Here is a 72,089-nt window from a genome sequence, read left to right as displayed (position 1 = left end):
TCTGTAGAAAGCATCTGCTTTCTCAAAATGGCAGAGTGTTCACCCCAGTGTTGCCATTTGGGTAGAAAGGGGATCCCAGGCTGGACTGGAGACCTTCGAAGTCATGATTGTAGAGGGTATGGCACACTCTGGCTACGCTTACCTGGCTTGTGATTTGGTGACTTTAAACTCAGAGGAGGGGCAGAAGAGATACTGGCTCAGAAACTTCTTCCTCTGGTCTCCTGTCAGAGGAGAGGCCAGGCTGAGTTGCGAGTTTCAGGTCATTGCTTCAGGCCACCCACAGGAAGCACAGACCTGAGTAGCTCTTTCTTCTATAACAATCTCTCTCTTCCTTATCGATTAAGTACAAGATTAGCTTGTCTTGTGGGCACAGGCTGTTCGGCTTTGGCCTCATAGAATCAGAGCTTTCACAGTATTTTGGCTCATCATAAATCTGGTCACTCCGATACTGGCTGTTCAGTCTTCATGCAGAATCAAACCAGTGTCGTTCGATCCAGTTATTGACTAACTCTATAATCCCCATTTCCCCCTCCTCCCCTTTTCTCTTGCGCTCCCTTGCACTAGCATTTAGAATGAAGCCTGGTCAGACTGAGAAGGCAAATGTCGCTAGGAGAAGAGGGGTCTGTGAGGAGGAAGTGGGCAGTGAGGGCTCTTGCTAAGTTTCTCCACCAGCGCCATCTCTGGAGAGACGAGGCTGGTCTCTTCTCCCTTCAGATAAAGCAGCTGAAATCAAACCCAGAGAGTTTCTTCATCAATCATTAGTCAGCCCCACTATGTGCATACTACAATAATCAGCAGCATATGCTGGATTGAAATGGAATAAATGCAACAGCTAAAGTTAAAATGCTCTGGGAATTCTACTTTACATTCCTGACTTTGTATGCCCTTAAAATCTCATCCAGAAAACTGCTTTAATGGTAACTTTTTGCATTTAAGATTTTTTGGGTAATGTTTTCAATGAAATGGTATGGTGTACGTCTCATCAGTTTGAAAACAAGGACTATATTCTGGCTTTGGATGCACACGTGGCTCCCGTTGGCTTCACTATGAGCCCTTCTGTATCCCAAGTCAGTATATGGCCGTCAGTGTTTATGTGTATCTGTAAATAATTTGCATTTGGATACAGTATCTTTCTTAACTTCCCACCTTAAACTGTTGTGTAATAGTTCTTTGCAGTGTTAAACAGCTACTGAATTCCACCCCAGGGGTGGTTGCATTTCAGTAGTAAGTGAACTGATCCCTATACAGAGTGGGTTGGAATTGCCAGTGATTTGCACATTTGTAACCAATCACACTCATGTAAAACGCTGCCAGATCATAATGGTAGCCTTATATCAGCTTAAATATGTAGACATGCTTTAAGAGCCAATTTAATCAAAGTGCTACATAATTATGAGCTACAGATAGATTCAAACATAACTTGAAAATAAAACTGAATGTGTCTGACCGTCAGCTAGTGTAAATCAGAATAGTTCTACTGATCTCAGCGGGGCAGTTCCAGTCCCCTCCCCCCCAGCTGAGGGTCTCGCTGAATGAGTCTAGAAGAATGCAGCCAACAGAATTGTTGTGAATGACTAAACCCAAGCCGTCTCCTTAGCAGTTTTAGAGACACAAGACCAAAGAGCAGAGTCCTTCAGAAGGGACTTCAGTAGCATCTCATTGGACCACAACAGCCCATGGCTACCAAGAAGTGGAGAAATCTGCTAGAAAAGCATATTTTTGCGGTGGTCAAGGATCTTACAGGAAGGAATCAAGATGCACAGAATACTAAATGATCACTATAGTGAAAAGCTATGTATTATTTACAAGCACAGTGTGAGCTGTCAGGTCACTTAAATCAATTATTCACCATTTGTTCAATTTAGCTTTGTATAAATCTTCTTTTTCTCACTCAGCGAATTCCAAATTTACTACAAAGCTTATGCCACATCTGTAATAAGAACAGACTGGAATGTATAAAAATGCAGACAGCTTGCTAAACTTATAAGTGATTGCTTGGAAAATTATCAGTGTCTACCCTTTGCTCTGTTTAATCCAGTGTGTGATTTTTTTTTTAATGCATACATCAAATATAAGGTCTCTCTAAATTTACTATTTGAGCTGGAATTCTATCCTGCTTCCAACCAGTAAATATGGTACACTTCGGTCAAAACTGGAGACTTCCCCAGAAAGACAGAGTGAGAGAGCATGGATTTATAGACTTCTAAATTCAGAAGGGACCATTATGGCCCTTGACCTCTTGCAATAATTAAGGCCATGGAACAGGAGTCGGCAACCTTTGTCACGCGGCTGGCCAGGGTAAGCACCGTGGCGGGCCGGGCCAGTTTGTTCACCTGCCGCGTCCACAGGTTCGGCCGATCGTGGCTCCCACTGGCCGCAGTTCGCTGCTCCAGGCCCATGGGGGCGGCGGGAAGCGGCGCGGGCCGAGGGATGTGCTGGCCGTCGCTTCCCGCTGCCCCCATTGGCCTGGAGCGGCGAACCGCAGCCAGTGGGAGCCACGATCGGCCGAACCTGCGGATGCGGCAGGTGAACAAAACCGGCTCGGCCCGTCAGGGTGCTTACTCTGGCAAGCTGCGTGCCAAAGGTTGCCAACCCCTGCCATAGAATTTCACCCAGTAATTCCTGCATCAAGCCTATAACTTCTGATTGAGTTAGATCATAGTATAGGAGCTTCTCTTTCTTCCTAATCTGGCTATATCTTACCTTTATTCCATGTGTGAGGGTCCCATTGCTGTCAATGAAAATTTGTGCAAAGATTGAGAATGTTCATTTGTATAATCAGAGAGTCAGTGGTTAGACTAGATCTGAAGCATAGTTGATCTGTTGTGTGAGGACTAAATACTAACCTGACAGCATTGGAGATTGAAGTCACTTTTTTATCCACAAATACTCAACTTCCCCACCCCAGCTATGTACCTCAGCCTTGCTCAGGAACAGCCTCTAATAGGGGTGAGAAGATAATTCAGTGTTTGGAGTTTTGGGTGTTGGTGAAATTGGGCGAGGGCTTGGAAAAGTTGTTTTGCTGTGAGTGACAATCAGGGTGCTAATAAGAGCAATGACAACTGGCAAGTTCTTACGGATTTTTATAGTGCTCATTGTCATGTAGTCTAAATGCTTCCCAGGTGAATCAGCTCTGTATGGTAAGGTCCCCCATGGACTAGAAGGAGTTTTCTGCTCTTCCTCCATCCTTGGATAAGGAGACTCCACTAGGAATATATATATATATTTAAATCACCATCATGTTGTTTAAAGTGGAAACAAGGAGGGTCCTGCAAAGCACCATGGGGGAAAAAAGATTCTGGATCAATCTAGTCTCCTCTGAAACTTTGTTCCACAACCAAATCCTCTCACCAACGTCTCCAGCTCTTTGGCACATGATCCTTGCGATAGCTGGGTCCTGAGCCACTGATGGCTTTGAAGATCAGGTACAATGCTTTGAACGGGTAATAGAAGTGAACTGAGAGTGAATGGAGGGATTGGAGCATATGGGTGGTATGTTCACAGCAACCCATCTTATGGAGATAGGCATCTTTGTATCCACATTTAGTTCCAGATACAGTGAGTTACAGTGACACAAGAAGGAGGTGATGAGCTAAGAACAGGTTGAAGCACGTCAGGAAGCAACACAGGCAAATGGATCACTGTATCAGGGTTCACATTCAAGAGGTGAGGTTGCAGTCTTCTGGACAATCACAGGTGGAAAAGAAAAATAATCCTTTCACTACCCAGACATCAGTTGGAAAACTAAGACAGCAAAACACAATGTCCAATAAGTTCTTGGGATGTATTGGCAACAACTTTTTGTTTCAGAAGGTGGAGGAAGTAACCAGAACAGTCATTTTAGACGTGATTCTGACTAGCAGAGGAATTGGTTGCGAATCACCCAAGTTGCCTTCCACCTTCAGAAAGTGAACAGGATTCTAAGGAAAGGAAAAGATAATGGATTTCAAGAAAGCAGACTATAACCAACCCAGAGACGTGGTAGTTAAGGTTCCATGGGAAGAAAATCCAAGGGAAAAAGGAGTTCAGGAGAGCTGGCGGTTTCTGAGACAATATTAAAGGCACAACAGCGAACAATCCCGAGGCAAAGAAAAGATAAAAAGAATGATAAGAGTCCCCTATAAGTCCATCAGGAGCTCTTTAAATACTTTCAAATCAAAAAGGAATTCTACAAAAAGTGGAAACATAGAAAAATTGCTGAGGCGGAGGACAAAAGAATATCACAATCATGTAGGGACAAAATCTGAAAGGGACAAAATGAGCACGGGACATAAAAATAGTAAGAGGTTCCAGAAGTACATTAGGAGCAAGAGAAAGATGAAGAAAAGTGTAGGTCCTCTACTTAGTAGGGAAGGAGAGCTAATAATGGAGGACATCAAGAAGGTTGAGGTGTTTAATGCTTGCTTTGCTTCAGTATTTGGTAAAAAGGTAAATTGTGACCAAATATTTAGCACAATTAATATTAACAAAAAGGGGGAATGAATGCAAGCCAAAATTGTGAAAGAACAGGTTCAGACATGGGTGCCAACTCCATGGGTGCTCCAGGGCTGGAACACCCACAGGAAAAAAAATAGTGGGTGCTCATCACCCACTGGCAGCCCTGTGGATCAGCTCTTCCCCCTCACCCCCAGCCCTTCCACCCATCGGCAGGCCCTGCCCATTAGTGCCTCCCCCTCCTTTCCAGTGCCTCCCGCCCACCATGATCAGCTGTTCAGCGGCATGCAGGAGGTGCTTTGGATGGGGGGGCAGGAAGAGGCAGGGGGCAGGGCTGGGAAGGGGCAGAGATGGGCAGAGGTGGGAAGAGGCGGGGTGGGGACTTGGGGGAAGGAGCGGAGTGGGGGCAGGGCCTGGGCTGTTGCGGGGGTCGAGGCCTCAGCTAGAGTACTGTGTCCAATTGTGGGTGTCACACTTTAAAAAAGATGTGGACAAACTGGAGAAAGTCCAGAGGAGAGCACCAGAAATGATGATAGGTTTAAAAATATGCCCTATGGGAAAAGTTTAAAAAAACCAAACCTGGACATTAGAGAAAAGAGGACTAAAGGGGGACCTGATAACAGTCTTCAAATATGTTAAGGGATATTATGCAGAGGATGGTGATTAATTGTTCTCCATGTCCACTGAAGGAAGGACTAGACATAATCAGCTTAATTTGCAGCAAGGGAGATTTAGATTAGATATCAGGAAAAGCTGTCTAACAATAAGGATAGTTAATTACTAAATTAGGCTTCCAAAGGAGGTTGTGACTGTCACTGTAGATTTTTTAGAACAGGTTAGACAAACACCTGTCAGGGATGGTCTAGATTTATTTGGTCCTGCCTCAATATAGGGGGCTCATCTAGATGACTTCTCAAGGTACTTTCCAACCCTACATTTCTATGATTCAATTAAGACCATTGGTTACTTGCTGCTATCTGCCCATTCCAGAACATCAAAATCCAGAGATGGTTTCTTGAGCAAAGATCTGACAAGCATATGCTTTCAGATACTACCTCATGCTTCCCCCTTTTTAAGGAGGCACAGGCTATTTCCAGCAGGAATGTTATCACAGTATAGCTTTTATAAGGGCCATCTTACGGGATAAAAGGAAGAGCACTCCCTGAAGAGCATCCCTTGATTCTGCAGGTGTAATGGGGAGCGTACATTGATACATAATATCTTAGGACTGTTGGGGAACATACTCGGGAACCTCAGTTGATACGGCTTTTCTACAGGGGTAGCCTCTGGTCCCTCCCAGTACTGCCCTGCATCTGTTGTCCAGTGCCCAGGGAGGAATAGGGTCATGATCCTGACCTGGATTATCCCTTCTGAGACCTAGGCTACGTCTATGCTATGGGTGAGAGGTGTGATTCCTCAGCTCATGTACACATACCCTCTCTAGCTCTCATTGAGCTAACACAAGCATAAATAGCAGTGTAGCCATGGGAGAATGGGTAGAGGCACCAGAGGCATTGCTGAGTCATGCTAAGTACAAACCCACCTGAAACCAATGAGAGCTAGTGAGAGTATGAACTAGCTCATAGTGTAGACATAGCCTAGGTCTCAGAAGGGATAATCCAGGTATGGCATGGGATAATCTGTGCCATGACTCTATTCCTCCCTGGCACTGGGCAATAGATGGTAGAATAGATGCAGCCCTAGAGAGCTGTGGTCAGCCCTGGTCAGTTGTCGCCCACCCTGTGCTCCTGGAGTGCTAGCAACCACACCAAGACAGACTTGTGCTGTGAATGGGAAGGTTTTCCATGAACCTCCTCTCTCTCCTGTATGGGAGCCTCCCAATGAGACCATAACTTATCTCACCAAGTTTTATTATAGGAGCTGTGATGTCAGTGTATGTCAGCAAAAGTGTTTGGCAACCTATAACCTTATGAAGAGGTCATCGAAAGTGGAGACAGGGGTAATGAATAGATGGTCCATTTTTCAAATAAAGCGCCTTACAACAGAAACAACTTTGTTTTATCATGTCAAGTTAAGGGATGAGAATTGCATCAACTGCTTTTCACAACACATTTTACATTCCCCAGTGAACCAATACATCATTGATGAAAAGCTTCTTCCACAAAACCCTGCAAGACTCCTAGCTAATGAAATTCCATGCAACTTCTTCCAGGAAAATCACTTGTAAACTCTGAAGTAATATCTAGGATTTCTTCAGCCTGTTCTGTATGATTCATTCAGCGCTCAATAGATTAGACATTATTAAATTTGCATGACTCTGTGTTAAATAAATAAAGTGAAGCACAACAGCTGGGGCTACTCATCATTCAGGCATATAACATCCAGTGCCAGATCCAAGAAGGACTTGACCATGTTGTAATTACCAAACTGGGTCAGTGGTTAAATAGAGTGCAGGGATTGTTATAATACCAACCTCTTAGGTTTTGCAACTTTCTTTTTTAGTAACAAAATATCAGAGGAGTATGTACTGCATCAGAAGGTGCTGATGGGCTCTAGTCTGTCTGTGAGGAATCCTTATTTATAGGATTAGCTTCTACGTGAGTAAGAGTATGCTGGTCCAAACTCATACTGAGTATTATAGCAAATCAAATAACATCCCTATCGCAATATACTGAATGGGGTTCATGTTGCAAATGTTCTACTTGCAGAAATCCCATTGAGACATGGGGGAAAAGATGATCTTGTGGATTTCCGAGGTTCTGAGCCCTACTCCAGGTTCTGCTACAGACTTCCTATATGTCCATTGTTCTCCCCAAGCCGCCACCCAGTCAGCATCAACAGTAGAGGCAAAAAAATAAAATGGACAAAAATGGCTGAGGTGTGGCAAGGGCACTAGATCATGGCACAGAGGTTTGGAAAACAACCTGTGAATGGCACATATTTTGCTAGACCTTACAGGCCATTTGATACGTCTACAGAACACACTAAGCCTGGGTCTATGAGACCCACACCTGCAGACTTGCTGTGTTCAAGCCCATTCTTGAGCATCCATACTGCATTGGAAACCTGGGCCTTATAACCAGGCTGTACTGCACTGTTCAGACCAACTCAGAGCTTCAGCTTCTGTTGTGTCTCTCAGGGCTCCTAGCACCCTCATCAGCTCTAGCCACTCTAGAACTTGTTTCATAGGGGATTGTGGAAGCACTTGTCCCTCCATCCCATGGGAGTTGACTAAAAGAGTGTTGGGTGGTTTTAGCCCGCAAACACATCTAGCTGAGCCGTTTTGTGTCCGCAGGCTCTTAGCAACAGGAGCCATCAACAGAATCAGAAAGTGCATCTGTGAGGTGCTGGTGGACATTTCGGTGGTAGTTTTTGACCTGCCAATGGCACCTCTCAGAGAGGGACACTGCGATGCCAGCCGCAACCCAGCTGGTTCTGCTTATGCCTTTTGCTTTAGCTGCAGATTCCCCAGTGCTTCTGGAGAAGAGCCACAAGCACAGATGGGGGGGATCACATCGTCATGGAGACCTGGAATGACCAGCAGTGGATCCAAAACTTTCACATGAAGAAACAAACGTTCATGGAGGTTTGTGATCAGCTGGCCCCAACCCTCTTAGCACCAGGGTTACATTTTTAACGGTGAGAATAATTAATCATTGGAACAATTTACCAAGGGTTGTGGCAGGTTCTCCATCAATGGCAACTTTTAAGTCAAGACTGGATGATTTTTCTAAAAGATCTGCTCTAGGGATTATTGCAGGGAGAATTTGACATGGTGGGAGTCCTACAGTGAAGTTTAGGTTTTGCTGGTTTAACTCAACCCAGTGTTGCAGTCACAGAAGTGTGATGTTAAGCAACATATTCAGATTGGCTTGTCTGTTTCATATCTTTATATAATCACAGGGCTAGACTATGGCTTTTCCGTCACAGTCCAACGTAGGCCTGACTAGCTCAGGAGCTGCACCTGGGACATTGTGTCGGCCTGAGGCACAATCTCTTCCCAGATTTCGCTATGTGCACAGAGGGGTGTGTTTGTCTACAGGTAATCTGCTTCATCCATTAGGATGGAACTGGCACAGTAACCCCACATCATTAGCCAGTGCAGTGTGGGAAGGGCAGGGCAGGTTGGCAGACCAATGACCCCACTACCAGCACACCCATGTTGTCAGCATCTTTTTTGGCCAGAAGGAAGCAGGAAGGAACAGTCCCTGTGGCTCCCTTCCCCCACAAAGAGCAGGGACTCAGAGGCTGCCTTTGCGTAGCTTTGTACGCACACTCCTGGCCTGGTGGAGTGAAGGCCATCATGATCTTGCCAATAATGTGGCAAAATAATCCCTGCTGTACCTATGTTGATGTCAGCGGAGTTGCACCAAGGATTAATTCGGGCCCTGTGGTGGGGTATATAACCCCAGGACTGGGATAAATAGGGTTGAGGAGCAGGTCTGGCCTACCACACCTGCAAAGCCTGCTCCAGCTGAAGGAGGAGCTGAAGAGAAAGCTGGACAGCTCAGAAGGGGGGCAGGCAGGAGAGGAGGAGAGAGCTCCTGAATAAGGGTCCAGCTGCTACCTCCAGGCCTGGAGGAGGGACTAGCCTTTTCCTAGGACTAGGGAACCCTTCACTCCATCTTCTGGTGGCTCATTTGGGAGGCTTTTGACCATGCCCTGGACCATGAGGGCAGGTGGTAGGAAGTTGCCAAGGGAAGCAGCCACAAAGCACTCCTGCATGTTTGATACCATTGCCTCCCATGGGGCCCTGGGCCAGAGCTTGGTGGAGAAGGAGAGCCTGGCCTCCCCTACCAACCACCTTCCCATGAAGGATGCACAAAACTGGAGATGAGGGGGATAGAGACACTAAGCCCTGAGGTGAGGGTGGGTAGCCCGCAGAGCCCAGGATGTGGGCTGAAGACTTTTTTTTGGGGGAGAGGAAACATTGGACTTGTATATTTTGTTGGACTCTGTTAATCCCCGGAAGAGGGTGGACTCAATTGGTGACCAGATTGGAGGGCTGAATCACCCTCTACTGGAGAGGAGACTGCCACTGCACCAGAGCGACCACCAGCAGGGGGTGCTAGAGATGGGGGAAAGTTGTGACCTAGGTACCTAATTGCTAGTCAGTACCACTGGTAAGTGCTGCTGCCAAAACTCCTTATGTAACCAATAGCATGGCGATGCAGACCTGCCTCTGTTCTCTTCCTCGGACAGTAAATTAAACAAAATAGAAGGAAGCTGGAGGTTTTGGGGGCTGGGTTTGGCTTCTGCATTTTGTCTGAGCTGCTTCAGATTTGGGCTTGGGCCAATAGCTAAGGTTTGTTTACAGTTGAGAGCAAGGATTGGTGATGGATGGGAGGGCGAGAGAAGTGAGTTTGCTACTGTGCTAACACTTTAATCTCTGGGACTGCATCACTCAACACCCTCACCCAATGCCTGCCCTCAGGAATTGGTGCTAGCCCTGACTAAGGAGCTATGTCTCTTCTTAAATCACAGGAGCCACGCCCCGTGAGAGATGAAAGTTACACCCAACAGATTCAGGCTGGATGCACGCATCAGGCTCACACGGGAACAACACCTCCACGGTGGAGTTCCAAGTGAAAATGTGAAGAGCTGAGAGCATTCCTACACTGAGGATTCCACCTCCCAAAGGTACCCAGATAACTAAGGACTAGATGGTGCCATTTAGACACAGCTATTGTCAGTGGAGGTACACTTATGCTTTCTGCCTTAGGCTTCTAGGTGTGCAGAGGTTTCGTATTGCCTGGTACCCCACAAAGGGACATAATACTTACTTCCCAGCACGCAGCCAGCAACCTCTGTGGGTCAGTGTATGGGTAGTGCAGAGCCATGGTCCTGCCGTCTGCCCTTAGAGGAGTAGAGAGGAAATGGTCCATCTGTTCTCTCGAGTGCAGGGGTGCCACTTTGCCTTGCTCTTACACAGGCTGGCGGAGTGGGGGGAAGAGTACGTGGTGTCCCTGTCCCTGCCCCCAGTGTGCACCTACATATGGGCCAGGCACAGTTTGGTCCTGAGGGGATAAATGACAAATGTCTTGCGTCTTTAAAGTCGTGGCAGATCTTTCATTTGAAACTAGCGCTAGGGAGATGCTGAGTAGGACTAAACGCCTAATAGCACTTGTACAGCAAGCTGCTTAGCTGTGCTGCTAACAGGTCAGTGCATGCACTGTTAGGATAGTAGCATGCTCATCGTGTTTGTCTGCTCACCCTTCCGTGAGTTTACAGCTGCTTTATATAACTAGCACACAGGCGCCCTATACCACGGGGTTGGAGGGTGACACTTTTAGCTGCAGCTGGAGTTTTTAAAAGCTGCAACATTTTCCTTTTAGTGTTCATTATTCCTGAGGGCTAGTTCCAGACTCTGGAGGAGAAAGCACCCAGGTAAAAGATTTTAGAAAGCCCCTGTGTGTTAATGGGACAACAGGGTTTGTATCGCACCCTGGATGGTTCTCATGCAAACTGAGCACTGACTTCAGACACATGGGCAGAATTCGGATCTATGTATTTCAGATGCTGGAGACATGGCTGTTGGAGGGCTTCTTCCTTGTGCGCTGCTGCCTATCCAAGTGGTCTGCGGTAGGGCCCGTTTTGTCCTACGTATTTTCCAAATAAAACATTCCTTGATCTTCCTACTTTGTCAAACTTGCTGACACCAGGAAATGAACTTCCAGAGGGCAGTGGTAAAGGCTGCAGCATTCTGTGGCATGTGACACGGACATGAAATGAAAGCCACGGCCCACTGGGCAATGACATTTATGCCATTGAGAAGCATACACCAAGCTACAGCATATTCAGAGATTCTGAGGTCAGAGGGGACCATTCTGATCATCTAGTCTGACCTCCTGCATAACACAGGCCACAGAAATTCACCCCGTCATTACTACATTCAGCCCAGTAACTAGTGGTCTGTAGATATAGGAAGCGGAGAATAGCTTTATGAACGGTGTTAGGCATGACCAATAGAGTTGTAGCAACCTCTTCAGTCAGAACATGGGGACGGAGATTCATTGCTCTCAGTTCTTCTGGTTCTATCTGACCAGGTCAGAGCTAATGCATTTTAAGTGCTGGCAACCTCTTTACCCGAGCAGGGGCTTTGGTTCCTCTTCTGGAAACATTTCTAATCTAAGTCCCCTTTAATGAATAGCTCTCAAAAGCCAGGATGGCTCAGGTTAAGGGGTTTGGTGCTATGGAGGAGTTCCTGAAGTCAGAGGCCTCGCTTGAGGGGATGGTGGGAGGAAGGACAAAGGATAGCATGGATCAGGCTACCTTGTCACAACTAAGGTTTCTTTCTGGGGAGAGAAACTAATGGAATTTAAGATAAAATTTCTTATTACAGACAAAATTATATTTACCCCCCCCCCGCCCATTTGGCCTGATTCTCAGTATTAAGCCTCTTTCATACCACTTTGGTAGCATAAAGACGGCAGATATAGCCCCCGGGAGAATCCTCCTTTGCAGGAGCCTCTGTGGCTAGTGTAGAGTTGGCAACAAAGGCCCTGAAAGTCCAGCTCCCAGCCCAAGAGTAGGGCATGTGCCGGGGAACAAGGGGGCAGGCTGGCAAGGGCTGTAGCCAGAACCCACTGCACTCTTGTCTGTTCTCTTTGAAGCTGCTCTGGCTTATGCTGAGGGCAGGGTGGGCCCCAAGTTGCCTCAGAATGCCCAGTGGCCGTTTAAAGGCACACATGCTGTCCCTTCTCCTTCCCGGCCCCAAGCCCAAGTATTGTCTCCCTAGCTAACACTCGCTACTTCAGGTCAAACCACACCCACTGTGGGCCTCTGCACACAGATCAGAATGACACAAATAGCTGCCCTGATGCAGACTTTGAAGGACACAAGAATCGCACAGTGCAAAGTACAGTCTGTCTGCCATATAGCCTGCTGTGTGCCCGTCAGGCTGTGGAGATCATTCCATTCGCAGGTGAAAGGCACGTGCATGTCGGGTAGGGTGACCAGACAGCAAGTGTGAAAAATCGGGACAGGGGTAGGGGGTAATAGGAGCCCATATTAAAAAAAGCCCCAAATATCAGGACTGTCCCTATAAAATCGGGACATCTGGTCACCCTAATGTCGGGACAGGATCAGGTCCTCAGTTCAAGAAGCAACACTGGGGCTGTATGATAGCAATTTCTGGGTGGATCTTAGTGTTGCTACATCCACGTCACAGCGAATCCCCCCCCCCCCCCCCCCACATATGTTGACTGGGTTTTTGGTAAAATTTAACAGGAATGCTTCAGAAAAAAACCAACAAACTCCAAAGTAATTATCTTATTTCATTACCGCGCCCAGGCTGCTTTGTCATAAATTGCATTTCCATTCTTCAGGCCTGTGGGTGTAGAGCTGCTGAATGTGTTTAACATAATTTCACCAGCTGACTACTACAGGATGACAGAGTTAGCGACTGAATAACTCATTAATTGTGCTGGGCGAGACAGAGGGATCTCATGGGCTTTTAAGGAGGACCTCACGCTCTCAATTATTTGCAGAAGGAATGTAAGCTCTTTCTTGTCAACCTGCATTACCTACCACTGAGCATAATTTTACCCCCAGCCCATGACGCACTGATGCTTTAGGGCTCCTCTAGCTTTGAATCCATTTGTTGCATCTGTTACTTTTAAACCTTCTCCATGCTAGGGACAGTCTGCAAAAAAAAAAAAATTCCCCCTGTTGCCAACACCCGTCCATCTCCACTGGCATTAGCAATGTGGAGAGCCCGAATGTAGCTGTGCCGCCCACTGGCATTTTAAGCGTCATAACAATTAGACCTGCTCTGAGCAAGGTTGGATGCCACAGAGCCTAAAACACCAGAAGAAGCTTGTGGTCCTTTCTACGCCAGGGATCCCAATGTTGCTAACAGCTAGTGGAGTGTGTGTGTGTGTGTGTGTGTGTGAGAGAGAGAGGAATGTCATTAGCACAGGCAAGAGCTGGCGTCCTGTAATAATGAATGGTAATACTGCCATCAAGTGGGTGTAGCATGGAAAAGCAATGTGAAAGCAAAAACTAGGCCGGTTCTAGGTGAAAGTTCACAGTGTGCAGGAATGGCTCAGCGTCAAGACTTATCCACCTTTGTTGAAAAACCACAGCAGGGGAAAACTGGTCCAACCCCAGGAAGGATAACTGAGGTGCAGCCTCCCTTCGCTGTGGTGAGGTGAGGGTGGGAACCTCGTGGGAGAGGCAGGAGATGAGCAGCATTATCTGTGGAGGCTGGGGATCCATGGGAGACTAGGGCCCCAGCTGCATAGATCCCCACCTAGGGAGGTGGAGATGAACTCCCCTGGTCTTCCCAGCAGGATGGGTTTGGCTCACTCACCGCACTATGATCTTAGCTGCGCACTCCTCCCCGTTCTGCAGTGGGTCATGCAGCAGTTTGCCATTGAGCTGACTTCCTTTCCCTATGGGAGCATGGCAGGTAGAGTAACAACTCCCCAGCCTGGCCAAGCCTGGCCCGTCCACACACTCGCACCTCCCAAGATGTGTGGTGCTCCCAGAAAGCATGTGCAGTGTGATGGAGAGGAGGTTTATGCCCTTTGGGCTCTGGACCCATCCCTACAATGATACTGAGGCCTCTCCATTCCTTTCCTATTTGTTTTCTCCCCTCTCAGTGCTTTGGTAGGACAATCGGAGTCTGGTCCGCAGTCCTTCCGACCGTTATCTTCAAAGGAGACCACTTCAGGTGCCCAACTTGAAACACTGTGGACTTGATTTTTCAAAGGTTCTGGTCACCCCGAATCAATGAGAACTCAGCAGCTGTGACAATCACAGCGAAGGTGTGTCAAGGCAGGTGTCCAAGTGTAAGTGGTCTCATTTGAAAATGACAGCTTTAAACACTAATCCATAGTCCTCTTTAGCTATAGATCCGTGCAGAAACTGAGGCACGGAGGTGCAATTTGCACAAGGTCACAGGCAGAGCCAGAAATAGAACACAGGTGTTTTGCTCTCAGGCCTGTTCCCCACACACTGGTTCTAGCCCATCCCTATTCCTGCGCAGCATTGCTTTCTGCAAAGTGTTGTCTAGTTTTTTTTTTTAAATCCCAAAGCTTCCTCTTGACAGATTTCTTTTCCATCTCTGGGAAGGATGGGTTCAGGCCCTGTAGCATTTCACCACAGCGTGTGACAGCTGTATATTTTATTTGCATATGCAAATACAGTAGATGATTATTTTAAATCAGAAATGGGCCTGAACAAAAACTCCAGATCCCAACAATCCCGAGGTCTGGGCAATCTGGGATCCTCCTCCCAGCATAGTGGCCAAAGTCAAAGCTTAGTGGCCAAAGCAAATGCCCTCTTCTATCCTGTCAGCCTCAAACAGTTCAGATATCTGCGGGGAGTGGCCTCACTGTAAGTATCAAATAATATCTGCAAGTTCTAGATAGTGAGTTAGGGGTGCAGTAGATTCCTGTTATGCAAGGCTGGCTGTGTGTGGTGTACATGCAAATCCTCACATGCTGAGTGAGACAAACCCTTCAGAGTTCTTCACCTTTTCAAATTGAAGATAACAAAGTGGAGAACTTAGCCAAGCTGGTCTGAGGGGTGTTCAGTGCACTTGGGGCCTGGTGATGATTTCTGCTTTATGCCTGTTGGTATTTCACACGGTGGAATTTGCCACAGGCAAGCTATGTGAGTTCCACATTCCAGATGATAATCGTCTAAGTGTATGTGTGTGAAATGCTCCAAAATGCAGGAAATTGTACCTTGTTTTTCAAACAGTGCTCAGGGAAGGACCCTCTGAGACCTCATTAGAAGGATCCTATTGCCCTGTAGCTGGGTCACTCTGGATAGAGGGAAACTCAGTGAGCTGCACTTGCAGAGTTAGATACAAACTCTTTTGTCAGATGGGGGTGAGACTGGCTCGTTCCTCTTATGGAAGAATCCAAGGACCCACCCCTGAAGCCATCTTATTGCCCAAGATCCATAATGGCTCCTGGCTCCACATACAACACCGGTCACTTTCCCCTGGAGCCACCCCACAGGAGTGGAGGGCGGAGACCACAGGAAGGGAAAGCAGGTAAATTCAGCCTGGCTGAGTCCAATTAGTCCCAGGGCTCAGTGGGGAGGAGCAATGCTGTGGAGCATGGCAATGGACTGGTGGCCTCCTTGCTTCATTGGGCACGCCAACGAGGGCCATTCAGAGTCTCATGGGAAAGGGGGAACAACGCAATGGAGCTGACCTCCCCCCCCAGCAGACATCTAATGGGATTGCATTTCTTCTCCCTCCAGTGATGAGGGGACCCTCGTTCTGCTAAGCTGAAAAAGTCTCCCTCTTGGTCTGTCTACCTATAGAATTTATTTACGGTGAACAATCCTATAGACCTGAGTACAGGCCTGCTCTACAATTCAGTGGGATGATTCCAGTTGTCTAAGGAAGGGGTATCACCCTCTGTTATGTCCTATGGGTTTTTAGCGTAATTTCTATAGTGCCTGTTGAGTTCTAGCCCTTTTAGATTTTACCTTAAGGATAAATAATAGAATGTATAGGACGTAGGACCTGATTGAAAGCCTATTAAGTCAATGGGAGTATTTCCATTGACTTTAATGGGCTTTGAATCAGGCCCCTGGTAGGATGGGGCTGCTCCACCAAAGTCATATTCTCTCCCCTCACCCCTATGTAGTATTGCTTGGCTGGTTGTGGGCAAAAGGAAAGTGAGTTTTCTGGCTTCATGTGAGAAACCTGCTCCATCCAGCACTCCCCACAAACCCTGTTTGTTTCAAGCAGTGCAGAGCGTCTGGATTTAGGCAGCTCTCTCACAGTGGAGTCAACCCTGTGTGCTGAGCTTCAGCTGTTTCTCAGAGCTTGTCTGTTCACATCGCTGAGCAAGGGATGAAGTAATGCAAATTACAAGCTGTGGAAATGTGATCTCTTCATTCTGTAATGGTGGCTCCGTGAAATCTGAGAATATATATTTACTTTAATATTCTCACGGAGGAGGAGAATATTCCAAGGCATGGAGCAGGGGGAGAGAAGGCCGGCAAGGAGAAATAGCATGAACCCATTTGTACTTGATTAAATATGTTGTATATAGATCTTGCCCTCAAGGATGACAAGGAGCAGCAGCATTCAGCTCATATCTTGGTGTTTGAAAGCAGCTGACACTTCCATTTTGTGGTGTATGCTCAGGGTTGAGGAGATCTTCCCAGGCAGCATTGCCAGCTCTTGTGACGTTATTACAAGTTGCACAATGTTTTGCCTAAAGCCCCATGTCCTGGAGTCTTGTGATTACATGAGAGGCCCAGCTTTGGTTCGCTTCCCCCTTCCCCCACCCAGGTACGTTTATAGCCCTCGTGATTGGGGAGAAAATCTGGAAAACATGACCAGAGTGCGCCCTAAAGGCTTGAAAACCAGAAGTCAAATAAAGACCCTAAAATGTGTAATTTGTTTAGTCTCGTTTTTTAACACCTTAAGGTGATCAGTACTGCTGATATTCTAATAGCTCCTAGAGGCTCCAGTTAGGACCCTGCTGTGTTAGGCCATGTATAAACATGGAGAAATGACCATTACTGCTCTCAGGAGGCCACTTTACCCTGCTCTACATGACCCCAAGGTGGGTTAAAGTCCAGGTTAAAAAGTGGGAATTATTTACCATGCACTGTGATCTTTCCAAGGGTGAGGGTGCACAGAATTCTGCTGAGCTTGGAGTAGAGATGGCCACATGGCTATGGGGCAGCAGTGCTACCATTCTGGGTGAAGGGTTGGAATGGGCTGGAAAGTCCATGATAGGAAACATTGTCCATGTAGCTGGATGAAGATCTGCAAGACACTTTGATCTTAACCAGGCTGATTTTCTTTTGTGTGTCTCCACTCATTGTTGGCCCTATAATGCAGGGAAAGAAATTGGCCCAAGGGCTGCCCTTTGAAATTTTCTGTGGCTTTAGGACCTCTTTGCATTCACTGTGTGCACTGTACGCCCCTGTTTTTGTGTGCTTAGGATTTTTTCTGATCTTGTCACAGACTCGTGGCCCAAGTCCACTTATATATAAAAATATTTTTTTTAAAAATACCTTGCTGAAGTAGCAATGGGACAAGCGACAAAAGGTTTGGCGCTCAGTTTTGGTTCAGAAAGGCATCCAAAAGTCTGGGGATGTAGTGACACCAGCAGCAACTCAGACTAGCCACCTGAACTCGGACCCAGGTGGTTGGGTGGGTTTGTAATAGGGTGGCTAGCCCAAGCCACCACCGAAGCACCTGGCATTGGCCACTGTTGGAAGACAGGATACTGGGCTAGATGGACCATTGGTCTGATGGTGTGGCCTTTCTTATGATGCCCACACCGCTATTTTTAGCGTGCTACCTCAAGCTGAGCTAGCGCGTCTGTTTACCCACACTGAAAGGCTTGCTCCCAGCTGCACTGTAGACATAACTTGTGTGGCGCGCAATGGCTCCTAATTGCCACGTTGACAGCGCTGCCCCGCTCTCCACACCAGGAAGCAGCAGCAGCAACTTGGGCAGGAGCTGAGTGTGGAGCTGGTCCCGGATCCCTCCTCTGGGCCAGCCATCAGTGGGTCACTCAGCCAGCCCACCCCCCACCACCATCAGGCTAGGACAGGCCAGCTAACCCCCTACAAACAGCTGCTGCCTCAGCAGAGTGGGGGAACAGGGGCTGCTGACACAACTTTGCCTTGCCCCTCCCAGATTTTTCTGAACTGATGCCCCTCCTGTTCTCAGTGCAGCTCAAGAGGAGAGGCCAGGCAAAAGATGGCCTTAGGCCAGTTTTATGTCTCCCATCCCCACCTCTGGGGCTGGCAAAGGATGAGGCCAGACCCTGGTGTAAGTTAAAGCTATGCCAACTGTATGCCCCCTGGGGTTCTCTCCATGTTGGGGAGAGGGGGCGAATCTTCAGGGAGCTGAGAGTGTACTGGATGGCTGCTGTGTGCCATCAGAGCAGCTCAGAACAAGCAGCGCATGAGCCAGCGTGTGGCCCCGTGTGTACAGGAAGCTCTGGGTGCTTCTACTTGAAAACTTCATCCAGCATTTTAGCCTGTAGAATTGGAGCTGCTCTCATTTACACCTGTCCAACCATGGGATGGTGCCACTGCCTTCAGTGGCCACTTCTGACTTGTGTCAGTGCACGTGCTATCCGAAACCGGCTCGGAGTCAGGAAAATCAGAGGTAGAAAACGCTGATTAGCAGGATTGTTCCCTACAGTATATTTTCTAGTACTTGCACTGAATACATAGCCTTTGCTTCGCCGTACAACACATTAAGGGTTCCAGAGAAGCCATTCCAGTCAATTGGGTCAATGATGCACAAACTAAAACTATCTTGATTCAATGAATTATAACAGCTCTGAAAGGGGTTGTTACAATTTACTGGGACATCGATCTGTGAACTAAAGTTTCTCTGAGTGACCTATGGTAAGAGCTACTTTGGAGACATTATGAGGGTCTGATGGGTCAATGATCTGCTAAATAAGAAATCTTGAAGCAGAGACCTTGGCAGAGTACATTCTACTGGATCAATCATACTAAAACTGTGTGTATTTATAGAGCCATAGTTATTGGCTGTAATTATTACCCTATCTGGAATAGACTTGCTTGTATTTTTTGTTGTTTGTTTTGTCTTTTTATCAAAATACTTCTGTGATCAGTGTCGGTCCACCTACCCGCTAGGGGGGGGTGGGGAGCTATGACATCACTGGCCGGCCTGGGTCACGCCTCTGCCACTGGGGAATTAGCAGCGGGAAGGATGCCAGCCAGTGTCTGTAGCGCGCCCCTCAGGCAGGGGAGCGCTGGCAAAGGTCAGTAGCGCGCCCCCCAGGCAGGGGAGCGCCGGCAAAGGTCAGTAGCGCGCCCCTCAGGCCGGGGAGCGCCGGCAAAGGTCAGTAACGTGCCCCTCAGGCCGGGGAGCGCCGGCAAAGGTCCCGGCATGGGTTGGCCGGGTAGGGGAACGCAGGCCCACCCTACACCACTGCGTTCCAGCCCAGGGCCCTGACAGTGACAGGACGAGGGTCCCGCCACTGGATCAGCGGGGTCCTTCCGTTGTATAGACTCACCACTGTGCAGCTCTGTCCCTGGGCTACTTCCTACCCGATTGCTCGTCCGAAGCCCTCTGGTCCCGCCAGTGCGTCGGGGTAGTCTGCTGTCGACAGCTCCAGCTCCCCCTCGGGCTCAGGCTCCTCCAGCTCCTCCTGGTCCTCGGCTGCTGGCAGCTTCAGCTCCCCCTCCAGCTCCTCCAGTCCCTCTGGGTACTCGGCAGCGGGCAGTCCTGGCAGCCCCAGTCCGTCCTCCTGGTGAGGTTTCCACTGGTCCAGGACCTCCCCTGGCATGGCAGCAGGGTCGGAAGGGAGCAGCCCGCAGTCTGCGTCTGCCTCCCTCCCTGGTGCTGCCCTGACTGAGCTGAGGGCCTCGCCCTTTATACATCCTGTTCCACCCCTCCCCTTCCGGGAGGTGGAGCAAGCTTGGCCTGGCCCCACCCACTCAGGCTGAGAGAGCGGTCCTTTACCCTCAGGTTCGGAGGGCAGCCACCCTGGCTCCCTACAACTTCTCATTTTATCAATCAGTCTTGCAAAGTCCTAATGAAAACTGCTGTCTTCACAGCAGAAACAAATCTGCTCATCCGTCCTTACTGCAAAATGTTGAAAAAATGAACAGGGCACAGTTCTCAGGTCTGGCCGTGCTCCACTCAGTGCAGGACAAAGATGGCTTTGTAGCTGCAGGGCTGATCTAACTTACTCCTTTCCACTACAGTTTTCCTGCCCCCTTTTCATCCTGGCATATACTGAGGGAGCTAACAGGGAGGACAGTGTGGAGCCGGTGCATTCTGAAATATGATCTGAGGTGCCCACAATGCACATCACGCTGAAGTTCAACAGAGGCAACCAGAGAATGGCAAGCAAGCTTCCAACCACTTATTTAAGGCTACGTCTTCACTACCCACCTGACTCGGCGGGTAGAAATCGATCGGGGATCGAATTATCGCGTCTCGTTGGGACGCGACAATCGATCCCTGAATCGACGCTTGTACTCCACCAGCGCAGGTAGGAGTAAGCGCCATCGACGAGAGAGCGCGGAGGTCGATTTGCCGCCGTCGTCACAGCGGGGTAAGTCGGCTCGGATACGTCGAATTCAGCTATGCTATTCGCGTAGCTGAATTTGCGTATCTTAAATCGACCCCACCCCCGTAGTGAAGACTTAGCCTCAGGGTAGAAAGACCATCTTTATCCACCGACCCCAGCAGTGATGTTGGTAGGTAGACTCTGGGTGAATCCCCACTTCTCTCCTTACCTGAGTGCTGTTTGTGTGGAGTAGCTGATATCATTGAATAGAGGGTGGGACTGCAGAGACCAACAGTCATCCTCCATTTTGGAAGGTGGGGCTCTGGTCTGCCTGGGGCAGAACAGATCGTGGCAGGTCACAGCTTACAATAGACTCTGGCGACTATGTTATGTTTTAATACAGCTGTTCTCAAACTTTAGCAACCCGAGGACCCCCATTTTGATTTAAATTTTTTCACGGACACCCCAAGGCTGCCCGCTTAGCCCCAGGCCCTGCCCCCACTCCACCCCTTTCCCCAAAGCCCCACCCCCACCCCACCTCTTCCCTGCCTCCTCTCCCCACTCTTCTCCCTCCCTCCCAGTGCCTCTTGCATGCCACTGAAGGGCTGTTCCCCGGTGTGCAGGAAGCACTGGAAGGGAGGGGAAGGAGTTGATCAATGGGGCCAGCAGTCCCGGACATGATTCCACTCCCTCCCCCAAGCACGCCCTGTCCCCACTCCTCCCCCTCCCTCCCAGTGCCTTCTGCGCACCACTGAACAGCTGTTCCCCAGCGAGCAGGAGGTGCTTGGAGGGAGGGGGAAGAGTTGATCAGCAGGGCCTGTGGACCCCCTGGACGACCCTCGCGGACCCTCAGGGGTCTGTGGACCCTAGTTTGAGAAACACTGTTTCAATAAAAATAATAATTGTTAAACACAAAGCTCTTGTTGCTTTAATGCAAAGAACCGTACACTATTTAGGCATTAAAATTGTAAAATACAAATACGCTGAACTCAAATTCCATCCCTCACCTTTTGTGTCTGATTGAATCTCAGCTATGAGTTAACAGGACAATGATGGCTAGTGTTAAATATTTGACTTCCTTTGCTTTTTTGCTTTCAAGTATAGTCATTTGCTGGTAGCGGAAGACAGGTTCTCACAAGGCGAGGAAATGTGGCATTTCTGAAGTAACAACAGGGTAAATGTTCAGAGATGTATGTGTGTTCATTGATCACCAAGGGACTGATGCTGTGAGGAAGAGCAAGGACTGTTAAACATGAAAGGAATTTTTCACTTGACAGTTGTGCTTCACTGCCGATGTACGTGCCAGACAGTGACTGAGAAGGTCACTACCTGTATTGATAGCTGCGCTTTCTTAAAAATAAACTATGCTGCGTATGACACACCATAATTATTTCCACAGCAACTATTTTTCATTCTGAATTGTGTAGGGTATTTAGAAGGGAGGTTTAAAGGGCTGCCTGGAAGAGCACAGTCATATGATAAATGATTAGAAATAGCATACATATTTTATATGAACTAACTGGGATGGTTCACGCTTATATGAATCCATGATGATAAATCATCACCTTTATTCCACAGCCTTATATATAATGTGGACAACACTAAGCCCCTGAATGGATATCAAGCTATAATTCACTTCACTGACTCTGTTTATGTCATGAATGGCCAGTTCACAGGTCTATCAGCTTATCTGCTCCACCCACTACTTGCTAGCAGCAAATATAAACTAATAGAGAAGAGGCCAACAGCAAAATTCAGATCTGGAGCCAGTTTTTCCCAAAGCTCAAAGGGTTCAGAGCTGGGGTTTTAGTTCAGACCCATCTTTGCAAACTAAAATATATAATAATAGCTTACAGGATGTTACCCTTTTTCACAGGATTGTAAAGCTTTCCACAATCTAGATACACAGAGAAATGCAGCCAGGCAACTGACACAAAACACTGTGAAATAGAGTATGGAAGAATAATTATAACCAATGGCACCAAGGCAAATCTCTAATCATAAGGGAACCATCACCGGATCTGTAAGATGCAGTTCTGCTATCATCTACACTGGCATAGATGTACAGTAACTCCAGTAACTGGAGGAGTTAACCCAGATTTACTCTAATGCAAAACAGAACAAAACTAGTGTCTACACAAAACAAAGAGGATCTCAGTTGGTCTTATCCACAAGACCCCCTCCAGTTTCAACTACAACATATGCAATGTATATACCTTGGGAGAAGAGAGCTGAAATCACCCTTCTGGGATCTAAACCTGCATGTTTAAAAATAACCGCGTTCCCCCTCCAAAATGTTCCTTCGTTATGGAGACTGAGTTATAACCCAAGAGCTTTGCAATAACTATTCAACTGAAGGACAAACTTCAAAAGCCTCACTTTGGGTGTGGTTAGTGTCTAATCTAATTAGGTTCTGATCCTGAGCCCATCACTGTGGTATCTCCATTCAAAAGAAATAGTGCAGCCCTTCTTTAGTATTCAGCACTCCGCCCTCCAGTCCAAGCCGGAATCTAGAAATGCAACTACCGGCAGCATACAAAAATTAACAGCCCACTTGTGCATTGGTAAGTAGTTATTTCAACGGGACTATTATTATTTGCAGTACAGGACTGCCTACCCCCAGCTGAGATCTGGACCGCATTGTGCTATCACAGTAGATAGCACAGTAGATAGTCCCTGCCCTGAGAAGCTTACAGTCTAAATAGACAAGACAAAGGTACTCATGTGAGTAAGTGCTCACTAAAGGGAGAGTCAAAGCCCATTGAAAGGATCCTACTGATCACAATGGGCTTTGGATAAGGCCATAATAAAGTTTGTTGAAATTTCATGTCAGAAGAGTGAGGGTGGAAAAAACAAGCTAGTAGTGAATACATGATAGAAAAAAGTCCCCAAGAAGAAACTGCATGCTTAGTCACCCCAAAACATCTTGGGTCAAATACTGTTTGCTTAATAGGCTTCAGCATCCCCCATTAATCCTTATCTGGTAAGGTGAGCCAACAGGAAAATGGGACGGCAGGGTGCGGGGTTCATGACAGTTGTGTCCAATCTTTTTTTATGTCATGGGGTTAAAAAAAATAATCCTTTTTTTGAACAGCTCTATTTGGTGGTCAAAAAACTTGCAACAATTTAATAGATGCTCTTCTTTATTTCCAAAATACCGCTCTTCTTTATACTGCTGTAATGCTGGAAAGGCTCTGTTAAACCAATGGAGTCAAGCCAACGTTTCCCTGGTGTAACTGAGATCAAAATTGGACCCATTGTTTGTTTAAAACTCTGTGTTCCTCATGCTAATAGCTTAAACAAACACTCCTCAAAAGGCTCAAACAGCTTGTCTTTATCAACTGATCTAAATGTCAAACACTATTTGCTTAAATTTGTATAGGATTTCCATATTTGTCTGCTTGATTAATGATTCAGTCATCAACAGCTGCAAAACACAAGGTTTTCTGAGAGTTTTTTGGGGAGGAAGAGTGGGATTCATTCTCTTCTCCTTCAGCAGGTATTTGCATGCTGGCAGGTGCACTGATTCTGTGTGAGAAAGGAAAGAAAGAGTCAAAACGAAGCGTATTCATCACTGTTAATAAGACTGTTAATGCAGAGATGGGAACTGTGGTCTAGGCATGCCATGCAAGGGTGGTGGAGGGGGTTTGCAGATCTAGTTTCTATTTCACTCTTTGCTACTGACTTGCTTTGTGGCTTTAGCCAAGTCACTTCACTTTTCTGTGTGTCTGTTCTTCCTTTCACCTTTTGTATGTCTTGTCTCTTTTTAGACTATAAGCTTTTCAGGACAGGGATGGTCTCCTACTATATATTTGTATAGTACCTAGTACAATATAGTCTCAATCTTGATTGAGGCTTCTAGGGGCTGCTGTAATATGTTGATTTCAATTACAACACAGAATACAAAGTGTATATTGCTCATTTTATACTTATTTTTTATTACAAATATTTGCACTCTAATAAACAAAAAAAATCGTATTTTTCAATTCACCTCATACAAGTACTGTAGTGCAATCTCGTTATTATGAAAGTGCAACTTACAAATGTAGAATTATGTACAAAAATAACTGCATTGAAAAATAAAACAATGTAAAACTTTAGAACCTACAAGTCCACTCAGTCCTACTTCAGCCAATCGCTCAGACAAACAAACTTGGTTACAATTTGCAGGAGATGCTGCTTCCCGCTTCTTGTTTACAATGTCACCTGAAAGTGAGAACAGGCATTTGCATGGCACTGTTGTAGTCGGTGTTGCAAGATATTTATGTGCCAGATGCGCTAAAGATTCATATGTCCCTTCATCTTCAACCACCATTCCATATGACATGCGTCCATGCTGATGATGGGTTCTGCTTGATAAGTTGGATGAGAAGCAATAGGCTAAAATTGCAGCAAGGAAGGTTTAGGTTGGACAGAGATTGCACTACAGTACTTGTATGAGGTGAATTGAAAAATACTATTTCTTTTGTTTATCATTTTTACAGTGCAAATATTTGTAATAAAAATAATATATAAAGTGAGCACTGTACACTTTGTATTCTGTGTTGTAATAGAAATCGATATATTTGAAAATATAGAAATACATCTGGAAATATTGAATAAATTTCAATTGGTATTCTATTGTTTAACAGTGCGATTAATCACAATTAATTTTTTTAATCAAAATTATTTTTTTTAGTTAATTGCATGTGATAATTGAGTTTAATTGACAGCCCTAGTTTGGCTATTTGTTTGGGGGTCAAGAAAAGATGAATCATTTCTGGATACTCTTCAGTTCCTCCATGCGTTTATTATGGAGGAGGATGCTTCTCCTTGGAGCTGTAAAAGTTAACACACTTTCAGCTTGTTGTTTCTAGAAACAATTGGAATTGACATACCAGGCTGGAACAGTGGCCATCTAGGTTAGTCACTTGTCTCTGAGAGTGTTCAGTAAGTCCTGAACAAGAAAGCTGATAGAATCCCCATAAATGACAATCATAGAGTAATCCTCCCATATGAGAAATGTCTTCCAAATCTTAGGCATGAGGGTTTACATCTCTTAGAACTTATTTTATACTATCTAATAGAACTCTAACTGTTCTTCTCATCCACATAGATATTTGGCCAATACTTTAAACCAGGTGCTTAATTGTAGCTTATTTAGATTCCTAAATATGGAGTCAGGAACCTAACTTTGAGCACCTAGGTTTACAACTTTTGGCTGTCTATTTAGATTTTTAAAATTCTGCTAAGCTCACTGAGATCATAGAATCATAGAATATTAGGGTTGGAAGAGAGCTCAGGAGGTCATCTAGTCCAACCCCCTGCTCAAAGCAGGACTAACCCCAACTAAATCATCCCAGCCAGGGCTTCATCAAGCTGGGCCTTAAAAACCTCTAAGGATGTGGCAATGAGTTATGCAGATTAATTATGCATAGTGTGAAAAAAAAGTGTTCTGTTTTTATCTGTTTTAAATTTGTCTTTCTATTTTACTATCCCTTTCTGCCTGATTAATGAGAGATGGCAAGTAGAAGAGCATGATTTACCTTTTCTGTATCATACATTTATTTTCTACACTATTATCATTTTCCCTCGTACTCCTCTCCTCTCTAAATGAGATGCTCACAGCTGTTGTAAATTAGGGTAGCTCCTTTGAAGTCAGTAGAACAACATTGATTTTGACCAACTGAGATTCTGGCCCTCAGTCTTTTTGCATGGACATTCTTTCATACCCCTAATCATTTTTGTCACTTGTCTCTGGACCCTTCCTACTTCTGCTAGATCTCTTTGCAGCTGATGTGGCCAGCCCTGACCACAGCATTCAAAGCATGCCATCAAGTAATATAATCTTTTCAGTATTATTTTCTATCCCATTCGTTATAGATCCCAACTCTTTATGTAACCCTTCTGCCAGGTGGAGCCGGCAGCAACCAGGGCCGGGTTCAATACCTACGGGTTCCTTTTCAACAATACAACACATAACTGGCTCGAGCTCCCACCCAGTAACCTGGAAAATTACACACCACCCTGGGTGCCTCTGAGAGGCAATACTTCCCCACTCGCAAACACAGAATCTGAGGGTAGAAAAGAAACTTTTAATGAAAGGAGAGAAGTCACCCAACATTAATTAGGGGAAATGCCACAAGCAGGACTCATAAACATAAAACTCTGAGAAGGACATCCACCCTGAAGTGCATGGGGCAGAGTCTTCTGCCTCATGTTCCTGAGTTCTACAACCAAAAGTTCCTTTAGTGTGCCCCCCTCTGCTCCCTCACCATACCCCCGTCACAGTGATTGTCCTTGGTCAGTGAGGACCCAGGGTTCAGAAGTGCATCTGTGTGAGTTCACCTCCCACCTGGGGAAGAAGACAGCTGACTTGCTTTGCCATCCGAGCACTTGCTCTGGCTGTCTGCCTCACCAGCCACAGTTCCTCGCTGCCTGGCTGCCCTGCCAGCTGTTATTCGTCACCTCTGACCGACTGCTCGCTGCCTCCTGCTGGCCACTCCCACCGGTCACCTTCTGCTGCCATTTGCCTCTCTGCTGTGACCTCTGTGGGTCAATCCCTTAGTGATTGACAGCTCTTAGTGAGTTTTAGCTCTCAGCAGGCTGGGCAGAAACACTGTCCCACCACAACTGATTTCAGCACTTAAAATAACAAAGGCTCCTAATGGAGCCTATTTAGCTCTATCTTTGAACAGTGGGGAGGAACAGGTTAAACTAAACCAAGGACCCTTAGGGAAAGGCCACACCTCCTAGCAGAGACAATTGTCTCTCTCCCCTACCCCCTTTCCAGGGCTCTGGCATTCGAGCCCCTGGCTTAACGAGGTCCTTTCAGCTGAGAGTGGCCTCCTCATTTGGGACAGGTTAAGCACAGTTCTGTTCCCCTTTATTTACACAATAAAGACAAGAACATTGATAACACATTTCACTACCCCTGCATTCAGTACTAAAGTGATTTGTAACCCAACACCAGCGAAAGCTGATCACTTGGAGCTCCACAGCTCCTGTCTGCTAGATACCTACACAGAGCAGGTGTGTTCATGTAAATACAGTTTGCTCCATTCAGACCCTGCTTACATTTGTTACAGCCTGGCTGCTATGCCTTGATGAAATGCTATTACTGAGCTGTCCAAGAAGGGAACACTTTATTTCAACATGTCAAATTTCCTTTGCACAAATATTCCGTGAATTGAACATGTGTTTGTGACATTCTGAAAGGGGCTATTACTTTACCTGTATCAGAGGGGCAGCCGTGTCAGTCTGTATCCACAAAAACAATGAACATGCAAAAAGCATCTGAAGAAGTGGGTTTTTTACACATGAAAGCTTATGCCCAAATAAATCTGCTAGTCTTTAAGGTGCCACTAGATGCTCGTTGTTTTTACTTTACCTGTGGAACTTTAAATAAAAAGGACTACATCATAATGCTTTTTGAAAGCAAACATACTCCTAATAATAGTGATTTCCCCCCTCCCCCACCCTTTGGTAAATTCAAGTGATTTTTTTAAGGGAGGAGCTTCATGCAAAAGTTCTGACTTTCACTGGTATTTATCTGCATTATCCGCATTCCTTCTCCTGAAGTGTTTCTCCCCTCTCCTGCCCATAAAGTTATTCAGGTTCTGTAAAAAGAAGAACAGGAGGACTTGTGGCACCTTAGAGACTAACAAATTTATAAGAGCATAAGCTTTCGTGGACTACAGCCCACTTCTTCGGATGCATATAGAATGGAACATATATTGAGGAGATATATATACACACATACAGAGAGCATAAATAGGTGGGAGTTGTCTTACCACCTCTGAGAGGCCAATTAATTAAGAGAAAAAAAAAAACTTTTGAAGTGATAATCAAGCTAGCCGAGTACAGACAGACAGTTAGATAACAAGTGTGAGAGATTCAATGTTTGTAATGGCTCAACCATTCCCAGTCCTTATTTAAACCGGAGTTGATTGTGTCTAGTTTGCATATCAATTCTAGCTCAGCAGTTTCTCGTTGGAGTCTGTTTTTGAAGTTTTTCTGTTGTAATATAGCCACCCGCAGGTCTGTCACTGAATGACCAGACAGGTTAAAGTGTTCTCCCACTGGTTTTTGAGTATTTTGATTCCTGATGTCAGATTTGTGTCCATTAATTCTTTTGCGTAGAGACTGTCCGGTTTGGCCAATGTACATGGCAGAGGGGCATTGCTGGCACATGATGGCATATATCACATTGGTAGATGTGCAGGTGAACGAGCCCCTGATGGTATGGCTGATGTGATTAGGTCCTATGATGATGTCACTGGAATAGATATGTGGACAGAGTTGACATCGGGGTTTGTTACAAGGATAGGTTCCTGGGTTAGTGGTTTTGTTCAGTGATGTGTGGTTGCTGGTGAGTATTTGCTTTAGGTTGGGGGGTTGTCTGTAAGCGAGGACAGGTCTGTCTCCCAAGTCCTCCTGTTCTTCTTTTTGCGGATACAGACTAACACGGCTGCTACTCTGAAACCTTTCATTATGCAAGGCACTGCATTTAGCCGTATGGAGTGGAAATCCATCAACCTCATGAAAAAACTCGTACAGATACAGACAGACATCATCTTCCTTTCCAAATGCAAGCAGATGGACATCATACCAAAAGGACTAAAGGTAAAAAATCCATTACAATCTACATATCACACAGACTATGCTGAGAGACTGTGTCACACACTCTCAAAGAAACTGCGAAATCACCTGATCAGCATCCTATACAGCAAACAGGGAAAGATTAAGAATGAGCTCTCAGAACTGGATACTCTCATAAGAAACCAACCTTCCACACAAACTTCCTCATGGATAGACTTTACAAAAACTAGACAAGCCATTTACAAGACAAACTTTGCCTCTCTACAAAGGAAAAAGGACACTAAACTATCTAAACTGCTACATGCCACAAGCAGCCACAACAGTAGTTCCCTTAACCCACCCAGCAATATTGTTAATCTTTCCAGCTATACTCTTAGCCCAGCAGAAGAGTCTGTCCTATCTCGGGGCCTCTCCTTTTGTCCCTCCAGACCCATGAATATGATACAGTTCTGCGGTGACCTAGAATCCTACTTTCGACGTCTCCGACTCAAAGAATATTTCCAACATACCTCTGAACAGCATACTAACCCACAGAATCCTCCCTACCAGCACTCCAAAAAAAAGGATTCTGGGTGGACTCCTCCGGACGGTCGAAACAACAGACTGGATTTCTACATAGAGTGCTTCCGTCGACGTGCAAAGGCTGAAATTGTGGAAAAGCAACATCACTTGCCACATAACCTCAGCCATGCAGAACACAACGCCATCTACAGCCTCAGAAACAACCCTGACATCATAATCAAAAAGGCTGACAAAGGAGGTGCTGTCGTCATCATGAATAAATTGGAATATGACCAGGAGGCTGCTAGACAGCTCTCTAACACCACATTCTACAGGCCATTATCCTCTGATCCCACTGAGGATTACCTAAAGAAACTACACCATCTGCTAAAAAAACTCCCTGACAAAGCACAGGAACAAATCTGTACAGACACATGCCTAGAACCCCGACCAGGGGTATTCTATTTGCTACCCAAGATCCATAAACCTGGATATCCTGGACGCCCCATCATCTCAGGCATTGGCACCCTAACATCAGGCTTGTCTGGTTATGTAGACTCTCTCCTCAGACCCTACGCTACCAGCACTTCCAGCTATCTTCGAGACACCACTGACTTCCTGAGGAAACTACAATCCATCGGTGATCTTCCAGAAAACACCATCCTGGCCACTATGGACGTAGAAGCCCTCTACACCAATATTCCACACAAAGATGGACTACAAGCTATCAGGAACAGTATCCCTGATAATGTCACAGCTAACCTGGTGGCTGAACTTTGTGATTTTGTCCTCACCCACAACTATTTCACATTTGGGGACAATATATACCTTCAAGTCAGCGGCACTGCTATGGGTACCCGCATGGCCCCACAATATGCCAACATTTTTATGGCTGACTTAGAACAACGCTTCCTTAGCTCTCGTCCCCTAACGCCCCTACTCTACTTGCGCTACATTGATGACATCTTCATCATCTGGACCCATGGAAAAGAAGCCCTTGAGGAATTTCACCATGATTTCAATAATTTCCATCCCACCATCAACCTCAGCCTAGATCAATCCACACAAGCGGTCCATTTCCTGGACACTACTGTGCTAATAAGCGATGGTCACATAAATACCACCCTATACCGGAAACCTACTGACCGCTACACTTACCTACATGCCTCCAGCTTCCATCCAGGACACACCACACGATCCATTGTCTACAGCCAAGCTCTAAGATATAACCGCATTTGCTCCAATCCCTCGGATAGAGACAAGCACCTACAAGATCTCTATCAAGCATTCTTAAAACTACAATACCCACCTGCTGAAGTGAAAAAACAGATTGACAGAGCCAGACGAGTACCCAGAAGTCACCTCCTACAAGACAGGCCCAACAAAGAAAATAACAGAACACCACTAGCTGTCACCTTCAGCCCCCAACTAAAACCTCTCCAGCGCATCATCAGAGATCTACAACCTATCCTGAAAGATGATCCTTTACTCTCACAGATCTTGGGAGACAGACCTGTCCTCGCTTACAGACAACCCCCCAACCTAAAGCAAATACTCACCAGCAACCACACATCACTGAACAAAACCACTAACCCAGGAACCTATCCTTGTAACAAACCCCGATGTCAACTCTGTCCACATATCTAGTCCAGTGACATCATCATAGGACCTAATCACATCAGCCATACCATCAGGGGCTCGTTCACCTGCACATCTACCAATGTGATATATGCCATCATGTGCCAGCAATGCCCCTCTGCCATGTACATTGGCCAAACCGGACAGTCTCTACGCAAAAGAATTAATGGACACAAATCTGACATCAGGAATCAAAATACTCAAAAACCAGTGGGAGAACACTTTAACCTGTCTGGTCATTCAGTGACAGACCTGCGGGTGGCTATATTACAACAGAAAAACTTCAAAAACAGACTCCAACGAGAAACTGCTGAGCTAGAATTGATATGCAAACTAGACACAATCAACTCCGGTTTAAATAAGGACTGGGAATGGTTGAGCCATTACAAACATTGAATCTCTCACACTTGTTATCTAACTGTCTGTCTGTACTCGGCTAGCTTGATTATCACTTCAAAAGTTTTTTTTTCTCTTAATTAATTGGCCTCTCAGAGGTGGTAAGACAACTCCCACCTATTTATGCTCTCTGTATGTGTGTATATATATCTCCTCAATATATGTTCCATTCTATATGCATCCGAAGAAGTGGGCTGTAGTCCACGAAAGCTTATGCTCTAATAAATTTGTTAGTCTCTAAGGTGCCACAAGTCCTCCTGTTCTTCTTTTTGCGGATACAGACTAACACGGCTGCTACTCTGAAACCTTTCAGGTTCTGTAGTTAGCACTTTATTTCCTCTGGATCTGACTTGATTTCCTCAACAGTAACTGTTCTGTGGTAGCTGATAGTAGTTGATAACCTTTAGAAACCTACAAATCTTTATACTCTTGGCACAAAGAGAACAAAACCTTGTAGCAGTACATGGCTTACAGTGGGTGTGGCTTTCAGAATCTGTGCATGGAACAGTTTCTTTACCTATAAATTCACATTACCAGGCAACGGGTTATTGCAGAGGAGTTAACATACAATGTTATATGGTGCAGCTTGTCTTAAACAACCACACAACACGTAATGTGGCTTAAAGGTGGAGCAATGTTGCATGCAGTGCATTTGGAGACAAGTTACTTATTGCAGTAGCAACCCATTGTGCTAGGTGCTAGGTCAGCCTCTTAAGACAAAGCCTTTCCTAATTAGAGTGATCTGTTTCACTTTCACTGCATTCACTTTATTGTTACAGAGGGTGGCATACAAGATATATTTCTAATGCTGTGTACAATACTTAGCACTTTCCATCCAAGCATCTCTGTCTTCTGCAAACAGCTAATTAACCACCACCCAGCACTACCCACCAGGAAGTAAGAAAGTCATACTTCCTCATTTTACAGACCAGGAAACTGAGGCACAGTGAGTCTTAAATGACCTGGTCAAGACCACACAGCCAATTTGTGAAAGGGCTGAAATCTAAATTTCTTGACTCTCAGTCTGGTGCTTTAATCACTGGCCTTGCTGCTGCTCTGAGACCTAGATCCTGCAAACACACACATGCTTAACTTTACGCATATGAATAGTCCTATTGACCTCAATGGGAATACTCTTGGGCTTCAAGATAAACACAAGCATAGAGTCAAAGAAATTGTAGGACTGAAAGGAACTTTGAGAGGTCTTCTAATCAAGGCAGGACTAAGTATTATCTAGACCATTCCAGACAGGTGTTTGTCTAACCTGCTCTTAAAAAACTCCAATGATGGAGATTCCACAACCTCCCTAGGCAATTTGTTCCAGTGTTTAACTAACCTGACAGTTGGGAAGTTTTTCCTACTGTCCAACCTAAACCGCCCTTGCTGCAATTTTAGCCTATTGCTTCTCGTCCTATCCTCAGGTAACAACCTTTTATGTACTTGAAAACTGTTATCATGTCTCCCCTCAGTCTTCTCTTCTCCAGACTAAACAAACCCAGTTTTTTTAATCTTCCTTCACAGGTCATGTTTTCTAGACCTTTAATCATTTTTGTTGCTCTTCTCTGGTCTTTGTCCAATTTGTCCACATCTTTTCTGAAATGTGGCGCCCAGAACTGGACACAATACTCCAGCTGAGGCCTAATCAGTGCAGAGTAGAGTGGAAGAATTACTTCTTGTGTCTGGCTCACAACACTCCTGCTAATACATCCCAGAATGATGTTCGCTTTTTTTAAAACAGTGTCACACAGTTGACTCATATTTAGCTTGTGATCCACTATGGCCCCCAAATCTCTTTCTGCAGTGCTGTGCTGGATTGGAGTCTATGGGCTTGGTCCTGTCAAGTGCTTCCACGAGATGCTGAGTGTCCTTACATGAATTAGCACATATACCCTCCTTCAATAAGAATCCCCATCTCCTTTGGATAAGAAGGGGAAACCATAACAGGAGTGAGGAGTGTTTACCAGCGGGACGAGATGAAGATACAACAAGGCTGTTACAAAATGACTACTTTAGGACTGCTTTGGTCTGATACATTTAAAGGGCCAGTCCTAAATTATCATACCACATATGTAGTAGCTGTAAATGGGCAGTCCTACAGTTGGCAGTAGGGACAGAGGAAGGTGCTCCCAGGGAAGTAACTTTTTCTGCATGTTGAATATCACCAGTGTAGCACCTGGCAATTATCACATACACGTGCAGACCTGAAAGTCTGAGAAGACAGCACCTAGTGGTATAACACAAAAGTGAAGCTTTCAAAGGCCTTGGCTACACTTACCCGGTAGTTCAGCGGCGAGCGATCGAACTTCTGGGTTCGACTTATCGCGTCTAGTCTGGACGCGATAAGTCGAACCCGGAAGTGCTCGCCGTCGACTGCGGTATTCCAGCTCGGCGAGAGGAGTACCGCGGAGTCGACGGGGGAGCCTGCCTGCCGAGTGTGGACCAAGGTAAGTTCGAACTAAGGTACTTCGAACTTCAGCTACGTTATTCACGTAGCTGAAGTTCCGTACCTTAGTTCGAATTAGGGGGTTAGTGTAGACCTGGCCAAAGAGAAGTCCATATCAGAGCCAGTATTGAGCAGCAAATATATGCTGCCTCAATAAGAGAAACCAATTTTCTGTCTCATCAAATGCCAGAAAACATTCTTCTGACATTCCCATATTTTTCAAGGGTATTAAGTCAGTGTTTTAGGCTCATATTTATCCAATTGTGAACAGGTGGTAGTTTAGACATCCACCAGGAAAGGAAAGGGAAGATTGTTTTCAACCCATATTCCATCATTTGAGCTTAAAATTAACTTTTTTTCTGAGTATTTATGCTAGAAAATGTTGACCTTATGAATGTTAGCAGAAAACAAACACAAAAGGCTCACAGACAAGGTAGAATCAAAAAAAAAATTTAATTCAAACAAATATTTATGGAAAATGATTTGGTATTTGCTGAGCTCTCATTAAGAAATAAGACTGAACCAGTTACAAACATCCTCACAGGCTCATGGGTAAGCTATGTAGTTTCTATCATTTTCAAATGATAATCATTGCTATTATTCACACCCCAGTTACATCATTGTGCCCTATGCAACAGGAGATGGTCAACAGCAAACCCAGCCTGACCATTGCATCTGACATCCCAGTGGATGTGTCACTCAGTAAGGTCATAGTAGCCTGCTAAGAATTCATTTTCCTCTTCCTCTTGCAATTCTCTAATACTGGGCATTTGCCCATCTCACAGCCAGGGGCAGCTCCAGACACCAGCGCAGCAAGTGCAAGACTGGGGTGGCAAGCCGCAGGGGGAGGCCTGCTGGTCGCTGTGATGGCGGCAGTGAGGCAGCCTTCGTTGGCGTGCCTGCAGGTGGTCCGTCGATCCCGGTTTCGACGACAATTCAGCGGCGGGTACGCTGAAGCCGCAGGACCGGCAGATCACCCGCAGAAATGCCACCGAATCCTCGTGACCGCGGACTGCCGTGCTTGGGGCAGTAAAAAACATAGAGCCGCCCCAGCTCACAGCTTTGGAGGAATGCTTGGCCCTGCCAAGGGATAGGGCTCTGAGGTCGGTGCTCTGCATTGTCTTCAACCTCATTTGAAGACTCGAGGCCAAATCCTGTCCTGATTTGTACCCTGTGCAACCTCATTGGCTTTAATGAGATTGTGTAGGATGTAAATCAGGACCGTCTTTGGTCTTTGGTCTTGAACTTCTGATTTTATTGGTCCCGTTGAGCCTCTTCCTGTGAAAGAGCATGATATATCGCTCTATGCATTAACAATTAAGTAACAAAGTAAATAAAGTTAATGATGCTACAAGGTCACAGAATTAATAGTCCTTGGAAAGAGATACCAGTTCTGGACACCTGAGATGAACTATGGGTCCCTTAAGCACCAGTTGCTAATTCTTACCACAGCCAACACAGACAAAAAGAATAGGGTGAAACTCGATAATTAAAAATAGAGATGTTCCAAATAAGATAATGTCTTGTTTGTTTATTGCCTGGGTGGGGAGAGAGGGGCAGAACTGAAAGCAAAATAACTGGATTAAGTGCAAATTCCTCAATTCTACCTTGAATCAAATTTACCACTACTCATGAATATAGCTTTACACAGGAAAATGTCTTGCAATCGAAAGTTGTGGAATCTTGACTAGTTCACAAATTACATTTGTCTAGAAAGCCACTTACCTTACAGTCAGCTTTTTATACTTTTTTACCAGACATACACCAGCACGCTTGCAAGAATTACAACCAAGATATAGTGTCTTTAGGTGCACTGGTGGGGGTAACTGTTCCTTAACAGTAATCTGAAATGGCATTAATGGAGATGCATGAAAATGAAGGGCAATGGCTGTATAAGTAAATGAGGTACTAGGTACAGAAATTTTGCAGTGGAATTGAAAGGGGGGAAAGCCGCATTTAAAAACACCACAGTACATTTATTGTGACTTCGAATCTTTAGTCTTTAAAAATAAGTGTCTTAGCTAAGAAAATGAGTGGGCCATGAAGACATCAAGAAGACTTAAGCAGAAAATAGACTTAATTGCAAGTTCAGGGACTGATTCACCTCCTACTTGTACCTGCTTTCCCTATATCAGTTACACCACAAACCCAGGACAGGTATTACCCACTTTCTTTTGAAACACTTCCTGGGATGAATGGAAACAAAATGGTCGGGGTGTGTGTGCAGATCTCCTCTGGGGAGTAGCAATGACCTTCCTTTGTCTGGTTTTATCTGTCACTACCTACATTTCCCCATCCAGGATGCACCGGCCAACTTATTCATTACGTCACTGATGTCAGTTAATGGTTTGGCTCTCACTTGCTCTCAGTCTACAGATTTTATGGACGTAAGCCCAATTGCAGCTGTCTCTCTTTTGGACATGATTTTTCCACTACCTCCATGGTATATACCACTTTTTTGGTTATATCAACCTTGTCAATCACACCTAGCTTTTCCAATTACAAAAGCAGTTCCATAGTAGAGCTAGTACGTTTGGTAGATTTATGTGGAATAAATCTATTCAGTCACTTATTTCGATGAACTGAACCCTGTCACAACTGGGTAAATGACTGGTCTGGCAGGGAGTGACTGTTCTTGTAGTAGTAGCGGGGGTTCCTGTATGCCTTGTACCTGGGTGGTCTGGGCCTGTAGGTCAGGATAGATCAACGTCCACTAGACACTCTCCCACATCCCAAATTTCCCCCCTGCACTGCTACAAAGAGAAGCACTACAGAGCAGAGCGCCTCACTACACACTTGGTTAGGGGCCCCTGGTTGTGCTCATGATGGCTGGTTACCTCTGCCCCAGCACATAGATACCTCAGTAGCTTCATTTGGGGCCCAAAGGGCAGGGAGCAGCATTTGACTTTGCGTTTCTATTCCGTGGGGGGTGGGTAAATAAAATAGCTGCCCTGCTCATATTTATTTATTTATTGCATTTGGTTCTGCTGGATTGAGTATGATGCTCCTCCCCCTGATATTTTTTCAATAAATATGTGCCCTGCACACCCCATCCCCTACTTCCCCATGGAAGCTGGTTGGCTCATTTCTAGACCCACAGACAATGCATCCAGGAGAGAGAACACAATGGAATCAGGAGACAGAGAGCTGTTAATGAAAGAAGAGCACATTTTGAATAAAAAGCTCCATTGCTGTTATCACGCAGGGAATTAGAAATGTTTGGAATCGACACCACCACCAGGTGGGATTTTAAGACAAAGTCAGCAGAATCCTTCAAGAAGCAATTACACGCTGCCCTGGAGAAAAATAGCATATTTGAAGACCCAGGCCTCAAGGGGATATTTTCTCTTACGATATTTTGTAGGATCTTGGGCTCTGAGAAAAGATAATTGAAATGATAGAATGCCCAGAGATGTTAACATTTGATCTGAACACTACAGCTGTACCTTTCAGCTCTTAGGTTCATAATGCCCTTGCCCTTTGCATCTCACTCACTTGTCTTCACACCGAATTTCATCGAGTTGTTTGAGTCCAAGGAAAAGTAAACAAAATCAAATGAAATGGGATGGCCCTGCCAATATCAGAGTGTAACTGTGGGTAAGTCTACACTGCAGCTGGGCAGACAGACATGAGCTAATGCTGCTCTAAAAATAGCAGTGTGGACATATGCAGCGACATGACCTAGCCACCCAGGTACTGACGTAGCGGGACAGGTGGCCTTGAACTCGGGCAGCTAGCCTATGCCACTGCCCATGCCACACTGCTATTTTTAGCATGCTAACTTGAGCAATGCTAGCATGTGTCTGGCTGCCTGGGCTGTGAGTAGGGTGACCAGATGTCCTGATTTTATAGGGACAGTCCTGATTTTTGGGTCTTTTTCTTATATAGGCTCCTATTACCCCCCACCCCCATCCTGATTTTTCACACTTGCTGTCTGGTCACCCTAGCTGTGAGGCACGGTCCCAGCTGCAGCATAGACATAACCTGTATGAAGTAATGCAGGGATTGGCAACCTTTGGCCCGCGGCCCGCCAGGGAAATCTACTGGCAGGCCGGGATGGTTTGTTTACCTGCAGCTTCCGCAGATTCGGCCGATCGCGGCTCCCACTGGCTGCGGTTTGCCGTTCCAGGCTAATGGGGGCTGTGGGAAGCGGAGGCCAGCACATCCCTCAGCCCACGCCACTTCCCGCAGCCCCCATTGGCCTGGAACGGCGAACCGCAGCCAGTGGGAGCCACGATCGGCTGAACCTGCAGACGCTGCAGGTAAACAAACCGTCCTGGCCCGCCAGCGGATTTCCCTGACAGGCCGTGTGCCAAAGGTTGCCGATCCCTGACAGGTACCTATGGAAGAAATTCACACCAGTGCAGCATGCCTTTTGGCAGCTCTGTATCCTGTACTAGGTCCAGTTCAAGGTTGTGGCCCTAGTCGTCAAAGCCTGTAGTGGAGTTGGATCAGGTTACCCAGGTACTGCAACATCATCCATGACACCCTGAGCTTACTGTGCTCATTGTGGACATGGATTCTGAACCCATCTCTAGACAAGGCCTATCTAGAGCTGTAGGTAGGTAATTTTCAGCACTGTGACAGAAACTGCGGAATGCCATGCTCGAAAAGATCAACCACTAGACACCGCCCAGACTGTCTTCCAGTCTAGTGCAAACCCCACATTTTAGCATGCTTGGAGGACTGCAGACAGGGCCCCACCTACTACTGGGTCTTCTGGGGTGGGATTTATGCCCTTGCTTTGCAAACCACCCATGGCTATGTAGGTTTTCACAGTGTCACTGTGCTGCATACCATGGCCACTACGAATGGGGCTTGAACTCTGGGCCTCCTGCTCCAAAAACCAGACCATCCCATCCCACTTGAGACTCTCCAGAGAATCACAGTGAACTGTTAGCGGTATTGGGCCCATGACACCCAGTTGAACAGTTCTGATTTCATCCAACCTAACAAAACCTTTAACATGAGTCCATTCATCACACGTGGTCAATGCTGACAGGCTGAGGCGGGGCCAGATGGCAAAATTCCATTAGATGTCTGTTCACCCCAGCGAGCTGAAGATCTTCTTTTCTAATAAGCAAACTAATTACATTAATAGACCCCTTGGTGCTGGATTTATGGCTTTCTACATTTAAAAAGAACAAGATCAAGTGGGGGGAGGGGAAGACTCTGTAATTTCTGCTAGAGAAATCGGCAATTGCCCCATTACCTTGCTATTGGGCTTGTTGAACTGACAAGTGGTTTCTTAAATAGCTGTTAGCTTTTAAAATCTCGCTTAGAAATGATTTCCCTATAAATGCACACAGCTCCAAAGGTCAGGCCAGAGCCTTTGTAGGATAAGCTTCAAGAGACGCATAAAACTCCTATTCGACATAGAGACAGAGGCAATTGAAAAAGCGAAGACTGGGAAGGTTAAAGGCTAATTACTAAAAGGAATCTGGCCTGCAGACCTAAGGTCTTTTAAGCAGGAGCACAGTAAAATGTGAGTTGTGGGATTAATTGGGTGAAAGACATTGTCACCTTGACATTCACGAAGCCATTTAGCAAAATGTACTGTCCGCTGATATACTGTAGAAAGTGCATTTGAACTATGGAGGTAAGATATCTCTCTTCACAAAGACTGGGTCTCTGCTTTAATTGTTGATAGATATAAAAATTAAAACCTTCAAGTAAAGAGAGTGCCTGAAAGTGGGGTTTTTTTTTTAAGTTTAGAAATGTCTCTTCCACTTAGAATGAAAAACTGTATGTCCTAAGGAGAAAATATTAAAGTGCCTGACTGCACCACAATGAATAGTGAAGAGCATGCAAGTTATAGGCCCTGATTCAGCAAAACATTTAAGTAAGGGCTTAACTTTAAGCATGTGCTTAAGTGCTTTCTGAATCAGGGCCTTAGAGAGAACTTATGGTGCTAGTATGAATCTAATGAACAGCTTCCTGTATTTCTAATACCAAATCAGAGACTACTGCTATGTTACTTTGGGCAAGTCACTTTACCCCTGCCTCAGTTTCCCCAGCTGTAAGAGAAAGATAATGATATACAACCTGGCTTTGTAAAGCACTTTGAGAAATAAGATGAAAGACATTCTCTAGCAGCTAACTATTATCTCCCATATCCTTAATTATTTGAGTTGTGAGCCCCTGAGACGGGCTCTACTCACTTTAAATGAGAGACAATTGTGATGTTAAACATCCATTAAACTTATCATGTGAAATCCTGGCTCCATTGAAGTCAGTGGAAGTTTAGATATTGCCTTCCATGCGGTCAGGAATTGATCCGTAGAATGTTAATGGCAAATTAAATGTTTCGTTAAGTAAGACACAATTAGGGATCACTTATTCTGTCCTGAGTTTAGAGGGGGGTCAAATGTCCAATATAGGGTTTAAGTCAGATGTGGGCAAACTACGGCCTGCGGGCCACATCCAGCCTGCGGGACCGTCCTGCCTGGCCCCTGAGCTCCCGGCCAGGGAGCCTAGTCCCCGGCCCCTCCCCCACTGCCCCCCCCACAGCCACACTGCCGTGGGGGCCGCACTCTGGCCCACCGCTCCCGCTGAGCAGCGTGGGGAGTGCAGCTGGCTCTGGCCAGGTGTTGCGGCTGCGAGCTCCTGCTCCTGGTAAGGGGGCAGGGAGTGGGGGGGGTTGGGTAAGGGAGCGGGAGGTCCTGGGGGGCAGTCAGGGAGGAGGGGGCGGTTGGATGGGGCGGAGTTTCGGGGGGGGGACGGTCAGGGGATGGGGAACAGGAAGGGTTGGGAGTGGGAGTCCCGGGGGGCCTGTCAGGGGGTGGGGATGTGGATAGGGGTCAGGAGGGCAGTCAGGGATCAGGAAGCAGGGGGAGTTAGATAGGGGGATGGGATCCCAGGGGGCAGTTGGGGTGGCGGGTCCTGGGAGGGGGTGGTCGGGGATGAGGAGCAGAGGGCGGTTGGATAGGGGGTGGGAGTCCCAGGGGAGCTGTCAGGGGGCGGGGGTGTGGATAGGGGTCGGGGCAGTCAAGACAGGGAGCAGGGGGGTTGGATGGGTTGGGGGTTCTGAGGGGGGCAGTCAGGGGGCGGGAAGTGGGAGGGGGTGGATGTGGAGGGGGGCAGGCTGTTTGGGGGACGCACAGCCTTACCTACCCGGCCCTCCATACAGTTGCACAACCTCGATGTGGCCCTCAGGCCAAAAAGTTTGCCCGCCCCTGATTTAAATGCTACTTAAGTAACACACAGAGCTTATGTGAGCCGTCCACACAGAAGTGAATTTCACCTACAGTGAGGAAAAGAGAGAGGAGAAACCAGAAATTAGTTGGCATCTCACCCCAGTTCAGACTGCTCAGGATGAACATACATGTCCAGCTAATGCTATGCTAAAGATGTATGCACTGCTATGCAGGCACGGTGGGGTGAATGAAGGATGGAGCAGCAGTCCTATTTTACCTGTACTTTGCATTTCCTTCTCTTTTGTGGGAGTAATAGCTTTACTCTTAAATACAACAGGACCCTGAAACTTAGTTGCCTGAGTCCTATTGAGTTTTGAAGCTGCAAAGTTTCTCTCTACATACCACTTATAGGACCTATACTTGAATTTGTTTGATATATAGAGATTTTGTAAATATGTTGTTGTGTTTATTATTGTGGTTATACATTTCTATTGGGTTTTAATTTGATCTACCAAGGAATAAATATTTCTTTGTATTTAAATATATGCTACAAGGTATTAAGACTACATTATTGAAGAAATTAAATAACAATATATTTAAAATGCTCAGAGCTTAATGTTTTAAGTCATTTTGGTGGTGTTTTAATTTTAATAAAACACAAAATAATGTGTGACAAGCTACTCATGCAGTATTTCCAACATGGAGGAAACTGGGAGGTAAAACAAAACAAAACAAAACAAAACAAACACTACAAACAACAACGCTCTTTTCTTATAAGATCATCAGCCTAATGTTCAGACAAGTTTGGCTAAATTCAGATATTTAGATGCTTATCCAAATTGAACCATCATTTTTTTTCCGATTCACCCAACACTAGTAATTCTGGGTCCAGAGTAGCCCCTTTGAAGTCAATCAGATAGGATCACAGGATTAGAAGAAAAGTTGCTAAAGCTAAAAAGCAAGAGTGTTCTATTGACGTTGAGTAGACTCAACAAGAATCCACTAACCTCTTATTCAATCTCTCTCATTCCGAAGACTGGTTTACATATCTGAAAAGTACAGTGATCGAAGGCGAGATTTTTTGGTTGACAAAGCATAACTCGTATTCCTTCTTTTTAGTGCTTCCTTGACATAGAAGATTTTTTTTTAAATGTTAATTTTGTGAAATGTCTCTCTTCATCATCTGGGTACATTTCATGACACACTGGGCAGAAGGTTTCCCAGTCTATGCTTTTCTCCACTTGTGAACATGATGAAAGATCACTCATAGGTTTTCAATGAAGTCACTGACAATCATTAATGCTGGAGGCAACAGCTGTTGAGAACTGATTTACCCCCTGGCTATTTAATCTCTTGGCCTCTCACAAGAATGATTGCTAGAGGAAGGTAAAGAAGCACAACTAAAATTGTATAGCTTTCAGCAGCTGTTGTTATTACTGAAAGCCAAGAATGGGTCAAAAAATGTGATGAAAGTCCTGGATTGTTATCAGCATTAGGGGTGGCCGAAGCTTACGGCTTCTCTTGGGAATAGAATTTCCTTTGTGGAATGAAACACCGTAAAGTTACTAACTCCGCGAGGGCTTAGTTGCCTGGGAGTTACAGTGAAGTGTATGTGTGTGTTGGAATTTCCAGCATTAGAAGTGTATTAAGTCAGTGTACAAAGTGATATAGGTTGTGAAAGGCGGCCCTTGTGTTTGGTAACGGGAGCCAGGACAATTGGATGGCAAGGAAAGATAACGTAAAACATTCATTAAAATAGTGAAAAAATGAGGGCCAAAGTACAGTGCAGCTGCTGTACATGTCAGTTAGGATTTCAGAGAACTCCCTGCTCTCCCTGTGAAGCTCTGATTATATTATACAGAGCAACCACACATGAGCCCCCATTCCCTCCAAGGCATTTGATTAGTTAGCCTAAGTTCCCAGCAGATAAACAGTTCCCAGAAGACACTTTTATACCTACACATTTTTCACAATATGACAGCAGAGACTTGGAGAATGAAGTATTAACATGAACTGCGCCTTCCATGGGAAAAAATAGCGTATCAAATTTGTGGTCACCTAGGATTTCGTATTGAGAATATGCTACGTACCATGGCCACGCAGAATGTCTTGGTGTCAGTGGGAACAGAATTTGCATCCCTCTCCTTCAAAAGTGCAGGCCACTAGAGCTAAAGGACAGTCTGGCCGTTTACAGTAGAGGGCCTATGATATATCATTCAGCAGTTCCGAGTCAATCCACTAGAGGGCAGTGAATCACAGACACATGCCAGTTAATGAAAATTATTTTAACTAAAAATATGCTATTAGAGATGGGCCTGAAAATTGGAGGTCTTCTGGAGATGGCTGTGTTCAGAGGTCTACAGGCAAGTTGGGAATTTTGGTGCCAACACGGCATCTAAAAAAAAATGAATGAAGAAAGGCAGGGACAAAAATGAAATTATTCTAAAACTGAAAGGGGTTTTTAAATGTTCTTCACTTACTGACAAATTTACAAATGCAAATGAAGGAACATACTAGTGTTAAAGACCCATTGTGCTCTACAAGAAATTTCATGCTCCACCTGCACTTGTTTTCACAGAAATAAAAGTTAATAGTACAATGCACTTACGCACACTCTTGTAGTGCAAACCAGCACGGTAACAACTCCCCCCACAATGTATTGTGATGATTGTTGTGATGAGTGGTTTGGTTCAGAGGCACATACAATTTTGGATGCTTAAATGCAGATGGATAGCTCATGAGAAAAATCTCCTCTCCCCACCCCTCCAAAAATTAATTCCACTCTCAAGCAAGTGCCAGAATTACAAGAGCAGGCTTTCTCATGACATTTCAACACATCTGCTTCTAGGGCAAACTGGAAATGGGAAAAGCAGAGAGATATAGAAATGAAGGAAAAGCAGTTAGGATCCTGATTCAAATTCCAGGGAAGGCCAAGGACAGTTTTTCCACCGACTCCACTGCACATTGGATCAGGTTGTCATGGCACTGCAACTGTTAGTATCCTTGGTAACTTCCTAGTGGTATCAGCATCAGCATCTGTTTCCAACGCCAAGGTTGGGTCAGGCTGCCTTCTGTCAGTGTCTTGGCTTTGGTACCTAGACGGCCGGCCATGCAAGTCTACACTAATGAATTGACATACATTAATTAAATTAATTAATGAATTAATTAAAGAGAATGTGCAGGTTCGGTGGCAAAAGAATTTTTTTCCAGAGAAAGAAGAAAGAACTTTGATCTAGTCAAGTGAGAATTTGGTTTTATTGTTTCATTCTCCAAAAACCTTCAACCCTTCCCCAAACAGCTGGGAATAAATGCAGTGGAACTGAATATAAACCAAATCGCCCTCCTGCAGAGACAGAATGATGAAAATAATAACTGGCATTTATTTAAGCACCTTTCAGCCCAAAGGCCCTTCAAGACATAGGTGTATGGATCACTTAACCTTCTGTTGAAATGCAACCACCTTTGGTGCATAGCCATTCTTTGCCATCTACAAGAATCTTGGGATGCAGGAACATCTGCTTAGAGACAAGCATGTCCTCTCCATATGGTGGCTCTGACAGCTGGCCCCCTAAATTCCTTGGTAGGGGGAGGAAGGGGATGCAGCCAGTTGAGGTACATTCCTGCTGGTTTAAGCAGTAGTATGTTCCCTTTGGCAAACCACTCACAACTGAGGGGGTATATACTGTGTCCAGCATCTGCCCTCCAGCTCCAACTTCCCAGAATTGCAGAATCCTGATTCCACAAAAAGGCCTCCATAAGATCTGCAGTACAAGGAGAAGGCAGCAGAGCGGCCACTATCCTGGTACATTTTACCACTTTCTGCTGTAAGTGCTGGAACTAGGGGGGCTGCCGCACCCCCTCCTGGCTTGACGTGGTTTCCATTATATACCAGGTTGACACTTTGGTTTAATGGCTCTCAGCACCTGCACTATAGAAATTGTTCCAGCCCGCCTGGCTGTACACAGGGAAGAGTTACATGTGGCCCATGAGTGCAGCTAGTTCCCTTAACATCCTGTCAGAACCAAGAAAGTCATCTTGCTTTATTCTGCCACCAGGAGCAGTTTCTGCCTCCGGTGGCGCTGGAACCCTGTTAATAGTGGGGGTGCTGAAAGCCAGCCCCCTTACCCCTGTCCGCACCCTCCCCAGCTGGGGCTGAGATCAGTGCTGTGGCTTGGGGAGGGGAGTCCCAGCCAGGGGTAAGGGGGCAAAGGCTGGGGGTGGGCATGGGGTCAGGAGCGGAGCTCCGGGAACAGGGTCAGCGGCTGGGAGTGGGGGGCCTGGTGCGGGGGCCTGGGAATGGGGCCAGAGAGCGGGGCCAGTGCCCCAAGAGTAAAGCCCCGGGAGCAGGACTGAGCATGGGGCCCAGGGTGCGGAGCCTTAGGTGCAGGGTCTGCAGCCGGGGAACGGGGTGCAGGGCTAGTGGCTGAGACCCCAGCCCAGTCGCAGGGCCGGTGAGCGGAGTCCCAAGCACAGGGTCCTGGGTGTGGGGCCGGGAGCAGGACCCTAGTGCGGAGCCCCAGTCACAGGGCCAGTGGCCGGGACCCAAGCCCCAGGCTAGGGAGTGGAGGCCTAGGCGCGGGGCCAGTGGCCCCGTGTAAAACCTGGGGGTGCTGCAGCAGCCCCTACACTCCCTAGTTCCCGCGCCTATGTCTGCCTCTTACTGGAGAATGATTAAAACCAAAAGTTGCTATTTCTCTTTTATTCTTTCACGGAGGCTTCTGTACTCTCCTTGAATATCTACTCTGAGCTTACTCCAGGGAGTGAAATATTCAGTGATAAATGTGGGTTTACTATTACTGTAACAACTGCTAGTAGAGCAGCAGCAAGGAAACTTATGGCCCATCGATAGTATGAAACTGACCCCATTTAAGCTCTATTGGTCCACATGGTTGGGAACTGATCATGTGTTTGTAATATTTGATCCTGTTTTCTATAATACACTAGTCTCCATCAAGCCTAAAGCATGTTTTTTTTTAATAACTGTGGAAATAATATGGTTTAGTTCCATCCGGAGGCAGGACCTACCCATGGGGTAACACAGCAATGTTAAAAATCCATGTTGTAACACAGTCACTTTCCTAGTTTAGGCAGAAAGCTTGAGGGAAGGAAACAATTGCACCTGCATGTCCAAAATTGATAGAGGAAGAATGCCAAAGGGTCAGTACATGCCACCCATGAAAAATGAGCCGCAACTTGCAAAGTAGGTGCTTATTAGGCAGCAACAAATTCCTTCCTCTCATTAGAGACAAGTTCATCTGCTGCAGCGTCATTTTCTGGAATCTGGCTTTGAGCTCTAAGGTTATTTTCATAATGGAAGAAAAACATCTCAACGACCTGAAGCAATAGACTTCTAAGCTGCTTTCCATGGCCCCACCAGCCAATGGTACAATAACAAGAAGCAACTCGTTCAGTGACGTTGCAACATGACGACCTTTCTTGTGGTGCATCAAGAGGTCAGTTACAGGGTGTGTGTATAGGGAAAGTACATGGATAAGAGGAAAAGAAACCATCACGCTTATTGACTACCAGGCTAGACAGTGATATTGATACAAAACAGTGTATTCCCTAATGTTGGGAGAAAAGAAAACAGCTCTCACAGTCCTTTCCCCTTTGATACATTTGTATTGGACTTTGGTGGGAAGTGAGGAACTGAGATGCTGTCCCATAGCATCACAGCACTGCCACTGGGAGCTATTCAATCTGTATGAGACCATGCCAGGAATGGAACCAGTTCAAATCCCAGGGAGAGACTTGGCTTCTGAGTGGAGCTGAGTCAGACGAGACACGATAAAGGTATACAAAATGCTGAATGATGGGGAGAAGGTACAACCGGGCATTCCAGTCACTCGCTCTCATAATACAAAACAAGGGGACTCAACTCTAAAAGCAAAAGTTTACAACTGACTTAAGGAAACAGTCTTTTATCCAACACCCAGTTATACTGTGCAATTCAATTCTTGGGCTCAGTGATCCCTTTCCTCTCTGAGAAGGATTAGATGTAGATATGAATAATATCCAGAGTTACAGGAGTGAGGATAAAACTGATTTAGGGATATTAACCCTTAGCTTTCAGGACGTAAACCAACCACTAACTCAGTCGATTTAGGCAGGACCTTCTGCCATTTGCACTTTATTGCATAATCATCCATTATGAAGGTTTTACACCAGCTAAAGCTCAGTAGCTCAGTAGCACTCACAGTTGTATGCACATTATGCTTCCCCCGTGGACTGGAGGGGGGAGACAAAAGGAGTATTTTGCTCTGGGCCACTCATTTGAGAGGGCTCCCAACCTGAGTGGCATTGGACTTTGCAATTAGGGTCTTAAAAAAGCCACTCAGGTTTGACCCAGTGGCCCCTTGATGGAGGGGTTGCCGGGCCAAACTGAGTCATACTGTGACCTCTGTAGTGAGAATGGTTCAGCTGCGCGTACCATGTGAAAAAATTTCAGGGGGTCCCCCTGCTACTCACCGCTGCTGGCCACAGGGCATCAGTCTAGATGGACCATTGGTCTGATGTGTTAAGGCAATTCCTGTGTGTCTATGAAATTTTGGCCTCCAACTCTTGGGTCCTATTGAAGTCAAGAGGGAAAATGTTGGAATCTCAAACTTACCATTTTCAACTCCCCTTTGACTGAGTGTCTTGAATGAAAAATTGCCAGACAGGGCTGCATTAAGTGCCTTCAAACAAACAAACAAACAAACAAACAAACAAACAAACAAACAAACAAACAGGAGTACTTTAATTTTAAACTATGGTGAAAACATTGTAGTTGATGTGACACCCAGAATGACAACATTGCCTTTTAAATGTGACCGGGACAGCAACTGCATCAGTCCAGCCACAGAGACTTGTTCCCCAGGTTGCTAAACAATACAAAGGGTCTGGCATGGAAGAATCGAGCTACAGAAACATATGTGTGACTGCACATGACTTTGGGTAGGAGGGATGCTCTGCTGTAGAGTGGAATGACAGAGTCCTAGATTGCTGTGAAAAATGATAATGAGTATGATGCTTGGGTCCTATTTCTCCGTTCCTTAGGGAGCTTTGGGGCACAATCTGCTCACCAGCTGGGACGGGGAAGAAAAGCCCCCCTCCTATGGAACATGATAGCATGACTGGGTACATTATGGTTTCACACCACTCTTTAAAGTATCCATTATTTTCTGTTGTAAAAGATGGTCTTCAGATCCGGGTCCGGATTAGATTTAGGATGGGATTTGGGCTCAATACCACATCAAAGCTTAGGTTCTGATTTATACTACGCAATTCCAAACTCTTACAAGCTCTTCTGAGAATCCAGCCTGAAATGGTGGCAATCTCTTGGGATCTGCTGTTTTTGTGAGCTAGAAACCAGACCCCTTTTCAATTTGGCGTCAACAGATCTGGTTGACCTTGCTCCCCACCCTGAAAGATTGCAGGAGTTCTGGGATATAAGCTTCCACTTTAGGTCTATTTCTGCTATTCTATTCAGGACACCTTTTTTCCCTTAAAGTCAAATCCTTGCAATTAGAACAAGGTCAGCCTTCATCCTAATAGAAACAAGTGAGCCAGAGGGGCAGGGAACTAAAGTTCACTCTATTGACTCTCTGGAAGGAATGTCTGGAGAATGCTGATAGACATCACTCCTCTATGGGAAAGAGGAAGTCATGTTCTTTACTACAGCTTGTGTGGCTAGTTGGGAGTGGAACAGAAGGTTAAAAACGCAGAGACACTGAAGTTAGTTGGCTATACAAGTTAGACAAGTAGCCACTTGTACAGTTTGTTTGCTTTTGAAAAAGATACAAGGTGTACCCATAACTGAGCACTGCTTAAGCACAAACGAAGAATACAGATAGGCCACCTTTTCACCTTTGGTTGGCCTTAGGAGTAACTGGTTTAATACATTTTGCTGTGGGATTTAGTGGACTGAGTATAGGATTGGGACTCAGGAATTCCTTTGTTCTAATCTAGGGGTGGGCAAACTATGGCCCATGGGCCACATCCGGCCCACCAGCCAATTTAATCTGGCCCTCGAGTTCCTGCTGCAGAATCGGGTTTGGGGCTTGCCCCGCTCCCGCACTCTAGCCGGGGAGCGGGGTCAGCGGCTGCTCCGCACGGCTCCCAGAAGCAGCAGCATGTCCCTCTTCCAGCTCCTACGTTTAGGAGCAGCCAGGGGGTTCCGCACGCTACCTCCACCCCAAGCGCCGACCCTGCAGCTTCCATTGGCCAGGAACTGCAGCCAATGGGCACTGCAGGGGCAGCGCCTGCAGATGGGGCAGCATGGAGAGCTGCAAGGCCATGCCTCTGTGTAACACCCGGAAGGGGGACATGCTGCTGCTTCCGGGAACTGCTGGAGGTAAACGCCGCCCAAAGCCTGCACCCCTGAGACCCTCCTGTGCCCCAAACCCCTGCCCCAGCCCTGATCCCCCTCCTGCCCTCTGAACCCCTCAATCCCAGCCCAGAGCACACTCCTGCACCCTGAACTCCTCATTTCTGGCCCCCACCCCAGAGCCTGCACCCCCAGCCAGATCCCTCACCCACCCTCATGTCCCAACCCCCCTGTCCCAGCCTTGATCCTCCTCCTGCCCTCCGAACCCCTCGGTCCCAGCCTGGAGCACCCTCCTACATCCCAAATCCCTCAACCCCAGAGCCTGCACCTCCAGCCAGAGCCCTCACCCACACCCCCTGCACTCCAACCCCCTGCCTTAGTCCGGAGCCCCTTCCTGCACCCTGAACTCCTCAATTTCTGACCCCACCCCAGAGCCCACACCCCCAGCCAGAGCCTTCATCCCCACCCCAATTTCGTGAGCATTCATGGCCTGCCATACCCATATTTCCATACCCAGATGTGGCCCTTGGGCCAAAAAGTTTGCCCACCCCTGTTCTAATCCCTACTCTACTTGCTATGTGTCCTTGAGTAAATCTGTTAAACAATTTTTTTCATATCTAGGAGCTTAACGCTAGGCACCTGAATAGTTGGCCTGATTTCCCACTGAAGTCAGTTTGGAATCTGTGTCGGGAGGGGAATGGAAGAGAAGGTACCAGATGTGAGACCAAGATCTGTTGATTCAAAGCCATAAGGAGTCTGTTTTCTAGTTTAGAGGCAAAATCTATGAAAATCTATCTAATCCATGAAAAATCAGATTATCCAGCTGCATCCCACCAGAGCACCCCTCCATTCATCCATGTATCTATTTATGTAGCTCATATACACCACCATGGTATCTGGTACTTCGTCCCGGTTTTCTTATTCCCGATTCAGTGTTGTTTTTACTGCAGCTTCGGGGTGAAGGCTGGTTTTTTACTAAGGTATTTTTCAGCACTTTAGGTTCAACTGAAATTCCCTTTAGTTACTCAGAGAGTCCTTTGAAGAGATTCGCAGAATTGTAGTATTTCTCTTTCTCTCCCATTTTAAAGACTTTTGTGCTGCTGTGTGGCCTATAATAGCTAGGATGACGGGGGAGGATTATCCTGTGAAGATAGTGATGAGTTGCCCCTTCAAAGAATGGTACTGCCAGCCTCCTACTTTGATCCTCACAGACAGTCAAAAATGTTTTTCGAAATAACTCTTTGTTAAAAAAATTAAGGAGTTCCAGAGAACCTCTACATCAGATGGCATAACTTACAGATGGTGTAATTCAATGACATGATAAAACACACCACTCTTCTTCTGTGGCAGTGCATAGGCCAGATTTTGCACTGAGTATAAAGTTAAAGGATCTGTTTCTCCTCTTACACTGATGCAAATTAGGAGTAACTCCACTGAAGCCAACAGAACTAAACTGGGGTAAAAATGGAGTAAGAAAGAGGAGGATCAAGCCCATAATAATTTTATTAACTTCAGGCGAGTTACTCCAGATTCCCAGCAGTGTAAATGAGAGAAGGACTTGACCCTATATTGTTTCCCACAAGGATCCTAGTGCTTCATTTTCCCTTCATGCATGAGTTGGAGCCCAAAATATACACTAATGGACAATATCAGGCAACCCCGTTATGTCCACATTAAGACATACGTACAACCACACCAGAAAGCACAGGCTGGTTAAAGACAAATCCATGTAAACAGAAAACACTCCAGAGGAAAAAAGCATACCACAGAAAATTGCAACTACATAAATTATTGTTTAAGGAGAGATTAGACAGAAATAGAAGAATTAGATTTGCTTTAGTAACCGAGAAAGATGCAGACAGCAATAGCACACAGTAGTGGAGTGTACAATACACTTGTATTGCATCTGCTGTCATCTTTCAGTCTGCTTCTCTTTTAACTGATGGCCTTCCAGTGCCATGCCCCATGGATCTCACAAATATATTGCACTTATCTGGAGTACACCCTACGTGATATCCCAATGGCTACATACTTGATAGGAGATAAAGGGATGAGAATGAGATTTTTCTTGTGTTGATATGGGCAAGTACTGGCGCGGCACATCTTACACTCAGCATTAGCTCTTACTGAGAAGTAATAAACATTAGTGGGGAAATTGTGATCATTGGCTGAACAGCAGAATGTTCAAGCTTCAGAACTCAGCTGTATTCAATGGCTGGATACAATACGAATGTCTAACAGAAGGGAAGAGAGGTTTCGAAGTGATTTGGTGCCCTCTAATGGTACGGATGATTTTAACCAAAGTGTTGTGATGAATATGCCTTAATGCAAATGTAGCCATTGTCTTTGCTAACTCCACAATGCCCATTGAAATAAACCTGTTTCAAACACTGGCATAGTTCCCTGACTTGATTAATAAGAACTCTGTCTAACTTTGTAACTTCTGTTTCACTTTACTATCCAGGCTTTGTTGGCTTTATTATCCCGGTTTTGTTCATGACGATGTGCCATGTGTGCGCTGCATAGACAGCACTGCTATCCTTCAGTTCTTCCATACCAGGAATAATGTCTGTCGAGCTGAATTGGATACTTCGTACTACATATTTAAAAGACTGCAGGTAAATCATGGACAAACAATGGTGGGCGAATCTGAGCATAAGCGCTCTGTCGTCAGAGGATGTTAGCAGCGTGCAGGGAGAGAACATCCGTTTCTGTGAAATTGTGTGTGGTCAATTACACCATTAATCAGATATTTCCTGAACACTCAGGTTTCACCAGAATATAGCAAGCCATTTTAGTTAGCTCCTGAGGCTAAATCTATGGGCCCGAGTGTTTGGTCTTAGGCAGCCATGTAAACTGGCTGCAGACTGGGCCACCCAACCCCGAGGAAAGGGGTATGGTTGAAAGGTCCCTGTTCCATGGGCAGTAGGCACACAAGGGTGTGGCAGCCATATATGCTTGGTTGGTTATAAACTCCACCTCTGGGGAAGGGGAGAGGGTAGGTGTTACTTGAAAGCATTAGGCATCTTCACCAGGGTGAATCAGCCCCACTCAGGGCCTTTCTAGGTGAATGAGGCTGCACTACCCACCTGGGCAGTGCAGCTCCCATGTGCGTCACACCAGTGACACTGCTAAAGGCAGCATCTGTCCCCTCCTAGCATGATCTAGAAAGTTCATTACTATGTCTATAAGTCTTGATCCAGGACTGGGACCCCTATGTGCTACAGTACTGCAATACAAACAATGGGTAAAACATTAACCGTGACCACTGCACTGAAACTCATGGATAACCAACCCCAAATATTAAATAATCAACTGCCACATGTGATCATTTAAGACAAATGTCTGAAACATCTCAAAATCAGTTCCCTGCTTTTCTGCTTTCAGTTGGTTTCTGTATCACAAAACCATCTCTATGTCTTTGCTTTCCCTGAAATGACCACAGGGTGGCGATGTATCACCATGAGTTAATGTTGAGGTCTGATTCTCAGCAGCTAAAATTTGGTTAAGGAAGCTGGTAATTTACAACACAGCACATTTATAGGGATGCATGTAGATGGAAACTTCTGAACCCATTTTACCTCACAATTTATACTCATTGCTTAACTGCACTGTTTACAAGACTGTGTGCCTTACCAGTCAAAGCCGCCGGAAGTTTCTCAGACTAGAGATGATAGAACAGGTGTTTTCTGCTCTACATCCAGATCCGGAAGCATTCTGAGATACGTAGAGATGATTGTTCTTAGTATGTCCACCTGATCCCTCTTCCAACTTTCATCCTGATTTTCATCATTCCTGGATATACCACCTGCCAGAATAGTACTCCTGAGAATTACAGAAGTACCCAGCAATGTGATTGCTTGTTCTTTCAAATCCCTTCTAAAACTATTTCTTCCAGCCATAATCCACCAAAGACAGATGAAAAAATAAATGTGCACTGCTTTGTTATTGTGCTTTCAGATTGTGCATTATATGGGTCTAATATATATTGTTATGTCTATATTGACTTCAGTAGGCATTGGATCAGACTCTGGAAAACTAAATTCAACAGACAATATATGATAAATAACTATAGTTATAGTTATAGTTACATATTGTCTGTTGAATTTAGTTTTCCAGAATCTGATCCAACGCCTACTGAAGTCAATATAGACATAACATATATATAATATATATACATATACACATGTATAATATACATACATAGAGAGAGGGTGAGAAAGAGAGAGAAATATTATAATTCTTATAAAAAGCAACAAAGAGTCCTGTGGCACCTTATAAACTAATAGACGTATTGGAGTATACGCTTTCGTGGGTGAATACCCACTTCGTCAGACGCACGTGGTGGAAATTTCCAGACGCAGGTATAAATATGCAGGCCAGAATCAGTCTGGAGATAACAAGGTCAGTTCAATCAGGGAGGATGAGGCCCTCTTCTAGCAGTTGAGGTGTAAAAAACCAAGGGAGGACAAACTGCTTTTGTAGTTGGCTAGTCATTCACAGTCTTTGTTTAACCCTAAACTGATGGTGTCAAATTTGCAAATGAACTGAAATTCAGCAGTTTCTCTTTGGAGTCTGGTCCTGAAGTTTTTTTTGCTGCAGGATGACTACCTTTACATGGTGCAAGCTCACACTGAACTTTGAAGATTGTGATGAATTCAAACAGTTTTTCTTTGCCTTGCCATGGACGTCTCTATTTATATGTTCCAGCAAGGACCTGAAGGAGGATTCGCAATGCCACTGAAAGAGAGCTCGTTTTGCAGCAGTTCTGGCCCGGCTAGAAGTAGGAACTACCAGTAATAGCAGGTTCCGGGGCGATTACTGGCCCAGCTTTTCATAAGTTCTGATAGTTCAGATAAGCACCTACATTTTAATAATATTTTGAGCTTCTCTCTGAAGATCTCATCGTGCTTTGCAAACACCAATCCATTTACACTCATAACACCCTTTTGGCATAAGCAAGTATCATCATCCCCATGTTACATGTTAGGAAATGGAGGCACAGAGAGGATAAGCAATTTACCAAGCAGTCTGTGGCAGAGAGTAGATCAAACTGCCTTCTTATATCTAAGCCTCAGGGCCTTCTTCATAGGTTCTGATTGATAATTTTCTTCCTTCAACCCTGGGGAGTCTTATCCACACTAAACCAAAACTTCAAACCTGTGAGGGTTTGCTCATCTCTTGGTTTAAGAGGAACCTGTGGTTTCTACTCAGCACATATAGTGATGACATTATTCTGAAGTTATCCTGTACTCACGGTATTACACTCCCAGCCCCTCTCTGGCCATAGTCTGTTTGTTACAACTTTATTGAAAAACTCAATATCAAGGTCTCTCTTCAAAGCTTGTAATATGCAGCCTAGTAAATAAGAGGAAGACTCATGATACTTTAACACCTCCCATCCAGAGACCTTAAAGCGCTTTAAAAATGGATTAACTATGCCCCAGGGATGTGGCAGCGCTTGCTACCTCCTTTCACATAGGGTATGACTAAATACCAGAGAAGTGAAGTGACCAGCCCCAGGCCCCCCTTTGTGACTGGCTGAGCCAGGTTCAGACTCCCACACTATTGCTCTAGGGACTAGGCAATACTCAGGGCAGATCTACATTACAGCCAGGATCGATGCTCTAAGATCAATCCATCGGCGGTCCATTTAGTGGGTCTAGTGAAGACCTGCCAAATCGACTACAGATCGCTCTCCAGTTGACCCCTGTACTTTACCCCCGATGAGAAGAGTAAGGTTAAGATTTTCTCCTGTCGACCCCCCGTGGTGTAGACCCTGTGGTAACTCGACCTAAGGTACGTTATTCACGTAGCTGGAGTTGCGCAGCATAGGTCGACTTACCGCGGTAGTGTAGACATAGTCTAAGTCTATCAGCCATGATGTCTGATAAATACAGGCTCAGGTGAAAGTTAATTGGAGCCTGATTCCAATACAGATGTCAGGGGCCCTACCATCACTCCTCCAACAGACTTCTCCTTTTCTCAGTCTGGCAACCTTGCCACTGATTGAGAAGTTCTTCCTCCTGTCACCAACAGGTGCCATGGCTTTCTAACCAGCCAGCAAGCCCATGTCACTCAGCTCCCTGTGGACAGACTATCCCCTGCTTGGCATTCTCCACAGGGACCATGGTTGACAGCTTAGAGGACTTCCACCTGCTGTTTCTCCCTTCCTCCCAGACATAAGTAGATGGGAGTGACTTTTTTCTCCTCCTCCAGCCCTTTCTTGGGTCCCAATTCAGCAGCAGATACCTGGCCAGCAGCAGTTACTTGTGGAACACACTGCTCCCTTCACTCTTCACTGGTGCTTTCATCAAGCTGGACCTGGATCCCACGGGCCCAGTGACTCACTATTAACCTGTAGCAGCACAGAGGGAGAAAAGGAGGGGGAATCAGAGGAATTCAGAGCTCTTTGATCCCAAACAAGCCAGTGACGATTCACTCAGGTCACCTGACCCTTTGTGCCTGAGGCAGCCCACCTGGGAAATGGAGTGAAAAGAACAATCTTGCCGCAGATCATATGCTACATCTGAGCTGAGCTGTGCTGGGTAAATGAGCTGCAATGACAAAACAGCAGACCTGAGCATAGATGCCCAATAAAGCATGGCTCAGCTGAGAGGTTCAGCCAAATAATTTCTCCTTTTAAAAAAAAGCGTGCTGAATGTTAAGCTTGGAACAAGCCTTTTGGGTGCTCCTCTGCATCACTGTGCAAGGGGGGGGGGTCTTTGCAGGAGCGCCACCAGCTTTTTTGCCGCCCTAGGCCGTGGAAGGTCCCACCCCTTAAATGCCGCCCCCGACAGACACTGCAGAAGGTCCTGCCCCCGAAATACCGTCGACGACTGGGGCAGCCGAAGATCCGGCCGCCGCGGTCACCGCCCCCCAAAAGTTAGTGCCCGAGGCGACCGCCTAGATCGCCTAATGGGTTGCGCCGGCCCTGGATCTTTGTCCCGCTCCAGTGACTGAATCTGCTAGCTGGGGGACACTGTCCTTTAGCTCAAGCAGTAGAGGCTCACAATTACTATGGAAGAAGTCTAGTGTTCAGTCCTGCAAACAGCCCAAAGAGGGTTGGTTATAACTGCAAAACAGTGTTAGTGCTTACCTTTTAAGTTACAGCTTCTGGGATGATTTCCAGAAAAACTGGGAGCTCAAGCTCCTGCTCCTGGGAGTATGGTAAGACTGGCCTTCAGGTTCAGGAAACACCCCTGTTGGAGAGCCTGGCTCCACACTGCTCACTTGCTCATTTTGGTCACTGGTGCCAAAGAAACATGCTCTGGGTGTCCAACACTGCATAGGCTGTCATTTCTAGACAGCTCTTGGCTTGGCCAGCTCGAGGATTGTTGTCTTAGGCATTGCAGAGAAGGGAGCGGGGAGAAGATTGGTGGAGTGGCCTGTCTGTGTCTTCAGTTTATGCAAATGAAAGGGGATGGCTACTTTGAGCATCTTGGCTTTGATAGACAGCCTACAGAAGGGGGCTATGGAGGCAAAGCTGAGAGCCAGGTTCTGTTCACAGGGGGCTTCTCATAGTGCTCTCTGTCTTGTGAAGGCCAAATTGTAGCAACCACCAGTTAGAGGACAATGCGCCAGAATGGTCTGTGACTGGCAGGGTAGGTGCTTTTTAAGGCTATGCTTTCAGGGATCATTTCTCTAGTTGGTGACTGGAGAAGGTGGTTGTAAAAGCCTGGCCTTGCTAACCACAATGAAGAACTGTAGTGTTTCTTTCTGAGCATGACAATGGTGGAGAGTGCTGTTCTGTAGCAGCTGCTTTCTGCTGTGGAAGAGTGTCTTATTCTTCCTGAGAGGAGTGGGGGAAGGAAACACAGTCTGAGTGGTTAGCTTTGAATTTGTTCTGTTGGGTGTGAAAAAAGCATGGGTGTGGTTGCTGGGAGCTGTGCTCCTTGTGGGTTTGGTGTACTGAGCCCTCAGCAGTAAAATGCTTCATCTGTTTTCAGTTGCCCTGTGACTGGGCTGTAATTTTCTGCAGGCTTTGAAGAAGGGCTTTCTTTGTATGAACTGTGTGTCTGTTACATCTTTGTTCCCAACCTATACAGTCAGCAGGTTTACTATAAAAAGATTCTTTCTTTTCATGCTTGTTCTGCTTCATTTTAACAGCTATTTCTGTTCCTCCACTAAGTTTGACCCCATGACACCTGTTGATTGTTCTGCACACTGGGATGAATGGATGATGCTTCTCTGCTATCACCACCAGAGCCACTGATGCTTGGGAAGATTTTGTATGTTCCCGCCTGACATTCTGGATATCAGGAGGACAGTGGCCAGTATTCCCACCATTCACACTCTGAGGAACCTAGAAAACATCACAACTCAAGGTTACACACTACCAAGTGACTTTCTTCCAGGTGAAAAGCAATTAGACATTTTGACTGGGTTTATCTAGACATGGGGTGGGGAACCCTTTTTCTATTAGGGGCCGGTGACCCACAGAAAAAATCAGTTGGGAGCCACACACAGCACCGCGGGGGCAAGGAGGAGAGGGGAGGCTCGGGGCTTCCCCTAGGCTCTGGAGGGGGGCCAGAAATGAGGCGTTCTGGGAGCGGGAAGGTGGCTCCAGGCTGGGGCAGGAGGTTGGGGTGTGGGAGGATCTGAGGGCCCCAGCTAGGGGTGTGGGCTGTGGGGTGGGGCTGGGGATGAGGGGTTTGTGATGCAGGAGAGGGCTCCGGTTAGTGCTTGCAACCCCTCCCAGCTTGATATCATCTGCAAATTTTATAAGCATACTCTTCACTCTACTATCCAAGTCATTTATGAAAATATTGACTAGTAACAGACCCACAACTAATCAATTGCAGGACCCCACTAGTTACATCACCAGAGTTTGACAGCGAACTATTGATAATAGTTAGAGGTGTGGGAGGGAGCTTCCTTGATCGCCCCTCCATCTAGGGGCCGCAGGGACATGCTGGTGAGCTGGTACTCACGGCTCCAGCCCCGCAGGGGCACAGGGGGACCAAGGCTCGGGGCTTTCAATCCGCGGTGCGGAGACTTGCTGCTGGCTGGACGAAATGAAGCAGCAGGCTGGATGCAGCCCAAAGACCGTAGGTTCCCCACCCCTGATCTAGACTCTGGTTTGGTTCAAAGGAAAGTCTATGGTTACATAGACTTGTTTTTCAGTCAAAGCTTCTGGAGTGGTTTCCAGAAAAATTGGGAGTTCCTGCTCCCTGGAGAACGGTGAGACTGGCCTTGAGGTTCAGGAAATGCTGCTCGTTGGAGAGCCTGGCTCCCCATTGCTGACTTCCTCTATTATGATCACTGGTGCCAAAGAAACATGACGTGGGTGTCCAAAACTGCATAGGCTGTCATTTCTAGAGAGCTCTTGGCTTGGCCAGCTCGAGGATTGTTGTCTTAGGCATTGCAGAGAAGGGAGCGGGGAGAAGATTGGTGGACTGGCCTGTCTGTGTCTTCAGTTTATGCAAATGAAAGGGGATGGCTACTTTGAGCATCTTTCCTTTGATAGGCAGCCTAGGGAAGGGGGCCATGGAGGGCAGAGTTGAGAGCCAGGTTCTGCTCACGTGGGGCTTCTCATAGTGCTCTCTGTCTTGTGAAGGCCAAATTGTAGCAACCACCAGTTAGAGGGCAATGCGCCAGAATGGTCTGTGACTGGCAGGGTGCACATTGGTTAAGGCTATGCTCTTAGGGATCATTTCTCTAGTTGGTGACTGGAGCAGGGTAGCTGTAAAAGCCTGGCCTTGCTAACCACAATGAGGAACTGTAGTGTTTCTTTCTAAGCATGATAACAGCAGAGAGTGCTGTTCTGTGGCAGCTGCTTTCTGCTGTGGAAGAGTGTCTTGTTCTTCCTGAGAAGAGCAGGGGAAAGAAACACAATCTGAGTGGTTAGCTTTGAGATTGTTTTGCTCAATGGGTGGGAAAGAGCTTGGGTGTGACTGTAATGAACTGTGCTGCTTGTTGATTTGGTGGGCTGAGCCCCCAGCAGTGAGGTGCTCTGTCTGCTCTCAGGTGCTGTGGGACTGGGCTGTATTTTCCTGCAGGCCTTAGAGAAGAGCTTTTTTCCCATAGGTACTGTGTCTCTTTTATGTCTTTGTGCCCATCCTCTGCAGTCAGCAGGTTTACCCTAAAAAGATTTTTTTTTCTTCTCTTGCTTGTTCTGCTTCATCTTCATAGCAATTTCTGTTCATCCGCTAAATCTGACAGTTCCTATCCCCATGTCACCTGCTGATCATCCTCCACAATGGGACAATGGATGATGCTTCCCTGCTAACACCACCAGAGACACTGGTGCTTGGGGAGATTTTGTCTGTTCCTGCCTGGCACTTTGGAGATCAGGAGGACAGCGGCCTGTATTCCCACCATTCATGCTCTCTGAGGAGCCTAGAACACATCACTTTAGGTTACATACTGCCAGGAGACTTTTTTCTGGATGAATAGCAATTAGACATTGTGGCAGGGTTTATCCAGGCTCTGCTCCGGTTCAAAGCCTACGTCTATATAACCTTGATTTTAGTAATACGTAATGATAATTAATAGTACTACGCAAGCCAGTCTAGTACCCGACATGTCTTATGATTCCTTCCGTTGCTTGCTGACTACTGCTCTTGTCCCTACAGCAGTTACAAGGAAGGGGTCTTGCAGCTCCCTTGCTGTAGGCCCAAGTATTCTGTCTGTTACCTTTATCCCGATTCCCCCACCTGTGAAGTCAGAGTTCCTGATCCCTGTTTCCGAGACACCCAACGCTCATCCTCACTAATGGTCATTAAATCCAACTTTGGTTGTTTTTTATTTTTTAGATAATTCAAAAGTGGTTTCAGGAAAATGAAGAGAGAAAAATATGAAATAAAAGTTAAAGAGAATGAAAGAGTGCAGTATGAGCGCAGCTGGGCTGAACAACCACAAAAAGCCTGAAATCTTACCTACAAATGTGGGTGAAGTGACATTAAAAATCATGCAGCATAGGAATCCCTTGAATTTCAGCACCAAAACCGTTGAGCTGGAGTCCCAGCCAGTCACTGGAAGTCTGATTAGTCTTCCTAACCAAGACTATAGGCCAGGGGTAGGCAACCTATGGCCCACATGCCAAAGACGAGCTCATTTTCAGTGGCGCTCACACTGCCCGCGTCCTGGCCACCGGTCGGGGGGGGGCGCTGCATTTTAATTTAATTTTAAACGAAGCTTAAACATTTTAAAAACCTTATTTACTTTACATACAACAATACTTTAGTTATATATTATAGACTTAAAGAAAGAGACCTTCTAAAAACGTTAAAATGTATGACTGGCACGCGAAACCTTAAATTAGAGTGAATAAATGAAGACTCGGCACACCACTTCTGAAAGGTTGCCAACCCCTGCTATAGGCCAAAAAATCTAATGGCTGCCTAAAGTTAGCCATTTATGTCAGTTTTAGGCCAATAGCACTGATAGGAATCCAAATGGGAATCTTTCCATTGACTTCAGTGGGGTTTGGATCAAGCCCCTGGATGATGGCTTGATTTTCAGAGTTGCTGAGAATGCACAGTACCTAATGAAGTCCATAACTACCCTTTCCCTCCCATAGAATCAGAGAAAGGTAGGGCTGGAAGAGACCTCAAGATGTCATCTAGTTCATCCCTCTGGGCTGAGACATGACCAAGTAAACCTAGACCATCCCTGACAGGTGTTTGTCCAATCTGTTCTTAAAAACCTGTAATGATGGAGATGCCACGACCTCCCTTGGAAGCCTATTCCAAAGCTTAACTTCCCTTAGAGTTAGAAAGTTTTTCCTTATATCTAACCTAAGTCGCCCTTGCTGTAGAGTAAGCCAATTACTTCTTGTCCTACCTTCAGTGGACATGGAGAATAGTTAGTAACTGTCCTTTTTACAACAGCCCTTAACATATTTGAAGACTGTTATCAGGGCCCTGCTCAGGTCTTGTTTGCTCAAGACTAAACATGCCTGTTTTTTTAAACTTTTCCCCATAGTCAGATTTTCTAAACCTTTTATCATTTTTGTGGCTCTCCTCTGGACTGTCTCCAATTTGTCCTCATCTTACTTAAGGTGTGGTGACTAAACTGGACAATACTGCAGCTGAAGCCTCACAAGTAGAGTGACCAGATAGCAAGTGTAAAAAATCAGGACAGGGGGTGGTGGGTAATAGATGCCTATATAAGAAAAAGCCCCCAAAATCGGGACTGTCCCTATAAAATCGGGACATCTGGTCACCCTACTCACAAGTGCTGAGTAGACCACACTCCTGTTAATACAGGATGATTACCTCTGAATTATATTAGCCTTTTGTGCATCTGCTTCACAATGTTGGCTCATATTCAGTTTGTGATGCACTACAATCCCAGATCCTTTTCAGCAGTATTATTGCCTAGAAGTTATTCCCTATTTTGAAGTTGGGTATCTGATTTTTCTATCCTAAGTTAAGTACTTTGCACTTGTCTTTACTGAATTTCATCTTGTTGATTTTACAATTTGTCAAGGTCATTATGAATTTTAATCATGTCCTCCAAAGTGCTTGCAACCCCTCCCAGCTTGGTATCATCTGCAAATTTTATAAGCATACTCTTCACTTTACTATCCAAGTCATTTATGAAAATATTGACTAGTAATAGACCCACAACTGATCCATTGCAGGACCCCACTAGTTACATCACAAAAGTTTGACAGCGAACTATTGATAATTATTCTTTGAGAACGATCTTTCAATCAGTTTTGCTCCCAGCTGTAAATTCATCTAGACCATTTTTCCTTAGTTTGCTTATAAGAATGTCACGTGGGACTGTGTCAAAAGCCTGACTAAAATCAAGATATCCTTACCGGGTGCCTTATCTTTGTTCCACATTCCCTCCCCACATCTTCCTCATGCACTGAACATAACAGGAAAGGGACTGGGTGTGTATTTCTCTGCTGGGATCTCAACTGTGCATAGTTGGCAGTTAGTTCAAAGCTCTGATGTCATCAAAAAAGCCCAGCCACACAATATGAATGCAGCCTTGGACAATCAGTGTTGTCACAGTCTCTACTGCCCCATTCTTCCAAACACGTACGGCAAGTCAATGGGGCAATTGAAGGTTAAGCAAGTGTGTACAGGATTAGGGCACGTGTAGTTTACATTTCATTTTTCCTTAACACAATGCTTTGAAACTCACAATGCTCCCCCCTGCCCCCACTGTTAGGAAGCGTCCTCTGCCCCTGGCTGTAGGATTTGTAGTGAAAAGTGGAAGTGGAAAGTGGATGTAGTGGGAGCCCTCTTCTCCCTTCCCTGCTGCTGCTACTCACTTCTTAGAGCTTCTCTGCCAGACACTGACCCATGAGCCTTCCTTCAGCCCCTAGTTCAGCTTCGGACATTTTGGCTGCTCTGAAGAATCTTTAGGTGTTGCTCAGTGCTGGGGCTGGATTGGGCTGAGAAGTGGTACTTTCCCTTTAACATCCTGCTGGTAGCGCTCCTGATCATCAAGCCATTAGACCACCTAATAGGAGTAATAAAGCTGGTATCTGGTACATTTATTTTAACTATACGATAAGGCATAATGTTAAAAACTGCAAAGTGCCGTCCGGATTTTCAGCAGTACATAATACGTCTTACATTTTTACAGTAACCAGCAAGGCATAAACATATCACAGAAATTGCCCAGGATGCAGAAACATTTCTCACTGAGCTACATAAGGAAAGTCGGATGCCGTTCTTTAAAACGGAACATACACAATTAACAGGAAAATATGTTACCAATAAAACGGAGAAAGATGGCTAGTGATTATAGTTAGATGTGCTAGTTCAAAGTGGAGCGTGTAGGGGATCAGCAGTGTTAAGCAGCGGAAAATGACAGTTCAAAGCATCAAAAGCACTTTTAAGGGAACTTGTGCTTTAGTGGTAATATCACAGCAAGTTATCAAGCTGAAATGGATGGATCTAGGGCAGAGGTTCTCAACCTTTTTCTTTCTGAGGCCCTCCCAACATGCTATAAAAACTCCATGGCCCACCCGTTCCACAACAATTGGTTTTCTGCATATAAAAGCCAGGGCTGGCGTTAAGGGGTAGCAAGCCAGGCAATTGCTTGGGGCCCCGTGCCACAGGGGTCCTTACAAAGCTACATTGCTCAGGCTTCAGCTTCAGCCCTGGGTGGTGGGCCTCAGGGCCCTGGGCTTCAGACCCATGCAGTGTGGCTTCGGCTTTCTACCATGGGTCCCAGGGAGTCTAATGCTGGCTGTGCTTGGCAGCCCCCCTGAAACCTGCTCATGGCCCCCCAAGGGGCCCCGGACTCCTGGTTGAGAACCACTGATCTAGGGAGTTAATTGCTGAAACATATAGGAAGATTCTATGTGATGAGGGTTCAGTAAAATCCTGGAAGGGCTTTATTCATATTCATTTTTTCTTAGAAATATTTATGAGAGTGCATGGAAAGATCTCTGGGATTTTTTCTCAAGTGAATTTAGGTGCCTATTTTCAGGCATGTGATTTGACCCTGGGCAAGTCATTTAGGCCATGCAGGAAGAACACAGAGGCTCTGGAAATGCACTTGGTGTCTACTGACTCCCAGTTGTATGCTTTAACCATTAGACCATCCTTCCTCTGAAAGTATAATCTGTATACTCCTGCACTGATTAGATGGCAATCTAAGGTACTTATGGCCCCATTACTGTATGGCCCCCTTCTCATTTCAGTGCTTCACAATCTTTAACATATTAGTCCTCAGAGCTACAGCTGGATGACTAATGGATTCTTTGGTGTGTTGGCAATTACAAATGGATGGAAAAAATTGTTTTGGGTACAAAAGAAAAAAAAGCTTCATTTTGACAAAACTGAACTGTTTTGTTTCTATTTGGACCCTTTTTACGTGTTTGAACTATATTTAAATAAAATAAAAGGAAATTTTGAACCAAAAAGACATTTAAAAAAAAATCAAAACATTTAATTTTGAAAATGTCAAAATGAAACATGTTTAATATTTTGGAATGTTTAGGGTGTGTTCGGAGAGGGAGTTGTTGACCCTCTACCTTCCCCACCTCCAAACGAACAACTGGGTGAAACCGACAAGAATGTGTGAAAGATTTTGGTGTCGCTGAATCTGTATTTTTCACCAGAAAAAGTCTGAAAAATGTCACCCAGTTGTACTCACAGCACTGTGTGAGATTAAGCAATGCTATTATCCCCATTTTACAGATGAGGAACCAAGGAACTAAGGGACTTGCCCAAGGTCTTGCAGGAAGTCTGTGTGACAGCAGGGAATGGAACCTGGATCTCCCAGGGTAGCAACCTAACCACTGGACCATTCTTTCTCTCACAGCAGTTAGAAAGGCATCACTTCTGAAAGCTGTTCCATGTAAGCAAACCCCTGTGCCTGTGAAGAGGCCCAGTGAACTCTAGGAACGGGGCCAAACATAATGAATCCACGGCAAACATCCAGCACCGCAAGCTCTGTCCAGATAGTGCCTTTCACAATGTAAACGTCCCCAGTGCTTTCCAGCAATAAACAGTAAACATTTTACAACATTTTAATAAAGAGCCCATAAAAACGTGATGATTCGCAGGAAGAAAATCATGAATGGAGGCATTGCCCTGGATATCCAGCGCTAAGGAGACATGGGAGCCATTCACAGTAGGTTCCTTATTAAAATGTATATTGAACATGCTGATTTGGAGAAGCACTCACTGGAAAAAAATCCGGCTCAGAACTCGCTGCCAAAACACTATGAGCTTGCATGTCAGTGGCACCTTGCTGACTTACAGCTGAGGATCCGGCCTGGTAACTTCATTCAGGGTTGGTGAGTAATTTGCATATTTGCATACTTAGGCCCTGATTGTCCCAAGTTGCACAAAAAAAGTTCAGAGGAGGAAATTGCATTAAAAACTAGTCTGAAAATGGAGTGTGTTGCCAACCTAGAGAGCAACAGACCTACCTGGAAACGAGCTTGTAAATGTATTGATTTGAACCAGCTCAAAGGAACAGCCAGAGTGATACTGCCCAGCAGAGGAAGTGTGTGCAGTCTCAGGGAACAAACTAGGAGGGGGTGATCAGAGATAATGTGGGATCATGTCAGGGACAGCAAAAGCGAGGGGAGGGGGGAAATCAAAGCTACACAAAGAGCTCTTACCACCTTGCAAGACTCAGAGAGCACTGATATCCAGCCATGCAGCATCTGGCAAAACTGGAAAAAACCACCCACATCGTGTTGTACATGGTTGCTGTGATATCAGTGACCAAGGCAGGTTTTAGGACAATGTATTTAGGATACACTTCATAATCTGCTTATATAAAGTAATGATGATTGTATGTGTCAAAAACAAGAACCAGACTATAAATACAGTGTAGTTAATGTATCTGGAATATGAGTTGTATCCTTTATTTATTTAACTAACAAGGAATAACCTGAAGATGAGCTCCGTGTAAGCGCGAAAGCTGGTCTCTTTCACCGACAGAAGTTGGTCCAATAAAAGCTATTACCTTGTGATGAGGTTCTTGACTCACTGTTGGGGCACCCCCTGCGGCTATGGCTGAGGAATTGCTCCGCCCAGTCTGATGCCCCTTTTGTCTTTCCCTTGTGCTGCGGCCCCTTTCTCATTCCAGGAGTTGCAGTGCTTCCTCTTTGTGAGTCAGGATGCTCCCTCTTCACGGCTTGGGGTGCTCCCTTTTCGTGGCTTGGCCCTCTGGCCAGGTCACTGTGTGGTTTCCCCCTTCTGGGTATCAAAAGTCTCTCCATACGAACTGTCTCAGGCAGTCTTCTACTCCACAGCCCAAACAATGCCACTTTCCCAGTGACTAATAGGGGAGCCTGGGCCCACCCACTACTCGATTGTCTAATCAGTGGCCAAAGTCTGCACCATCCCAAACCTTGCTGCCGTTTCCCTGAGCCTTTTCCTACTCAATCTCTATCAAGCTCGCCTAACCACCAGCCTTCTGAGTAAACCCTTTCTTCAGGGCCAGGATCCCAGAGCTTCTATTCTCTCCTTGGGATTCCTCCTTTCCCACTCTAAGCCCAGAATGTGACTGGAAACTTCCACACTGCAGCCCCTTCTGGTCTCTCTTCCTGGCCTTATATGAGCCCGGCCTGCTCCTGCTCCGCTGGGCTCCAGTCTCAGTCAGGGTTGCCTATCAAGCCAAACTCTCCCTCTGGTGTGGCCTATTGGGACACCTCCCTGGTCACATTAACCCTTGCCGGGCTAGTATGGGGTGAACACCCCTTCACATACCTCACTCACCTTGTAAACAGTACTAATGCTACTGCTTGGCTGTGACTTTCAAGGGCATGGTCTGGTTCCTGACCTGACCCTGTGGTAGCCCAGCTGTGCACTGCCCTGTACAAGGACTGGAAGGTTATGGTCCAGCCCTGCACCCTGGTCTCGTCAGTGACCATCTTGCTACATTCAGCCTTTGAGTCTTACCAGTGGCAAAGGCCCTGTTTCTCAGTTTAGAATTTTGTAGCTGTTTTGACTTGCCTAATTTCTTTGCCAGGATCAGAGTTATTTGTCATCCTTTGCTTATGTCTTCTGGGCGGTGATGAAATATGTTTTTATATGTGCTATAGGAGCTCTGGTAGTGATTTTCCAAATCACAGCTGTTTGGCTCTCTGGTTTTTGGAACTAGTTCTTCCTGATAAGAATCCACATTCTGCTGTTCTGTTTGCTTGTGGGCACTCAAGGGCTAGATGTCATGTTGAAATTCTCCATTTGTTTATTTGATCAGTTTTTATGGTGTTAGTCTGAGCTGGTGGATTGGGGTCGATACGTTTTAGTTGCATTTGATTTTTAAATTAAATAAGGGGGATATAACAGTGGCTACCATTCTATGATTCTATGATTCTATGATTCTATGATACCAGAGTTAATGGGTATCAATTAAGTGACAGGAATGTAACCCCAACTCATATCATGTGGCTGGTATCAAGAAATAAAAACCTCTCTCTTATCAGCATTCCTGTGTGTCACACCTTTATTGCAGTCCTCCTCTTCAGCCGTACACACCCTTAGGCCTTGGCTACACTTACCAGCTAGTTCGACGGCTGGAAATCGAAGTTCTGGGTTCGACTTATCGCGTCTAGTCTGGACGCGATAAGTCGAACCCGGAAGTGCTTGCCGTCGACTGCGGTACTCCAGCTAGACGAGAGGAGTACTGCGGAGTCGACGGGGGAGCCTGCCTGCCGAGTGTGGACCAAGGTAAGTTCGAACTAAGATACTTCAACTTCAGCTACGTTATTCACGTAGCTGAAGTTGCGTACCTTAGTTCGAATTAGGGGGGTAGTGTAGACCAAGCCTTAGTATGTCTTTGGATCTCACATATGGGGAGAGCCTGGGATAGGTTCAATGGGACATGTTTTGTGTGTTTCCCTTAGTCCCGAGTAACGTGCCTCTCCCTCGTCTTCGCCCTTCCCCCCTGCGCTAGTGCTTTGCCCAGTAGTTACACAATAGTGGCCAGAACTGGCTTAGCACACCAGCACTCCTATACCTCTTTCAAATGTGCTGCATGGGAATTGCACCTTCTCTTAAGTGTGCACTGGCCCATCTTATCATAGGATGACTGAGTCCTCATCCTCTCCAATCACAGATCTCTCAGGGTACATCTACACTACAGGGGGGAGTCGATTTAAGATACGCAAATTCAGCTACGTGAATAGCGTAGCTGAATTCGACGTATCGCAGCCGACTTACCCCGCTGTGAGGACGGCGGCAAAATTGACTTCTGCGGCTTTCTGTCGACGGCGCTTACTCCCACCTCCGCTGGTGGAGTAAGAGCGTCGATTCGGGGATCGATTGTCGTGTCCCGACGGGACGCGATAAATCGATCCCCGAGAGGTCGATTTCTACCCGCCGATTCAGGCGGGTAGTGTAGACCTAGCCTTAGTCTCTCTGACGTGGTGCAGAGAGCATTGTAATTTCTGGGCAATCCCTGGGGCTCTTATATCCCGGCCGACTGCAGGATCAAACCTGCATACGTTTCAAGGACAAAATATACTTGAAAATAATTTGTTGCAATACTGGAAAAATCCAGTTGAAACGCAGTTCCAGATCAAAGCAGTAATTCTATCAATTTGCGTTGCCGAAGGCCCAGCTGTCTGAAAACTTTTGTTTAGCGTGTAGACAACTGAGTTTTCCCTTTAGTTATCTGGAAGTAAATTCATATCCATTATTACAGATATGGTTCCCTCAAGCTCTGCTTGGTATATATACCATCAACAAGAGGGGACATGGGTGCAGGGGATTTGCCCTGTAGACAGCAGGTGTAGGAAAAGATTGGTGTTGTAATGTGTTATATTTTGTATGGCAGAACTGACAGGTTTCAGGTCTTGGCTTACTTTCAGAACTGGAAAGAAAGCACCCCATTAACACACGCTGTGTGTGTGTGTGTGTGTGTGTGTGTGTGTGTGTGCAAAATTGTGGTTCAAATTTATCAGTGGGGTGAGCCAGAAATGAATTTGGCCCTTTATTTTTAGTGAAATACTATTGCTGTTCTCCTGAAATCTTTGCCAATGTGCATTTATTCTCATTATGTGGGTTAGGTTAGGGAGGCAAAGGTAGAACTGGGACTAGATGGTGTCTTTAGAACACGGTCCATAGTAAATGGTGCCATGTAGCTTCTTCATGCCAGGAGCATCCCAGGGAAGAAGTTGTGGTCACAACAACTCCTTCCTGGGTCCCCTCTTCGTCATGGAGATAGGAATTTCTGCGAGCTTCTATGATCTCCAAAGTAAGGCCCCACACCCACTCACTGCACATGGTGCATGTGAGAGTTCAAGGCTCTGGGGCACATGGATAACAAGAATAGCAGGAGTTATAACACTGAGGATTAAAAAATAACCAAGAGTTTTCCAAGCAAAATAAACCCTCATCCCCAACCGCTAACTAGTGGAGGTAAAGAAGAAATGTTCCCTGAGGCAGGTTATTCCATAACTGCCAAATGAAGGGTTTCTTGGATCTTCCTCATGCTGTTTGAGTCAGAATACTGGACTAGATGGCAATTCCTACGCTTCGTCCTTATCCAGTCCCTGCCTAAGCACAAGGAGGGAATAAGCTGATCCATAACACCCACTTACTCCTATGCACCCAGCCCCAAGGTCTCAGGAGCCATGGCAGTGGTGTAATGGGGATGTTCTTACTATCCTCGGGGGCTTGTTGCCCAAGCTACAATCCAGCCCTTTAAGGGCTGATGGGGAAACTCAGAGCCTAGAGGGGAAATCTTTCATATCAATTCACTGGTGGGTTCTAAATAATTCACCGCATTTTCTTTCTTATTTAACGCTACTAGAGCTAAAGGAAATAAAAATCACTCAGTGCTGTTCCCTGCTTTGCAGTCTGTATTAAACCCTAGGAAAAAAAAACATTTTTAAACTGTAACAAGCTACATCAAACTCTGTTCTTCTGCAAGAGGTAAAACATTCCTGCAAATGACATGCTAAAGGAGGTGCATGATTGTCTGGGTTTGTGTACTGTGAAAAAGGTTATATAGGCCTCCAGCATAGCAGGAAAACAACACTGCACCAAAGAGATTTAATTAAATGGAGGATTGAATTCACTTGAACAGCAAAATATGCTGAGCTTTCTCAATGACTTTTTGCTTTGTACCATCTGGGTTGCACTAATAGGGACCACGTTCCTATACTACACACTGGTCAACTCACTTGGAATGAAAATTGTTCTTGCAAAATTGTTTTCAAGTGCAAGAGGTGAACATGAACACTTTGCTTTTTGGAACCGGAAATGACACCATGGGCACCACTAAGGCTATGTCCACACTGCAGCAATCAGGACATATGACTGCAGCACGTGTAGACGTACCCAAGCTAGCTTTGATCTATATCAGTGCTAGCTTGAGCAACAATAGCAATGTGGCCATGGCAGCCTGGGACCCGTCCAGGACCCTGGCTACATACTCAAGCAGCCAGTGTCCATGCTCCCAGGGCTTCACTGCTGTTATTACTCGAGCTAGATGAAAGCTCCTCATATATGCCAACACATGCTGTGGCGGTAGTTAGCTTTGTCTGTACTTAACATAGGAAGTACCACTGTAAATTTGGCTACTGACAAATGTAAAGATCGAGGTTAATTGAGCCCACTGCGTTTGTCAAGGGCCAGATTGTGACATCTCCTTACTCACACTGGTGAACAGTTACTCCCATTGACGTCAGTGGGACTACTCATGGGAGTAACTGTTGACTAATGTGTAAAGATGTGGCCTCAGGTGGCTGATTCTGCTCGTCGAAGGGCGGTTAGTCATTGGCTTCAAGGAAAGAAGGATGAGGCATAAACCCAAGCAAGAGCAAAAAGAACTCCGGAGCTTCACCTTGATCACCTTGATCAATTGGTCCTTCAGCCCTCGTACAGATTGCCCCGATCACAACACGTTTTCCATTCTTCTCTTATCCGGCCTTCCTTCTTCTTGTGCAGCCATGCCTTTTCATGATGAAATCTTTCCATCTCTTTTGAGATCAGCTGAGTGGTCGTTTCAGTTCCCGGGGGTACCACTCGGCGACAGCTGCAGTCCATCGAGTGTCAGTGAGCCTAGCTATATACCCGGCCCATCGGATTTCACTGTACTGCTTTCAACAACTACGTCCTGCACTCCACTCTGATCACTTCACTGGGGACTCGGTCATGGATGGAAATCCCCCCAGTTCTTCTTTCCGTCACCCTCTCTGTGACAGACAGTTGTTGCTCCTCTGTTTTCATCAGCACCCATGTTTCGCTGTCGTACAATATTGCCGGCAGTACTGTTGAGTTGAAGAGACTGGCGCATGTTGCCTTATTGAGTTTGTTGGAGGACATCCTTGACAGAATTGAATGAGCACCAACCAGCTTGCTTTCTTTGTGAGTTCACCTTCCTGATCGTGGCACATATTAATTTCTTGGCCCAAATAAATGCATTGCTCAACTAAAGTTGATCTGGAGCTAGTTGTGGGGAAATTTGACAATGAGGTGTATTAGGCATTGGAATAGCATCCCAAGGATAATGGTTAGCTGCCCCATCGCTTAGGTCTTTAAGACTAGACAAAGTACTAGACAAACGTACCATAGGGAAACAATCCTATATTACTAGGGAGATGAGCTGGATGGCCTAATAAACCTTTTTCATCTCTAATTTTTGATTCTGCTGAAGACAGAGTTGTTTTGTTACATCAGATCTGCCAAGCTTTAGCCCTTTGGAAGGGGACTTCCTTTTTTTGAGAGAATTTTAAGGCAGTTTTGACAACTCAGCTCTTACGACAAAGGATTTTTACAATATGTTTCAATGAGACATTTATAATTTCACATGTAATTGTTTGAAAACTTTCTAATTTACATTGTCACCATCTATACCTAGTACCTCATCAAAATATCAGCAGTTTTATTACGCAGAACCTGACTTTCTTCCTTTATAGTAACCTCTTCTTTAATTTCCTAGGTGTATATTCTGCCTTGGCCAGTGAAGTGAAGGGGAATAGAGATTCTGCTCTACTTGTCCTCTGCAAAATGTTAGCTACTATCTATGTATTAATTATATATAATGTGCACAATGTTAATATCATGTGCATAATACACATGATATTAATATTGTACACATATCATATATGAATGTTGAGTAGTTATGTTAAGTTGTAGCACTGTGAACTGTACTATGCTTTCCCAGAATGTTGTTCACTCTTGTTAATTCATGCTAAAAGATACATCCCATAATACTTTGCAATAGCTGAACTCTGCTCTTAGCACGGGTGTGACCCAGTGACCCTTTGGTGCCAACTGGCAGAGGGAACAGGAGGTTCATAAGGTCTTACAGGG

General features: G+C 45.8%; 1 long non-coding RNA gene and 2 other non-coding genes across 3 annotated transcripts; 2 read left to right on the top strand and 1 right to left on the bottom strand.

Annotated features, from left to right (window-relative positions):
* Nucleotides 1-21,292: 21,292 nt before the first annotated feature.
* LOC122174752 (uncharacterized) lies at nucleotides 21,293-42,342 on the bottom strand. The gene is made up of 2 exons (XR_006177015.2): nucleotides 42,089-42,342; nucleotides 21,293-23,915 (listed from the first exon to the last, which is right to left on the bottom strand). It is a non-coding gene; the product is annotated as an uncharacterized LOC122174752 (long non-coding RNA).
* A 14,664-nt stretch (nucleotides 42,343-57,006) lies between these two features.
* LOC112059121 (small nucleolar RNA U3) lies at nucleotides 57,007-57,219 on the top strand. Its single transcript, XR_002888347.1, has one exon. It is a non-coding gene; the product is annotated as a small nucleolar RNA U3 (small nucleolar RNA).
* A 1,803-nt stretch (nucleotides 57,220-59,022) lies between these two features.
* Nucleotides 59,023-59,236, top strand: LOC112059119 (small nucleolar RNA U3). The gene has a single exon (XR_002888345.2). It is a non-coding gene; the product is annotated as a small nucleolar RNA U3 (small nucleolar RNA).
* Nucleotides 59,237-72,089: the final 12,853 nt, after the last annotated feature.

This window comes from Chrysemys picta, chromosome 2 (assembly GCF_011386835.1).
Source record: "Chrysemys picta bellii isolate R12L10 chromosome 2, ASM1138683v2, whole genome shotgun sequence".
Taxonomy (NCBI): domain Eukaryota; kingdom Metazoa; phylum Chordata; order Testudines; family Emydidae; genus Chrysemys; species Chrysemys picta.
This window is presented reverse-complemented; position numbering and strand designations above follow the sequence as displayed.